General features: G+C 34.8%; 5 protein-coding genes and 2 pseudogenes across 7 annotated transcripts; 3 read left to right on the top strand and 4 right to left on the bottom strand.

The window, feature by feature from the left end:
- The first annotated feature begins 6,876 nt into the window (after nt 1-6,876).
- LOC120140506 (transcription factor bHLH68-like) lies at nt 6,877-9,076 on the top strand. The gene is made up of 8 exons (XM_039155509.1): nt 6,877-7,096; nt 7,132-7,410; nt 7,503-7,797; nt 7,958-8,032; nt 8,173-8,238; nt 8,351-8,416; nt 8,567-8,623; nt 8,916-9,076. The coding sequence occupies exons 2-8, from the start codon at nt 7,163-7,165 to the stop codon at nt 9,060-9,062; spliced, it is 954 nt and encodes a 317-aa protein (XP_039011440.1). The 5' UTR covers nt 6,877-7,096; nt 7,132-7,162; the 3' UTR covers nt 9,063-9,076.
- A 4,247-nt stretch (nt 9,077-13,323) lies between these two features.
- LOC120140749 (probable plastidic glucose transporter 2) lies at nt 13,324-15,403 on the bottom strand. 2 transcript variants are annotated; one of them, XM_039155829.1, is made up of 5 exons: nt 15,191-15,403; nt 14,642-14,789; nt 14,128-14,239; nt 13,948-14,015; nt 13,324-13,867 (listed from the first exon to the last, which is right to left on the bottom strand). In XM_039155829.1, exons 2-5 carry the CDS (start codon nt 14,733-14,735, stop codon nt 13,665-13,667), a joined length of 477 nt encoding a protein of 158 aa, XP_039011760.1. In that variant the 5' UTR covers nt 14,736-14,789; nt 15,191-15,403; the 3' UTR covers nt 13,324-13,664. The 2 variants fall into 2 exon arrangements, with proteins under 2 accessions (XP_039011760.1, XP_039011692.1); XM_039155761.1 differs by having other exon boundaries at nt 13,325-13,867; nt 14,642-14,786.
- A 1,745-nt stretch (nt 15,404-17,148) lies between these two features.
- On the top strand, nt 17,149-18,969 carry LOC120140603 (probable protein ABIL5). 2 transcript variants are annotated; one of them, XM_039155664.1, is made up of 8 exons: nt 17,149-17,407; nt 17,521-17,603; nt 17,689-17,836; nt 17,931-18,030; nt 18,149-18,185; nt 18,274-18,434; nt 18,540-18,601; nt 18,734-18,969. In XM_039155664.1, the coding sequence occupies exons 1-8, from the start codon at nt 17,327-17,329 to the stop codon at nt 18,833-18,835; spliced, it is 774 nt and encodes a 257-aa protein (XP_039011595.1). In that variant the 5' UTR covers nt 17,149-17,326; the 3' UTR covers nt 18,836-18,969. The 2 variants fall into 2 exon arrangements, with proteins under 2 accessions (XP_039011595.1, XP_039011532.1); XM_039155601.1 differs by having other exon boundaries at nt 18,146-18,185.
- Nucleotides 18,970-21,622: 2,653 nt separating this feature from the next.
- LOC120137840 (protein Mpv17-like) lies at nt 21,623-22,483 on the top strand. The gene is made up of 3 exons (XM_039153515.1): nt 21,623-21,772; nt 21,858-21,949; nt 22,096-22,483. The coding sequence occupies exons 1-3, from the start codon at nt 21,623-21,625 to the stop codon at nt 22,481-22,483; spliced, it is 630 nt and encodes a 209-aa protein (XP_039009446.1).
- A 156-nt stretch (nt 22,484-22,639) lies between these two features.
- Nucleotides 22,640-33,090, bottom strand: LOC120140899 (probable chlorophyll(ide) b reductase NYC1, chloroplastic). Its single transcript, XM_039155920.1, has 12 exons — nt 32,638-33,090; nt 32,301-32,379; nt 32,071-32,206; nt 31,829-31,903; nt 31,521-31,713; nt 31,044-31,112; nt 30,600-30,681; nt 25,375-25,432; nt 25,124-25,246; nt 24,808-24,957; nt 23,350-23,392; nt 22,640-23,281 (listed from the first exon to the last, which is right to left on the bottom strand). The coding sequence occupies exons 1-12, from the start codon at nt 33,016-33,018 to the stop codon at nt 23,096-23,098; spliced, it is 1,575 nt and encodes a 524-aa protein (XP_039011851.1). The 5' UTR covers nt 33,019-33,090; the 3' UTR covers nt 22,640-23,095.
- A 4,726-nt stretch (nt 33,091-37,816) lies between these two features.
- LOC120137742 lies at nt 37,817-39,780 on the bottom strand (annotated as a pseudogene).
- On the bottom strand, nt 38,885-47,142 carry LOC120137645 (annotated as a pseudogene).
- Between the last annotated feature and the right edge of the window lie 3,553 nt (nt 47,143-50,695).

The raw sequence follows: 50,695 nt of genomic DNA, 5'->3' as shown, positions 1-50,695 counted from the left end.
ATTGATTTGAGAAATATATTAAGGTACTAGAAATTTTAGTAATTAAGGTGAAATGATCATAATGGTGAAGGGCTATTATGGAGTTAATAGAAAAGTTAAGGTGAATTCTAGAAAGAATTCATAATTAGTGGCTTGATTGTGGAATTAGAAAAAGTTGAAGGGTTTATGATGACAATATATATTTTTGGAATTGAATGAATATTTTGAGAAGTTTGAAATTATGTTGGAAATACGATTTAGTTTCATATCAATTAAATTTTGATTTATTTCTATAGATTTTTATATTAATAAGTTTGAATTATGTTAGTATGATACTAACATATGATTCGAATACTTGTGTTATTATGTAATGTTGTCAGACTACGAAAAATCTAGTAATCCGAACGACTCGAAAGGAAAAAGCTCGTGAGTAGGTGTTTGTACAAAATTTCTGTAGTGTGGAAAATGTGAGTGTAGTTTACTTATTTAATTATTCTGAACGAGTATGACTTGTGATAAGTCAACCTCATATTATTTTTAAAGTATAATTTATGATTTAATTATGGATTATTTCCATAATATTTTTACAAAGTTTATGAATGATGTAGGGTATGAAATGTCTAAGTTTATGTTTTATAATGATGAATAAAAATGATTATGATATTGAAATGTTGATTGTAAAATGAACTTTAAAAAATTTAAAAGTCCATTGTATGTTGCATGGAGAGTCTTATCTACAATTGACATGTCATGAGGTGGAGTGAATTTGATTCTGATTTGGTCCACTTGTTTACATTATGTTTACATTATGTGAATAAAATCATAAGATGTTTCTTTTCAAGTTTCTGATGAAGAGATTAAGTGAATAAATTGGTTTGAACATTTTGTGATTTTTATTTAAATTATTCTTGAGTGTTTTAATATATTTTTGATATTTTACTTGTTTATTCTCATCTTACGATATTACTTTTTTATTAAGTTATACTTAGCATATGATGATTTTCATGTGTAGGTTCGGATAGAGATCAGGACATGTAGTGAGGAGCTTCTCGAGCATCTTTTGGGAAATCACACCTACTACCTGTATCAGTAAGATATCTTCGATGTTACTTTTGACTTGTAGTGTTATGTATATTTATGTCATCAATTTGCTTTACAAGTTTTAATTTAAAATAATTTGTAATAGTAAATTAGAACTATTTTATTTTGACTATATATATATATATATATATATATATCCATATTTATGAATGATTAAAATACATATATTATTATGCTTTAAATAGTTTAAAATTTTAGCAGAGTTTATGCAGTTCTAAATATTTTATGAAACAACATTAATCTGCTTAATTATTGTCTAAATTCAAATTTATTTTCAATAATTAAATATTGTTTTATGATGATATAGAATTAAAAGAAAAGTTTAAAAATTTAAAATAGAAAGTTTCATAAAAAGAAACAAAATTTTAAGTATTTATATTCAGTGAATTTATGTTAATTTGATGTGATATCTTTAATTCGTATTTTAAGAGATTTACACGATACGAGTGTTATAAAGGATCTATTCTTAGTGAGGTTCCGTGAGCACTTTAGTAGAATCCAGAGGAAGATGAAACTTTTGCAAAATCAGCTGCAAAATTCGCTTCACGCCGGATCAGGATGAAGTTGACAATCTAAGACTTCGAAACTAACTTAGCAATGGCTCGGACAAGGGCGATAGGACTCAAGTGCGCTGTGGAGGAGGTGACAAGGTTCAGCGCTTCAGAGCAGTCAGTTTGGCATTGAACACATTCAAAGCCATTATTCCGGGAGAGGCGAAGACCTTTGAGAATGCCCCAAAGCTCAGCATGGAGGGCTTGGGTAGCGCCAATGTATTTATTAAATCCTAATAACCAGTCTCCAAGGTTGTTCCTGATTAGGCCGCCGACATAGCTAGCAGGTGGGGAGGCCGAAGTTGAGCCATCAGTGTTTAAGGTGACCGAACGATGGGCAGTCGGCGTCTATTTAGTTGCTTCTTGACACTTGAGCACGGGGAAGCCGCAAGTCCTGCAACGTCGAGTAACAATAAGAGACCCAGACTTTGCTTTGCATCAGGAGAGCATAGTTAGGTTGAGATTGCCCAGAAAAGATCTTAGAATTCACCTGCTTCCAAATATGCCAAGCTAGAGAAGAGAAGATAATGTTCCATGGGAGCTCAGAACCTGTAAGAAGGAAAGAGGATTGAATATTAAATGAGATCCAAGCATCAATTGGTAAATTGAAAAAAAACCATAAGCTGGTTTTGAGGCAGAATCGAGGTCCAAAGGGCCTTTATTTCCACGCAGTCCCTTAGAATATGCATAGAGGTCTCAACAGCGGCATGACAGATCGAGCATGAAGGATCATCGGTCAAGTTCCGGTGGGAACGACTCTGGTTGGTCAAGAGTCTGTCTCTAGAAGAAACCACAAGAAGCATTTGATACGCTCTTTGACAGGGGTTTTCCCTATTAAGCTCCATTTATGATTTGTTGCATCCCAGGCGGTGGAAGAAGCTTCAGGTAAGCTGATTTGACAGAGAAGATACCATGCTTCCCTGGTTCCCAATAACAACTTTTCGGTCCCATAGAGGGAGTAGGGTAGTGAATACTCATAACATATGGAATGGCTTGGGAAGATAAAATCTGTTCCAGGAGAGGCAAACTCCACAAGCCGGGTTGAGTTAAAACATCGCAGACTAATAGATCATCCACCACTAAAGCCGAGGGGGCTTTCCAATTGATTAGGAGGCCAATTTAAGGGACCCAATTGTCATGCCAAAATCGAGTAGTCTCACCATCATTTACGGACCAAGCAAGAAATTCATAGAACGATGGCCAAACATTGCCAAGGGCACGCCATAAGTGAGAGCAGTGGGTTCTGCTGATAGAGGAAGGACATTGAGAATGAACCCTTTACTTTTGCCTTAATAGAGTAACCCAGAAGCTGTTGGAATTCGATACAAGGCTATAACAAAGCTTTGGGAAGAAAGCGATATTCTGATTCCGAGGGTTGCGCAGGCCAAGACCACCATTAATCCGTGGTTGACAAAGAGTGCTCCATTGAACAAGCGGAATACCACGGTTCTGGGAACTGGAGCCCCAGATGAAATTTCTGAATAATTTATCAATTTCATCGCATATGCGTTGGGGGAAGCGACAGGTCTGCATGTAATAGGTTGGCATGGCATGGCGTTCAAAACTGAGTTTGCTGAAGTCACTCGACCAGCAAATGAGAGAGAACGAGAGGACCAGCCGGATAACTTAGCCCGAATCTTGTCAAGAATAAAATTAAAGAAGTCACAAGTGGATCGCTTATGCGTGACTAGTATGCCAAGATAAACGCCAAGATCATTTACTTAAGGATTCTAAGTTGAGATGCAACAACATTAGCAGAGTTCATGGGAGTATTCTAGGAAAAAAAGACTTGAGATTTGGCTTTGCTCACTTTGTGACCCGAGAACATATCAAACACTTCAAGAATACTGTTTATGAGATTAGCTTGAGGAATAGTAGCTTTGGCGTACAATATGAGGTCGTCTGCAAAAGAAAAGATGAGAGATTGGAAGGCCATCCCGACAAAGCTTAAAAGGTAACCAATCTCCTCCTTGAAAGAGAGCACGAACACACCAATTCTTGAAGGACCGATTTAATAAAAGTCTCTTTACCTCCTTGAGAGAGAGCACGAACACACCAATTCTTGATCCGACATCTGAACTTGTTGGTGAGATTCGAGAACGCTCCTCCTTTGTAACAACCAACAATTGCTGGAAGGTCAAGATATTTTTCTGGGCATGAGACATTGAAAACGTCAAATATGTGACGAACATCGCTTCTATTCTCATCACTAACGTTCGAAGTAAAAAAACAGATCAGATTTATCAAAATTTATGGTTTAATGTCAAATAGTTGTGAATTATTTTTGATCCATATTAATAATAAAAAAAAACTGAAAATACGTTTTTAGTCTAAATCTGATCTAACCCTTAATTACGATTAGGTGAATAATGTACCTACCAATTATAGATTTCCCTCCGTTTGTTTGGTTAGGCCTTTAAAATAAGAAATGAAGGCGCGAGGGTTTTAGGGTAGGCGAGTACGTCTTGGGATCACAAAAAGGAATAATAACGGCTTTGATTAATCCTAATTAAAAAGTTTATCTGTACAAAAGAATGTGATTTTGAGGAATCCAATGCTCAAACCATGAACCAGTATCATGGAACCAAAAATTTAAAACTAAACCTTTCGACGGAAGTGATATTATTGGCGTTAGAAAGGAGATCACGACAACATAGCCAATGAGGTTTGAAAACATTACACTAATTGTGGATGTTGATATTAATTAGTTTATTAATTTAACAGTAAACAACCAGCTGCAGCACGTCATTCCTTGCCAATTGAAAGGTGTCTGTCGGTATCACTCTTTCTAAGATTTTGTTTTGCTAATTATCTGATTCAAATTTTGTCGTCTCTAATCTTAGTAACTCGGGTTGTCAGGTTTTATATATATATTGAAATAAGACAAAATTTATGCGATTAGCCGCTAATGGCATCTGCGAGGATTAAATCCGAAATGCAGTCCGGAGAGTCGTCGGAATAAAACAAAGGTGCAGAAAGAGACAAAGCAAACTTAATTAAGGTGTGTGCAACTGTGTTATTGGAACGTCGAACACCAACAATTCGGTAGCCATGGTGATCTCAAGAGAAGAAAATATGAGTGTCTAAAATAAGTTCTCAAATCTAAGGTGTCCTTAACAGATAAAGTGAGAAATGGAAAACACAGAGGTTGAGTACAAGGAAGATGACAATTTTGACCAAGAAAGGCATGAAAGAGATGATTGTAGTGTAGCAACCTTAAACAGGATGTTGTGAAGTAGTAAAGGAAAGAGAAAGGGATAATGACTTGAGATCAAGCGAGAAAATGTACGATGAGTCTTACAATGATCATAAACTCAGTCATTTTGTTAACACAAATCTAAATTATTCCTATTTCCTTGAAATGAAAATAAATATACATTTAGTATATATGTGCAGGAGTAATATTGAGACAACATACAAGGTTGGAAATTGTAATCATTTTTACGAAAGACACTTGGTTTCGGAAAAGGGTAATCCTAACCCCTTGACCTCTTTACAAATCAAAGGTTAAATTACATGAATTGTCATTTAATTATACGGTAGGTTATATTTAGATTATTCAACTAGAATTTTTTTTTTGTAAGTAGATAAATTAACTATTTAAATGGTATCGATTTAAGACACTGAATGTTAATTGCTAAAGTGACAATTAATTAAATTTATATAATTATACATTTGATCCTCGTCATTTATATATTCTATCAATTTTTTAAAAAAATAATCATGATATTTCATTAAATGAAAGTCGTATCAACAAACGTCTTGCCAAGTACAGACTAAACAAATACAGTCGTGACTATAAAAATAAAATATAACAATGATCGTTTAGAGATAGTCTGATAAACAAAACCATTAACAAGTGAAGCAATGACGTACATAAATTGAAACACCAACGACTTCGAGCATTAGACATTGAGGAGAGAAACCTAAAGAAGAACCAAAATGGTTAACAGAAAAAGCGATCTCCCCTTAACAACAATCCCATCCGAAACATATATGCGATAACCAATAAACCGTCTTGTACAAACGAACAAAGAAACCAGGCATCGAGAAAGCAATCAACCATGTATGCAGGGAAAATAAAAAGATCGAGAAGAAGACCAATAAAAAACCTGCACCGAGAGTCCAAAAACTCAGGTAGCCATGATTTGGGGTGTTCATAAATGGTTAAGAGATTTTTCTAACAGTAACCTAACCATTAAAAAATGGTTAACCACTAACGGTTAACCTAACAATAATTTTTCATTTTTTTCATAATTCATACTAGAAAGTAGTGTAGCACTTAACACATATTTATACATTTAGAATAATATTTTTTTGTGTTAATTTAAGGATGATTATAAGATAATATGTGTTTAATAATGTCTTGTACTTACTTTATATTAATAAAAATGATAGTATGTGTTTGAAAGACTCTCAATCCATGGATTTGATAATGACCACTCAATCACTCTAGACATATGATGTATTCAAGGACGGACGCATGATTTTATGTTGGGGGTGAACTTAAACTTAAGGGGGTGAAAACAAATTTTCAATAGAAAATACATAAAAAAATCTAAAATATACGATAAATTTAAATTTTTAGGGGGCAATTGCCCCCCTCAGTTGATAAATTTTAAATTTAATCCTAATCCTACTTAAGGGAGGGAAATAAAGACCCTAAGACAAGGGAGGAGAATGTTCCTAATAGATCTAAAACACATAATTTAAGAGAATATAAATGAACAAAAATAAACAACTTTGGCTAACCGTATAAATATAATTACTGATATTTAAAATAATATTTTAAAACAAGATTCCAATAACACATACTTGCATATTATTTATTTAAATAATTATTCAAAAAAGTGGAACAGTTTAGCTAGTAAGAAAGATATTTAGTAACCATATGGATAATATTTATGTATGCTCATAATTCAGGGAACCACTATACTAAGAGTAAGACGACAAATCAAATCTTAATTTCAACAACGAAATCATCCAACACCAAGGTATGTGACCTATCTGGCTACCTCTATATGTGTGTCTTGTATATAATTATATTGAATAATAATATTTGTTTAGCTCATGACTAAAAAACTTGATTTTCTGAATTAAATAATTATATATATGTAGTGTATTTAAAATTATCTTTAACATAATCTACTAAATTAGGAATTGAGAATGGCTTCTGCTTTCTTCTTCTGACCCACTTTGAGATAAAGCAAAGGCGAGGAAAAAGCAAAGAAAGTAAAGGAAACATAAAATAAAAGGAAGAAAGAAAAAGGCAATTCAATAAAGAAATGAAAGAAAGAACAAAGTTTTCTCCCAAAGACCTCCATTGATTCAAATTCCCCTCAACCCTTTAAAAAATTATTAGTAGAAAGACCTCTCAAAGTTTCTACAAACACACTTGTTTGGAGAGAGAGCTAGCAGTTTCATAAAGAAGGGAAAGTGGAAAGCAAACAAGGACAGAAAGAAAAAGAAAGTTGTTTTAAGTGATCGCAAGCATCATCATCATCTTGATTCCAGATTGATTCATAAGGGCCATGAACCGAGGATTGTTGCAGAGCTCACCGGTTCAGCAGATGATGGCGGGAAACCCTAACTGGTGGAACAATAACACCACGCACCCACCAACTCACCATCACCAACAAGCGGCCGCTTCTCCCTTTTTGCATCCTCCCACTACTTTCTTCCCTCACACGCCCTCTTCCTCCCCCTCTTCTTCTTCGCTTTATGTTCCTGCATGGCATGATAACCATGAGCTTCCCGAGTCATGGAGTCAGCTTCTCTTGTAACTCTCTCTCTCTCTCACCTTTTTTTTCTGAATAGGGCCATAGGCTTTATATCGTGTTAATTTATGTTGCTTACAAGCGCTATTTATAGGGGTGGATTGGTGGGAGATGAAGAGAAGGGTTTACAAGCGTTGCGCCAGGTCTCGGATGCTAATTCCGTTGTGGATGTGAAACAAGAAAACTCTGCAAGCAGCTATGTGTATGGACATGCAAATGAAGATTTTCATCATGATCAGGCCACAAAACGGGCTTGGTTTCGTCAGATATCGTCGGCTGCTTCGTCCCCTAAGTCCAGTAGTCTCACAAGTTTCAGCAGTAACATGTTGGATTTTTCAGGCAACAAAGCTGATCATCCAAGGCATCCTGCTCCAAATCGGTCTTCTGAGGTGAGAGAGGGGACAAATCCTCAAGTTTGATCTATTTTTTACACTTTGATATAGTACAGACTACAGAGTACAAACTGGTGGTTCATATGATTTTTGTTTTCAACAAGGTTAGTTGCAGATTGCTGTAAAAACAGAATTCTTATCCTCATTTTTTTTCCAGTGTAATAGCACTGCAACTGGGGGGCCATTGAAGAAGGCTAGGGTTCAACCTTCTGCAACCCAGTCTACCTTAAAGGTACTGTACAATAAATATATAAAAAAGGCAGCAAAAACTTTACATAAAATCACCCTTTCAGAGCCTTCATCTCCGCTAAGATTTATCTCTACTGAGTATCAAGCTACTCTTCTGATTTGTGTGATCCACGTGCATAACAGGTGAGGAAGGAGAAATTAGGAGACAGAATAACGTCACTTCACCAGCTTGTTTCTCCATTTGGGAAGGTATTAAAACAAGCTTTAATCAATGAAATTAATGGAAAGAAAAGATATTTTGTTGTGCAGAAAGCCCATAAAGAAGCTTAAATGGTGTGGGTTTTTTCTTTCTCTTTTGCAGACTGACACGGCCTCTGTATTGTCAGAAGCCATTGGGTACATTAGATTCCTTCAGAGTCAAATTGAGGTGATGTTTCTCTTTCCTTTTTCTTTTTTGCAAACAACCATGAACCAGCAGTGACAGTGATAGCACACTGTTTCAAAGTCTCAAATTAATTCCTTTAGTTTTTCAACTACTTTACTGATCAATAGATATATTCCTTCTCCATAAATACAGGCTCTCAGCTTACCCTACTTGGGCAATGGATCGGCAAGCATGAAGCAGCAACAGTCTGTAAGTAAATAAATCCCTCTGCATCTGAGGAGCAAGGTGGTGTTTATTGATAAATGATTACCATAAAATATTTTGTTTAGGTTAAAGGGGAAGACCCTTGTCAGGTAATAATTAAGCTTTATTGGATCCATTACCTCAAAGGAACTTGGAGGGAAACTAGTAGTGAAAACTTGGATTTTGAAAAGGAAGAAAAGAAAAGCTTAATACCCATAAAGACATGCATTGTTTAAAGAACATTAATGTTCAGCTTTATAGCTAGCTTTACACTTTATTTATTTATTGGGATTTGAAGGATTGCAAGGAAGAAGCAAACAAGGATCTGAGGAGTAGAGGGCTGTGCTTGGTTCCGGTTTCATGCACACTTGAAGTATGGAGTGGTGACAATGGAGCTGATTACTGGGCTCCTCCACCTGCTCTGGGCGCCGGATTCTTCCGATAGATAATTAGGCTTATTTTTCATTGATATAGCATCACGAGCAGTCACTCTGCTAATTCAAAAAAAAGCTTGTAAGGCTGATTGCTCATGATGCTATACAACATGTTCCTTCTTTGGACTATTTCGTCTAGCATGTTGCGTACTAAGCCATAGCCTAGTGATTTTTAAGAACAATCTCTATCTAATTTACTACTACTAATTAAGATGTAAGCTTAGCTGCTAAAGTCTTACTTCTACTTATATGTATATCTGTTAGTATGAATTTGTTGGATCTTTAATATGTGATTTTGAATTATTTTATTTAAAGATCGCATGAAGTACAAAATTAAAAAAATATTATTATAATATTAATTTTTATTTAAATAAATTGTATTCAAGTTATTTATCAATTAATTTTAGTATATTTATCCGGGATATCAATTCAATTAAAATTTAATAAAAATATAAATATATAGACAGATATTACAGTGATCACAAGAATCCAGGTGACGAGGTGTCCAATTTTGACAGTAGGATTCAATACAAGAAAGAAACTACATCATTAAAATTGGACATAGTCGATTCAACCACAAATCACAGATATTTGCCTTTTTTTTACAATAATTTTCAAAGTAGGGCACGTGCCATGCGTCAATGATTATGTCTCATGTGGCGCATGCTTGGTCTCGTGTCAACATAATAGATGTTATTTGTTGGCATAGCATAGTAATATTTGTCTTATCCTCAATAAACATGTTTTTTCTTTTTCTTTTTCTTTTCCCTAGACCCAAGTAAATAGACAAATATTGGTGCACCAGACGTGTACATGTATACAAAAACAAATGCATTTTTTAAGAGGGGTACAATTGTATAAAGTATATTATTCAACATTGGTCGAATACAATAGTTAAGTTGTTAATTTAGTTAATACTGATATATTTTTAGCAGAATATTCTAATTTTCTAAACAATATTTAAATATAATTACATGTTCTTTTTATTATCTAGAAGGGTGATATCGCCATCCGTATTCTGCTATAACTCTTGTGGTTTATTCTTTCAGTTTTTTTATTTAATTTAATTTAATTTTTCTTTTTATTATTTTATTTTCATAAAACTGATGGATGCTTTTCTTTCTTAACATGTTTGATATACTTCTATAGCACATTTTTCTTATTTTTATAACATATTTTTAAAGTTTGATTTGATGATTGATTCTCTCATGGGTGTTTATTTGATTATCTTATTAGTCTATCTATACTTTAAATCATTATAATGACTCTCTTTTATTGGTAGACACTTACGATCATCAAAGATAAATCACAATAGAGTTGTGATAAAAGTAATCTGTTAAAGTGTTATCGTTGTTATACGTATTTTTATATTAATATTGATGATGTTTATCCTTTATTGTCGATGATATTATTTATTTGTATTAATCATCTATTCTAATCGTCTGGTTATATATGTTTTTTTGGGTCCATTGCCCGCTTTTGCAAGCCTAACATTGAACTTAATTAATTAGCTCCTCTTCTGTCAACCCGATCCACTAGGGAATCTCAAGTCGTTAAACAAAAGCAAGGCACGGTAAATTAATCGTTGACAAATACGTATATAATTAGACTTTTAAGTAGCATATCAGAAGCCTCTTACTAACGCATGCATTATTTCCTTCAATTTTTGAACACATCAAAATTTACCCATTAGTTAATTAATATAGGTGATATTTTAAATTATTCGTTTTCGTTGTTGGAATAGGGAAAGAGGTTGCCCAATCTAAACCTGACGACAAATGGAATAGCCGAGGCAACTGCAACTTTCAGCTGCCAGGCCCGGGCGATGGTGAGTGGAAGCAGTGCAAGTACGCTAGAAGCGCGTTTCAGTGAGGCCGGCATGGGGGGCTTTTTTTTTGAAAACCGGCATGGGGGGGTTAATAGTAAGTAATAGGGGCTCTGCCTCTTCGTCCTTTCTTTTTCTTTTGTTTTGCATGATTTTAACTTCATTTTTAATTACCTTTTTAACATGTGCAGCCGAAATGTTGATCTTTTCAAACGCTCAAGTTTCAGTGTCAGAGGACTGATCGGTCATTTTAAATGGGCCGTCCCATTGTCGCCATCACAAAGATTTAGGTATTTCAATATGGAAAACCATGCACCAAAAACCTCTCTCTGACCCTTTTACTCAGACTTAGTCCCTATAGTTAATCAGTATCGACGCCGCTCCGCCAAGGGAACCGCCGGCACTACGTCGACCCAAATCCTCCATCATATCACCGCCTTCACCTCCAAAATCCTCTCCCAATCTGAGCTCCGCCGCAAAATTTTCTCCGCCCTACGATGCAAGCTTTTACCCTCCGATCAACTCACACTCAAACCCTTAAACCTCGCCGTTGAAACTCTAGAAAACGCCATTTCCGCCCCCAATGCCTCCATGCAATCCTCTTCTTTCCGTCTTGCTCAGAAGATCCTCGTTTCCTATCCCGAAACCGCCTACTCTTCTTTCCTTCTATCCCTCATTTACTCTCTCCAACGGTTCAATGAACAAAGATTAATCATCCTGTCATCGTCATCGCAAAATGGGAATCAAGGAGCTGATGATTATTCCATGTGTGATGTATCGGTGGTGGTTCCATGCTCCAAACTGTTGTCACAAATGAGTGGTGATCAAGCTCTGGAGTTGAAAGAATATGAAAGAAAATACGAAGCGGTTCTGGATGAGAATTGCAGGGCTTTTGCCGAGTATTTCAAAGAGGTTTTACAGAATTCTGATGAAAGCAGATCGATTAATCCTCTGGAGTTGGTGTTTAAACAAACGGACAACGGTGAAGGGCTGGACTACCATGAAGATGTGAAAATCAAAACCAAGGATTGAAAAGCGGACAATATAATGTAATATTGCCGCAGCCTTTAATTATCCAATTTCTTGATTTTCATATATTTTCAATTAGGTAAATTGATTTATCTTGGAAAAAGAGGAACCATTTAATTCTGATTAATTTTGAAAATGATGAGTCGAAAATAAATAATTTGAAAACGAATAATTAACTACAATATTAATAATACTAGATCAACTTCAAAATTAAGCCTAAATTTTCTGGTTTTTTTAATGAAACCATTTGTTTGTTATTATTTATCTTTCACTGCATTTGTGCTTAGATCTTTGAAATTTTCCTCTGGTGATTTGTTGTGACACTTTCTAGTCTATGCTTCATTTGTTCGTATACATACATATAATTGAATAAGTCTAGCAATTAGAATACTATGCAAAAGGAAAAACAAGACTTGGCACAATTTTCTAATATAATTCTACATTTTTTATAATTTATACACATAATATTATTATTTATTTATTTTGATAGATATAATTCTATTATTTATTATATCGTTAGTTAGCAAAAAAAAAAAAACTCTAAACAGACAATTGTCATAATTTTAACGTTACGTCCGAAAATAGTTTTTACTAATAATTTATCAAATACCAATTTAAATAATATTTTGAAATTAAAGTTAAAATTATAATTTAACAATCTAAATGGTACAAAATTTCTAAACTAGTAGTTTAAATATTATATAAGAAACGCTAAATTAGGAGGAACGAAAGCTAAAATACTTGTTGGGCATAGTGATTGAATGATTGGAAATGGCTGCATCTTCCAACTTGCAGAGAAAATGATTATTTAATGATTATGACATTTTCTACACCACATTTTATGGATATCAATATTGTATCATTTTCTGGCTGATGGATGCATCTAAAGTCGTCAACTTAAAGGGTGTGAAAAGCGTTACTTGTCTGAAATCTGAATTCATTCTTAGCTGACTCCAGTTTGTTGCTGTATCGTCAATGATTTGTGGTCTAATTTGCGCAGCCAATTTGGGCCGAAGGAGAAAGGTCAATTGAATTCTCTAGCAGCAACAGCAGCAGCAGCTCCAAGTCTCCGCCATTTTATCCTCAGGGTGTCTGTAAACATCCTTAAAAAACAAAACTCAAAAACATTGACAGCATCGCCAAGTTCAATTTCTGATTCTGAAATGGACTCTCTTTCCGAAGACAATTCCGCCAACTCTTGTTCTTCCGAGTCTGATGCCGAGATCGAGGTAATCTTCTCGTTACAAACAAGAAAAGAAATCTCCACTCCCTAGGCTTTGTTTTGAAAAATATATTATGTTCTTGTCATTGTAGGAAAACAACAGAGAAGAAGCATTGCTACAAAATGGAAACAGCCCAACACCAAGACAAAAGCAGTCTGTCTTTACTGATGCCACTCGTTAGGTCATATCGAAAAACTTTTAGCAAACAAAAGATTATAAAGACAACAAAACCTTATATACATGACACATAATGAACAAGTTTAAAACGTGACCTCTACACAAGCAAAGATGTTAGAGTAAAAAGCTATAACAGATCAAAGTGGAAGAAACCATCAAGCAAGGTCCTAGGCCGCTAGTTAGTCTTACTTCATTCAAGATAGAAGATTTGTAGTAAAACACGAGTTTCCCTCAAGGTCAGAGTTTTATATCTCTAATCCATCTTACTAGAAAATATACAAATAATTTGCAACAAATTAAAACAAATAGATTATAAAAACATGGGATTAAATTTAAATCAAAAGCTATCATTTGCAGTATTAAGAAATAAAATACAACACATAGCTTGAAAATAAATCATTCAACCATTTCATTAGCAATGTATATAACCTTGTAGCAGCGCCAATAATCATAGGCAGAGCACACAACTGAAAGGCCCTACGACGTCCGACACCATCAGCAACCCAACCACTGAACAATGATCCAATAAAGGCACCACCCAAACATGTACTCACCACCAGACCTAAATTTAACATTTCACGTTAGAGGACTAAGGTCCAGAAGCAAAAGTCCAGAGAAAAAGATAATGGGATAAAATGTCACCTTCATCCAGAGAATTGCCACTGAAACCTAAATCTATAGAGATGCTTTCAAGTGGTTCATTAACTACCCTAGAATGGACAACATGTAAATCATAATCATCTAATCTTGTTCTGAGAAGTATCAAAACAGACAAGTAAAATAAAGAAGATATTAAGATGAATTTCAAGATAGCACACAAACCCAAGGTGGTAGCCAAATAGGAGTGAAGTTATGATTGCCACTACTACATGCGGAAAGGAAAGCAACCATGAAGGATTTGTAGTTTCCATGTCCATGCTGTTCTGTAGGAGAGCTAAACAAACAAAGAAATTAAGTACAAAAATCTTTTAAAGTGACTTGAAAATTCATAATAATTTAGAACTTATTCAAGCAACAAGTTTCCAGGAATTAGATAGTTATCCTAAAACAACTACAATCTTTTAATCTGTTATTCCGATTACTGATAATGGAATGCAAATTTCTGAAGAATGAATTGAAAAGAGAGCCAAAGAACTCAGCAACTGAATTTTTAGTGCTGGAAAATGAAGAAAAACAAATTCCAAAAATCTTTCCATCTCATTAATTTTTCCCCTATAAAGAATTCAAAAAGACAAGGGAACAATACTGTCACACGCATCAGGAAATTAGAACTCTAATGACTACACAAATATGGCTATGCAGAGACCCTCAGCTGGTCTATAATAAATAACTTTACCCGAGTTATCTTCTACATCATCAACTACGGTTGAATGATCTCTTAATGGCATCCTCTTGTAAGTGGAGAATGCTTCACGCTGACGACTCCACATCCCAAACTAGAGCAGCCAGTTCTGACCTTATGTATTTTTGTAAGGACCGTGCTGCCAGATAGCAAATTGAACATAAATTAGCAATTTCATATGAAAAATTAACAGAATTTTCATCTAAAAGCAACTCAGATTCAAGCTCAACACCTTGTTTTTATTGTTTTGCTCAATATATTATAGTTTATTCTAATTATCGACACTCAATCAAGTTCTTGACAATACTACGGAAGTAATAGGAAAGCAGAGCATCTCTAAATCGAACCAAACTAAAACTATAAAATTAAAATAAATCATCAACTTCAATCAATACAAATAAAAACAACATTCTGTAAAAAGAAAAACACAAATAACAGTAGAAACCGTACAAAGAAATGCTAATTAGAAAAAAGAAGGGAATCAACCGAAGAATAACGCTAAACAAGCTAATATCCGATCAAAAAGCTAAAAATTAACTCCACCTTGCTTAAGATGATTTGTCAGATCTGCCGTACGTGATCATCCGAGAATTTCAATGAGACATTTACTGAAAGGTGCCGAAACTTGGCGAAAGAGAGAGAGCTCCCAATATTGCTGTGCGCCGGGAGAGAAGGTTAACGATGAGTGGAGACTGGGGAGAGGAAGGCTTTTTCTTAAGAAACAGAGCACGGCAGTGGTTATTCTCTTCTTTTCTAAAAAAATGGATTGAATTCAAGGCACCAGTAAGTAAGTAGGCGTGTTCACTGTTTGGTTAAAATAGAATTAATTGATTCAACCGAGATTTCAGTTGATTAATTGATCGGTTCATTTTGTCATATTTTTTTTTAAAATTTTAGTTTTGGTCATTTCTATTCAGTATCAATTAATTAATCTAATTAGCTAAAATTATTAAATATTTAATATTATATATATATTATTTAGTTTTAGAAGTATTTGAATTCGGTTTTTTCCGAATAAATCAAAAAAATATTTATTATATATTATTTATAAGTTAACTAATCGATTAATTGAATTTAGTTCGGTTCAGTAATTTTTTTTAAAAAAATTTATATGGTTACCAATTAATGAAAAAAATCTGTTAATAAATTTAAATAATTCGATTCGATCGATTAATTGTATTATCCGTTTGAACACCCCCAATGAGTAAGAAACAAATGTACTAATAGGAATATACTTACGTAAAATCCATTTTTTTAGTTTAATTAAAATTAACTCAATTCTAAAGTGAATTAACTGATTCTTTTGTTGTTAAAATACAGATTGAAGTGTTAAGATCAACGTGATCTAGGAACTCACAATAGAAAATGCGGGGAGTTTGATTTGGTGTGGACACCTGTCTTTGATTGAAAGGTGACAGAATGCTGGAAGAATATGAGGATGGGTAGTCTGGACATTTCCTCTATGGGGAATTTTTTAATTTACACGGTCGCGGAGATGACAGGTGGCGATAGCAAAGAATATCTTGAATTCTTATTGCAGTTGAGGTATATTTGTTGGATTTTTTTTTACAAAAATTATGTGATAAGAAAATTGGTGTTTTAAGAGACTGTGGATGTTAAAATTAGTGTTCTGTTCAAATTAACATGTAATTCCAGCATTTAAAGTTCAGATTCTATGTCAATTGACACCGTATTAATTGGAATCAGCTTCTACTCTAATAGATAGTTCAGAAAAAAATATTAATCATTATCCATTTTTGTGAAGAAATCAAATGATACACAGTTGCAAAGCGCAAATAGGAAATTTTTGTCTATAATACTTGTTAAAATGTCGTCTAGCTTAGCCATCATTTGTCGGTGAATCACATGCGATGCGAGGTCAGATATCAGCTAAATATAAATTAATCACTAAGCTCAGGTGGATATATGCTGACAGGTAGACCATAGATTCTGTTGCTGCATTATAATATGTAGTAACATTTTGTTTTCGCTGGGAATAGTTTGCATTTTTATATAAATTTGTCTCTTCTTCTTTCCCTAATGTTGTGAAGGTCGGTAAAGACTAATGTGTCTCGATTTGGTCGATTTCTTTTGCATTATTTTCACTTTGATTTACAGTTTATTTCACTCAAGAAGAAAAGTTGATCACAGAATTTCTTGAGATGATTTAGCATAAAGAAAAGGATCACCCAACAAAAGAATTCCAGCAAGACATGTAAAATTATACTATATGCATGTCATGGTAATTGGCAGATGGTGAGTGGCAGTGGGCGCAGGAGCAGATTTTGGCAGTAGGTGACTGCTCTTTTTCCAGGGAAAAAAAAGGTTTTGAAAGAAAAATAAAAAAGGTAAGAAACATAAAATCACGGGACTGCAATGGTTTTTTTGTCATCTTTCTATTCTTCCCATTCGTGATCGTGCCCATGGGATTGATATGCGAAAGAGAATCTCTCTTTAACGACTTCAAATTGTTTCTTAGGCAGCTCCTCGTCTTTCTTGTAAAAGACAGCCAAACCCTCTATCTATCTTCTCTCACTTTCAAATTTAAAACCAGAAAAATTGGTTCCTTTCCTCCTCATCTTCACTGGTTTTTAAATTTAACTCAGCTGTCCTATCCTACTAACCAGTGAGTGGGTGACCATCATCATCAATTAGCTCTAATTCTGAAAGACAAGAAAAATGCATGTTTCAGAGATACTTTCTCCTCTGGAGGAAGAAGAAGATTCGGGCCAAGGCTTTCGTTTTGACAAGTCTCTCCAGGTTTACTTCATTTTGCAGGCTGGGTTGGGGGTAGTACTTTTCATTGAACAAAACCACCATGTTAATGCTCTTTTGTTTGTTTGTTTTTTCTCCCTTTTTTTAACTGCTTACAGGAACTGAGAGATTTGCGGTCTCAGCTTCATTACGCCGCTGATTACTGTGAAACAACGTTTTTGAACTCTAAGGAGAAGAGAAGGTAAGTTTTTCTTTATTTCTAAGCATTCCCAGAACCTCAAGCCAAGCTCTTTCATGCTTGTTAAATAATGACTGGTAATTTTCAGTGTGGTGGAAAACACAAGAGAGTACATATGCAAGGCAGTCGTTACCGTTGTTGATCATCTGGGAAACGTCTCTGCTAATCTAAATCACTCCATTTCCGAGACTGATTCATTTTCTGAGGCTGAGCTCCGCATTAATTGCCTCCAACAAGTTTGATATATCATCCTGCTATACTACAATTTTGATTTATGGAATGTTGACACTTGCTTTTCATTTATATACCACTTGTTTGATGTTCTACCAGAGACTTCTCTCGTGCGAGCAATTTGCTCACAAGCTTGCTCTAACCAGAGTCAAATGGAACCCAATTTTGCCAACACATCACCGGCGATATTTATCTGCACGTAGTCACCCGAATCACCTCATGTTTACAATTAGCTATCTTGTTTCCTCCATGCATTACAATTATAATTCTTTATGTTAATCATTTCTTGTTTCTGTTTTTCAAATTACTGATAGCAGCAACAGCAACTGTGGAGAAATCAAAAGAAAACCCAACGTAACTCCAACATTAATTCAACCTTTATATTACCTCAATGAAACGTATATTTATAGACATTGGGTTAATGGGTTTTAACCATTTTCAGGATCTCCATTGCTGCTAGTCCTGCAGAGCTCGTAAACAAGCATGAACTTGACACTGGTGGAGTTCCACTTTTCTCCTTCACTTGTACATACAAGCCTTCACTGTCCAAGAGTCCATCTCTCAAATCTAATTTGGACGAAAGTGATTCTGATTCAACATTGGGTAAGAAAAAAAAATTATCAATCAAAAAGTAGTATCTCATTTAGTTTCCTTCAAGTCCCTGATAGATTGTTTATCTGCATTTTCATGATGGGTTTCATTTCCCAGTACCTGTTCGTGATGGCCTCTCGATACTATCAAAGAGTTCAAATCCTACATTCCATTTCCAGGTGATTTTAATTTTAAACTACATGCTAATGAACATGGTTAGACAATACATCTTCAATGAACAATTCCCACACCTCCGTTTGCATCAAATTAGTTTAATTTAGGTTTGGCCCGGTCGATGGTATGTTTTGCAGCAACGAGATAAAAAACACGGACGCAAAGGCTTGTATAGGAAAGCATTGACGAGTGGTGATATCTTAGCTTTTATTCGACGGACAAGAAGATCAGCTGCTTGATAAAAAAAAGGGCAAAATCTGCGTATTAGTGACTAAATTTCTTGATAAAAAAGGACAAGAAGATCATCATTTGGTGTGTTCGGGATTATGCTGAATATATTACTCGATGCAGGGGGGCCGCTATTGAAGATTTCTTGTAATATATTAATATTTTGTTAATTAATGAATTGATATTTGTAACATCTCAATCTATGGGTTAGTGACTAAATTATAAAAAAATTCAGAACTTGGTGACTAAAGTAGAAGAATGGAATAGTTCAATGATTCATTTGAAATTATTACCTGAAAAAGGTAAGTAATTATTAGATGAAGTGAAGGGCAAAAGGGTCTTTTGTAAGGGGAATAATTAATTAAAGAAATGTTATATTAACCACGTGGAAGGGAAGAGAAATCTACAAGCTTCCAGAGTTCTCTTTCTCTTCTTCTTCCTTCATGCGTGGGAACCCAAAACAAAGGTGAGTTTCTGGTTAGTTAGTTTCTTGTTAAATTTAAGATTGGTTTATGATCATTAGATGATAACTAAGCTTAAGGAAAGCTTAGATTATCTTAAAACCATAAGATGAGGAGTACATGAAGAATAAAAAAAAGGAAGTAGAAAAGTGAAATCTTGGATTAGAGTTCATAATAAGAATTAGAAGTGGGATTTGACTTGTCATCAAGCTAATTAAGGAATAGGAAGTGTTAGAATTAGATTAAGAACATGTTGGAAGTTGAGTGAGATTCTTAAATTCTATATGGAGAATTGGATTTCTAAGTTTTAGAGATATGAAATGCATAATAATTAGTTTAAGTAAGAGTATGCAAGTTAGGGATATAAAAAGAGGGGAAATATAAAGTGTTGAGAAGATTATGAAGATATTTTCGTGCTAAAATAACATTTTTGGGCTATGTGCATCGATGCACATTCAATGTGTACCGATGCATCAAGGATAAATCCCAGAAATGGTTCAAGGTGTATTGATGCACATGAAGTGCATCGATGCACTCCTTTAAAATAAAAACATCGAATGCCATCAGTGTATCGATGCACAAGTACTGCATCGATGCACCCCCTTAAATACAAACATCGAATGGGATTTATGCACCGATGCATAGATAGTGCATCGATGAACCCGTCAAGGGATGCATCGATACATGGTGTAGTGCATCGATGCATACCTTCATTAAAAGATAAAAATAGCTTTCTTTTTAGCCTAAGGAGTGATAGTTTAGAATATATCAATTAGTATACTGATATGTATCAATGTATTACTATGTAGATTTAGAACTTAATCTCGTTCCGAAACAATTGAAGGATTAGAATCGAGTCAAAGCAAGGCTAAGGTGAGTACATATTATAAGTATGGTACAATGGAATAAGACTTGTGATAAATCTAATTCCTATGTTGATTTTCATAGCACAATAGTTATGAACATGCATACATGATAATTATTATGATACATGCATAAAATATATATGTGCATATGATTTGATAAATGATATATGTGAATAGATTCAAATGCACATGTGACATGGTAAGTGATATGAGTTATGTGATCACAAGAGAAATGACATGAATACATGAACATATGAAACATAAGAATAATGCCCATGGTATACGATATGAGAGCTATAGGTATAGTTGGCATGGCAAGAGTCGAGGGTTCTACGTGGTCCTTCGGGACATATATGTATCCTTTGGAACATTTACAGGGTTTTTTGAGACATATTTGATCTACTGAAATATGTATATGGTTCTTAAGGAGTGGTCATTCGGGACAAATATAGTACATAGGTCCTTCGGGACAAATTTCATAGCCCCTAGTGTGACCCATACAAGCTGTGGTGACAACATAGTGCACAACCTCAATGTACTCGAATACCTTGAGTTCTCAAAAATGTACATGGGCCTATAAAAGGTTATCAAAGGTAATTGTATTTTTATAGTTATATGTTACAATATTATTATTGTTTACATTGAATTGTATATGACATGATTGAATGGATAGATTGCATGTTCATATTCATACGGAATGCATTATTATTATATTTATATGTCTCACTAAGTCTATGACTTAGCGTGTAAGTGATTTACACGTAGGTACCAAGAATCAGGAAGAGCGGAAATAGGGTGGTAAGAACAGCATCACTGCTAGAAGATCAGATCAGAAGTAACAGATAAAGTGTGTCTTTTGTCGTGTATAGTGTTGGCATGTAAGAAAAATGTTTGTTACGAATGCTCTGATCAATTTAGTATTTTGTGGTTTCTTTTATGTAAATTAAGGTATTTGGTTTTAATGAAAGTTTAAAATTTCTCTGTTTTCTTTAAGTGTCAAAGTTTGAAAAGTCAATGTGACACCTCAGACTCATATTCGGGTCGGATACGGGTTATGGGTGTTACAATATTGATGACTAAATTATATATATATATATATATATATATATATATAATTTTATTTTTAAATGTAGACTTAATATATTATAAAAATAAATTTTAAAACCACTAAATATTTTAATAATCGAATACCATTCATTCCAAGTAGAAATGGCATACAATTGAAAGGTTACAGGCAAAGGTAGAAGGTAGACCAGAGATTTTATCATAGATTGAAAAGCCCAAATGCATGATCTATTTTTCAGTTATCTAATAATATAAAAAAAGCATTTGGACAATACTTCCTTTATCGAGACATTCTCGCTAACTAATAATGTCATCGTCAAAAGATGATGAATAAAACCAGAAAACTTTCCTTTTTGCAATGATCCATCTTTCCTCTTTTTGTCTTTCTCGTTATTGTCATCATAAAATGTTGAGGATATGGAAATGGTACGAGAGATGCTTATCTATTCATCCTGTGAAAACACAAGTTGTTAGCTCAGGTTTCCTATGGGGCATTGGTGATGTTGGGGCTCAATACATCACCTATTCCACCGCAAAGAAACGCCTCCAACGTCAAGTAAGCACCCAATCCCCTGCAACCCCCATCCTTTTCATTCTTTAATGTTGTTCAATACACAATTTTTTATGTTTTCATTTGGCAGGATGAAGAGCAAGAATGTAAAATTGATTGGAAAAGGGCAGCTACCACAAGTTTGTTTGGATTTGGCTTTGTTGGACCAGTTGGACACTACTGGTTCGTGTTTTTTTCTTCTTGAGAGATGTAATAATGAATAAAAATCATGCCAGGGTTATTATGGTTTAAACTGTTATTACTTTGCTACTCAGGAACAAGAAAAGTATGCTCCTTGCTTACAACCTCTGTTCTGTTTGTACATTTAGGTATGAAGGGTTGGACAGATTAATAAAGTTGAAGTTTCAACTACGACCAAAGACGACCAAGTTTGTTGCTGCCAAAGTAGCCATGGATGGCATTCTCTTTAGCCCCTTTGACTTGTTCTTATTCTTCTCCTATATGGGGCTTTCCACCGGTAAAAGCGTTCCACAAGTGAAGGAAGACGTGAAGAGAGACTTTCTTCCGGCCTTGATCTTGGAGGGTGGTATATGGCAGATTGTTCAGATTGTGAATTTCCAATACATTCCTGTGAGATACCAGCTCCTTTATGTCAACATCTTCTGCTTGTTAGACTGTGCCTTTTTGTCATGGATCGAACAACAGAATGATGCTCCATGGAAACGTCGGTTCGGGGGAGGCCAAGGTAGATGGTGATATTTCTGCCCCATTTTTGTGTTTCCATGAATTTCGCTTTACTCGTCAAGTGTGCTTCCCAATACCCTTGTACTGTTAGAAAGAATTAAACGAAACAACCCCTAAAATGCCAACTAGGGTTTTAGATATTGGGATTTTGGGAGGGATTCATCTTTGTTAAAGCTTTCTACATTCAACCAAAACGTAAATATAATACAATTATATGTACGTACAAACTTTGTCAGAATTCATATAGAAATTTACATACCTGCAAAACCAATGTAATAAATTTAGACAGGCATCCTGGATCCACCACTTGGTGTCTAAGAATTCATAAACAGACCATTCATATCTGCTCTGGGTGAACACATAATTTCATTACAATTTCAGCTTACAGGAATGCATGTTACAAGTATAGAAATAAAGAATGGTTGAATGTGAGAGTAATGTCCGTATATGCTAAAGACCCATAAGTCTGGTCCCCAGCAGTAGTGGTATATGATCCAATTGTGAGAGGAGCAAAGCAACCACAGAATGGGCGGTTTAGAGTTTATAATGGTATGATATGTGAGTTGCATAATCACAGGCATCAAACTTGACTCGTATATAAATGTAGTCTTTGATGGTGAAGTCTCATGTGCCCGGTAATGTGCTGCTGGTGCTAGAAAGAATGATGAAAGCACAAACAACTGAAAGTGAGAACACTGACAGCCAATTGTTTTGTGTGTATATTTCCATTGCATCTGTAAATGAGAACCGAGTACGGTCTTCAGCCCAGTTCCTAATACGGTCTGCCTCTGCCGAATATAGTGCCCTACCCTGAACACACGCATTATTGCATTAGAATCAAAATTTGGAAAAATAGGAAATAGGAAATATTTGATTACCTCTTCATCAAACCAGCGACCTTGTCGAAGCCAGACAGTTATTGTTAGAGTATGCCCAAAGATCAATCATATGATGATTGTAATAATACTTTTATTTACCGATTTTATTGAATAAAGGCATTGTCGCTATTATTTTCAGTTATATATATGTGTTTAACATAAACTGGAAGATAATAAAGTCCATATAATGACATAATTGTTATTATTAAAAGATCCCTAGTCAAATATTATTATGGGCATGGACAATAATAATACGCTTAAGACTAACATGTTATTGATTGATGACAATGAGTTATCATTGACATAGAGATGTCAGAATTGATACATGATTATATTGTTAGAGAACAATGTATTAGATTGACCCACCATGAGCATATGTCTTGGATTATTATGTGACAGTCATAACATTGCTCATGGTGATGACTATATGTATGATCCTCAGACTTGAGATCAATACTATCCCAATATATATTGTTGTATGTTTTGATGCAGCTAAACAAGCTCCGTAACTGGTTGCTCTATAAAGACTGTTATTAAATATATCTCAATATATATAGTGGGTATGTATGATTAAGATAGGATATGTCCTTCCTACATAATAGGAAATATATCACATGCCACTTGATTTAGTAAGACTAGAAACGCATGGCCATGCTCGAATAAGTTGATATGAGATATCATAAACTATTCGTTAATTAAAGTCTACTCTAGAAATCAAGAAACAATAGATGGGCTATACAAGTGTGACTATTCCAAGACTTGTGTCTATTCTAGATATAAAGGACATAAGGATATAATACATAAAAGAGTTAATCACCAATATGATATGTCGAATCATATTTTCTTGTAACTTAGGTGACAATGATATATTGCTAGATGTCACTCATTGTATGTAATATTAGAATTGTTCTAATAATTACTTCTAATGTTATAAGAACCTACAGGGTCACACCCTAAGATTGAAACGAACAAAGATGTACAATTTGTTGTACGTTACTAAAATATATCTAGAGTTAATTAAGTATATATTTTAATAATCCCGAATATTTAATTTCAATTCATTAAATATAGATTTAATTAATTTGAAATAATAAAAACCCTAATATGACTAGGGTAACTTGGCTATAAAAGGGTGTGTTAGGTCTAGCAGCCGTTTTGGTGAGAACACACACAAAACCTTCAGCCACTTTCTCTCAAAACTGTTTTGGGGGAAAATAAAATTGCTCTCAATCGGGTGAACTGAGTAGAGGCCGAGACGTGATTTCGTGGAGGCTTACGATTCGAATCGATCTACACCACCAGAATTCACTGCTTTCCTTGCTGTTTTTCAAGGAACCCGCTGTAAGTATTCGCATCTATTCCTCTCGATTTCAGTTTTTCGTACTTGGATCGTTGGTGAGACCGTCGAGTTTTGTTTCCGCTGCGCCATGGGGTGCGCCGACGGTCCCAACAGTTATTAAAGCCAATAGTATCCGAGGTGGGGTGAAGTAATTGATGGTCTTTCCTGTCCCCTTCACAACCCGCATACGTGGAACTAGACTTCTAGCAACAGTCTCAGGGAGCTCACAAATGATGTTAAACATTTGTTTGTTCTTTAATGTTGAGCCACTGTGGAGAAGCAAATCAAATATTTGACATCACATTTATCAAATACTAGTCCCAAATTACGAATTGGATCCTTAATTTTGCAACCTCTCAAGATGATGAGCTGAGCAAGCCGATTAAGGTGCATAAAACAGGCTGCCTCACGAAAGTTGGGACATAAGCAACATACCTTAAGAGTAGATATGTAAGGACCATGCCCGGAGATGCCGTATGGATTCCTACTTTAGAACGTTTGCACTCCTTCAAAAGTGATGCATGAAGCTGTCTAAGACCACACTTGGTTGACCCATATCTAGAAAAGAGAGCATATATCAGTATTAACCATTGAAAACTTCAAAACATTACAGAAATTTGAGATACGTCAATAAGTAGCCGCCTTGAGAAAAAGAACCAACTGCAGTGACAAAGATGAGAACCTAAACAGCGGTCAAAGGAGTACTAGATCCACCAGAACCTGCACCATCCATGTTAAATATGTGTCCTGTTGAAAATTGGCACACCAAATTGCATCAATTGTCAACATTATGGGTGGCAATTTAGTGGCATTAATGGGGTGACAAAATTGGTCAAATTTGGCCACCAAATTATTGAAAATTTTGGATGGTAAAACTATGCAATTAGTCATTATAATTTAGGATATTTACAAATTAGTCCTTAAAGCTTCAACTATAAATACCCTAGCTCATTTAGCTTCAAAATCATCCCAAAGCATTCTAGCTTTCTTCCACTACTAGAGAGAATTTAGAGAGTTTCTTGAGAGTTGTTTTCTCATTTTTATCAAGAGAGAATTATCATTGTTTTCTCCTTAGTAGATTGAGAGAAGTTGTAATTCCTATTTTCTCATAGTGAAATTCTTCTACCGTTGCCCGTGGTTTTTACCCTATTTAATTTAGGGGTTTTCCACGTAAATTTTGTGTCTCTTTTTATCTTCATTTTTATTTTCTCAAATTATCAGTTGCGATTTTTCTCTATCCGATAGCCGTATTCCGCAACAATTGGTATCCGAGCTAAATTAGAGTGTGTAATATATGCTTATTGTCTTTGTGGTTGCCACCAAAAGGTGGATCCTCCAAAATAAGAAAATAAGAAGTTATTACCCATTCTTTGAAGGTTCCAGAGAACTATTCACGATAGTGAAATAGTGGGAGCTATCCGTAGAAGAAGCTATGGCAACGAAATTTGATATTGAAAAATTCAATGGGAGAAATTTCTCATTGTGGAAATTGAAGATGAAGGTCATCCTAAGGAAAGACGGGTGTCTAGCAGCTATCAATGAAAGGCCGGTAGATTTCGCAGATGACATCAAATGGAACGAGATGGACGGGAATGCTATGGCAAACTTTCATCTAGCATTAGCAGATGAAGTATTGTCAAGCATCGAGGAGAAGAAGACAGCTAAGGAGATATGGGATCATCTCACCAAATTGTACGAGGCCACATCGCTGCACAATAAAATTTTCCTTAAGAGGAAATTGTACACTCTCCGTATGCCAGAATCTACTTCAGTGACAGAGCACTTAAATACACCGAACACCTTATTTTCTCAGCTTACATCCTTAAGCTGTAAAATAGGAGAACAAGAACGTGCTGAACTTCTACTTCAAAGTCTACCGGATTCGTACGATCAACTCATCAACTTGACAAACAGTAATGTCACCAGTCTAGTCTTCGATGACGTTGCAGCTGTTGTTCTATAATAAGAAAATCGGTGCAAGAACAAGGAAGACAAACAAGTAAATCTGCAACAAGCAGAAGCGTTGACAACGATGAGAGGTAGATCAACAGAACGTGGCCAAAGCAGCAATCATAAACATGGTAGATCAAAGGCGAGGAGCAAGAAGAATTTAAAGTGCTATAACTGTGGAAAGAATGGTCACTTGAAGAAGGATTGTTGGAGTCTAAATAAAAACTCCAATCCACAAGGCAATACCGCAAACACTTCAGATGATGGAGATGCTCTATACTGTGAAGCGTCAACCACCGTGGAAGGCAGAAAAAGATTTGCAGATATATGGCTCATTGATTCGGGAGCGACATATCACATGACCTCAAGAAGAGAATGGTCCCATCATTATGAACCTGTCTTAGGAGGATCTGTGTATAGTTGCAATGATCATGCCTTAGAGATCGTTGGTGTGGGAACCATCAAATTGAAGATGTATGATGGAACAATTAAAGTTTTTCGAGATGTGCGGCACGTGAAAGGTCTGAAGAAAAATTTATTATCCTACGGATTGTTGGATAATAATGCTAGCAAGATTGAAACACGGAAAGGAATCATGAAGGTGTTCCGTGGAGCGCTTGTGGTGCTGAAAGGTGAAAAGATAGCTGCAAACTTGTACATACTGAAGGGAAAGACATTGTTAGAAGCAGAAGCCTCTGTTGCCTCATGTAGTTCAGATTCTGCAATGCTATGGCATAAGAAACTTGGACAAATGTCAGAACAAGGAATGAAAGTCCTTGTGGAGCAAAAGCTACTTCCAGGCTTAACAAAAGTATCACTTACTTTGTGTGAGCATTGCATAACAAGTAAGCAGCACCGGTTGAAATTCAACACATCAAATTCTAGAGGAAAAAGTGTTCTAGAATTGCTTCACTCTGACGTATGGCAAGCACCAGTAACATCCCTATGTGGAGCAAAATACTTTGTCCCATTTATTGATGACTACTTCAGGAGATGTTGGGTGCACCCTATTAATAAGAAGTCAGAAGTGTTTTCAACTTTCAAAAACTTCAAAGCGCGGGTGGAACTTGATTCTGGAAATAAGATCAAGTGTTTCAGAACAGATAATGGAGGAGAATACACAAGCGAAGAATTTGATGACTTTTGCAAGAAATAAGGCATCAAAAGACATTTCACAGTGGCGAACACTCCTCAACAAAATGGAGTGGCAGAGCGGATTAACAGAACCTTGTTAGAAAGAACAAGAGCAATGTTGAGGGACGCAGGCCTAGAAAAATCATTCTGGGCAGAAGCAGTCAATACCGCCTGTTATTTGGTGAATCGAGCTCCATCAACTGCAATAGAGCTGAAGACACCAATGGAGATGTGGACTGGTAAACCAGTTGATTATTCAAACCTCCATGTATTTGGAAGTATTGTGTACATGGTGTACAACGCCCAAGAAATTTCAAAGTTGGATCCAAAATCCAGGAAATGCAAATTCTTGGGGTATGCTGATGGAGTAAAGGGGTATCGTTTGTGGGATCCCACTGCCCGCAAAGTGATCATTAGCATGGATGTTATCTTTGTAGAAGATAAACTACAAAGAAAAGAAGACGATGATAGCGCTGAAAAGTCAGAGACTACTCAGATACATGTGGAAAAAGAGTTTGAAGAAGGAGATTCTTCTGAAGCAGAACCAGCACATGATGAACAAGAACCAGAGAGTTCTGAAGCTCCAACAACTCGTCAATCAGATCGTGTGAGAAGACGTCCCAATTGGCACTCAGATTATGTTATAGAAGGTAATATTGCATACTGCCTTTTAACTGAAGACGGTGAGCCATCAACATACCAGGAGGTAATAAACAGCTCAGATGCTTCACTGTGGATGATGGCGATGCAAGAAGAAATCGAAGCCCTTCATAAAAATAATACATGGGACCTTGTGCCACTACCACAAGGAAGGAAGCCAATTGGTAACAAATGGGTCTTCAAAATCAAGCGAAATGGTGACGATCAAGTGGAGAGGTATCGTGCAAGACTGGTGGTCAAATGATATGCTCAGAAAGAAGATATTGATTTCAATGAAATTTTTTCTCCTGTGGTTCGACTAACAACAGTTCGAGTAGTCTTGACAATGTGTGCTACATTGAATTTACATTTGGAACAACTAGATGTTAAAACAGCTTTTCTTCATGAAAATCTTGAAGAAGAAATTTATATGCTCCAGCCTGAAGGTTTTAAAGAAAAAGAAAAGAAGAACTTGGTTTGCAGGTTGAACAAATCTCTGTATGGTCTAAAGCAGGCGCCGAGGTGTTGGTATAAGAGATTTGATTCCTTCATTATGTGCCTTGGATACAACAAACTTAATACAGACCCTTATGCTTATTTCAAGAGGTCTGGTGATAACGATTTTGTTATATTGCTGTTGTATGTGGATGACATGTTGGTTGCAAGACCCAACAAAGATCATATTGAATAATTGAAGGCACAACTGGCTAGGGAATTTGAAATGAAGGACTTGGGATCAGCAAACAAGATTCTAGGGATGCAAATTCACCGAGACAGAAGTAATAGGAAGATTTGGCTTTCACAAAAGAATTACATGAAGAAAATCTTGTCACGATTTAGCATGCAAGATTGTAAGCCAATTTATACCCCTCTTCCTTTTAACTTCAAATTATCCTCCAGTATGAGTCCTAGCAGTGAAGAATAGAGGACTGAGATGTCTTGAGTACCGTATGCATTAGCAGTGGGAAGTTTAATGTTCGCTATGATATGCACAAGACCAGACATTGCACAAGCAGTGGGAGTGGTTAGTCGGTACATGGCGAATCTAAGCAAAGAGCATTGGAATATTATAAAGATGATCCTAAGATACATCAAAGGGACCTCAAATGTTGCATTATGTTACGGAGGATCAAACTTACTAATCAATGGGTATGTAGATTCTAACTATGTAGGGGATTTGGATAAAAGCAAATCTACTACAGGATATGTGTTCAAAGTTGCTGGTGGAGCTGTAAGCTGGGTTTCAAAATTGCAGTCAGTTGTGGCTACGTCCACAATAGAGGCAAAATATATAGCAACTACACAAGCCAGTAAAGAAGCAATTTGGTTGAAGATGATATTGGAGGAGCTTGGGCACAATCAAGAGTATGTCACTCTGTTTTGTGACAGTCAAAGCGCCTTGCATCTGGCAAGGAATCCAGCATTTCATTCAAGGACTAAGCACATACGAGTTCAGTACCATGTCATTCGTGAAAAGGTGGAAGAAGGAACGGTAGATATGCAGAAGATCCATACCAATGAAAACATAGCAGATTTCATGACGAAGGCAATCAATGCTGATAAATTTACCTGGTGTCGATCCTCCTGTGGCCTGTCAGAAACGTAAGCAACATGAAAGGTACAAGGTAAAAAGAATGGTGTGAAGATATGATTGTTCCAATCAAATCTTCAAGTGGGAGATTGTTGAAAATTGACACACCAAATTGCATCAATTGTCAACATTATGGGTGGCAATTTAGTGGCATTAATGGGGTGACAAAATTGGTCAAATTTGACCACCAAATTGTTGAAAATTTTGGATGGTAAAACTATGCAATTAGTCATTGTAATTTAGGGTATTTACAAATTAGTCCTTAAAGCTTCAACTATAAATATCTTAACTCATTTAGCTTCAAAACCATCCCAAAGCATTCTATCTTTCTTCCACTACTAGAGAGAATTTAGAAAGTTTCTTGAGAATTGTTTTCTTCTTTTTATCAAGAGAGAATTATCATTGTTTTCTCCTTAGTAGATTGAGAGAAGTTGTAATTTCTATTTTCTCATAGTGAAATTCTTCTACCGTTGCCCGTGGTTTTTACCCTATTTAATTTAGGAGTTTTTCACGTAAATTTTGTGTCTCTTTTTATCTTCATTTTTATTTTCTCAAATTATCAGTTGCGATTTTGCCGATAACCGTTTTCCGCAGCATGTCCCCCCTTGGTCTGGTTTTTCATGATACGCATGGCTTCCCGAGTACAGAGAATAGAACCGACAAGATTCGCTGAAACAATCTATCCACATAAATCAGCTGGTCAGAGACACTACACTGTCATCATGTTAACCATAATCTAAAAGCCATTTCAGCAACTATATATCGGAGTTTGTGCATATGAATTAAATATCTGTGTTACATCAACGAATTAAGGTGAGAGAAAATCAATTACTAGTTGGCCATTGGCTCTTGCTTAGTTGTGTAAAAGAAACTAGTTACATGCAGAAGCTATTAAGGCAATGATAAATGTAACTATGTAAGGAACTGATAATTCAATATCCTATCTAGTATGAAGCTTACAAGTTTGTAATAAGATTACGCGTCATTGAAATGCTAAAAGGTGGAATTGCTCAAATAACATATTTAACAAACAAAAGAAACCTGTTTAATATCTTCATCACTGAACTGTAGTAATGGTCTAAAACCTTTGTTAGTGCCAGCGTTATTTATCTGTAGAAGAAACAAGAAATCAGAATCACACATTTAGCACACAAGTAAATGTTCTTTGTCCAACCCCAACAAATAGGAACTACATGGCAGCTACTCGGACACACAACGATTGCATTAGACATCATCAATCGTCTCATGCCATGCAAAATTATCATAAGCTCAGCAATAACAAAATAGGAAATGGCCATTTGCGATGACCTATTTACTTGCAGGACGTAGATTTCAGTTTAACAATATTCGTATGCACGAACTTATCACACATCTTATGGTTAAGAGTCAACATTAATTGATAAAGTCGTGTGATAAAGTATTGACATGCTAACATGACACGCTATAGGATCTAGGTTGCATGCATGCGTTCACATAGATGCAAGGAAATTGATGGAAAAAATATGCTATACAACTCACCCAAATGTCAACAGAACCAAGTTCGGTGATGGCAAAGTAGGCCAATTTTTCAACATCACCGGCTTCACAAACATCACATGCTTTGCCAACCACTTTTGCTTGTTCCAGATTCTTGCTAGATGAGCCACCAGCGACCATACCTTCCTTCAGGTTTTCCTCAAGTACTTTGACAGTCATATCAACAGATTCAGGACTGTCTTGACAAGATCCAAGAAGGAAAAGTTGATGCGAGAACTATACCGATAAAAATAAAAATAACTCAACATAAAAATGTCATAAACTAGCTTAATTATGACTTTTTACTCGACCTGCGAGAAGCAACAACAACACGATCTCCCGAAAGAAGAAATTCTCGAGCAAGTGCTTTTCCCAATCCCCTTGTGCTAAATAAGGTCAGCCAAAAACACAACCAAAACCCAACAAAATGGGTAAGTTCTCTGCATCATAGCAACTTATCTCCTAAAAGTTCGTTTCTATGTAACCAAATATGATCTCGCATAGCCAGTAAAGATACTAAAATCAAACATGATGAGGAAATTATATGTCATACCTTCCAGTTATAACAACATTTCTCGGACCAGCCCGACAGTGTTCATCTAGAACCATATTAGCTCCAATCATGGTTCCAATGATAATCCCTCCAACCCAGCTGTACCAATTCAATGCATTCATCTGACTGTCTCCACCTGTAGGGAAAAAATGAACTTTCAGAGACATGTCATTCCCTGGAGAAAGGCAGAGAAAATCAATTCAAAAATCTAAAAGTACAGTGGCTTTAACCTGACAACTGAAAACCAGTCAAGAGAATCACTCCAGTGCTCATCATGGTCACAATATATCTTCCTAGTTGCATAGCAATCTAGTTTATGAGGGAGAAAAACCCAAAGGTTATATCTACTTTTGACTGATAGCTTGGAAATATTACAACAAGCTGGGTAACTCAGATCAATCAATGGTAGACAGACACAAGAAGATGGGAATTCAGTTAAACATGCATGCATAAACTCAATTATGAAACTAATTATAGAACATAATTAAAACTAATTGAACATGAATCATAAAAAGAAGAAGAGAAATTCATTTAATAAAATACGGTTTCTAATTACATATAGCTCACCGAGGAGAAAACTTCATCAACTTTAGCTACGGCATTTTCATATTCATCTTGCGATTTAGAGTCGAATTTACTAACCCCGAAAACAGCATATTTCAAAGATTTCCAAAACCCATCTCTCTTTTGCAGCTTCACTTCATTTTCCATCAAAATCCCAAGCTTCCTCTCACTTTCCATCTCTTTCTCTTCCACTTTCCCGCCATCTTCTCCCCTAAACAACCGACACTTTTGCACGTACGCTCCATGACGGCTTCTAGTTGGACCGGGCAACCGCACAAAACAACCACTTTTAACTTTAAGCCAGCTGTTCCGTTGTTGTTCCTTGAAACAAAACTGTTGGTCTTTCTGGAAAGAGAACAACTGAAGCTTTGTCACTGCCGCCATTTCTGTAAGAGATTCGAACTAAAAGAAATTGAATATTTCAATTCCAATTTTACTGGAACACGATCTCCTTATTATCCAATACATCAGATTCTTTTACTTTATGTAATAAACAAATAAATATCGGGGAGAAGTTGAAGCGAATCGTCTAACGTGGAGGAATGTGATGACCACACGTTAAAGCAACGTAATCTGCTGCACTTTTGGACGAAACGTGGCGTTGTGGGTCGGGGTTTGCCTGTCGTTTTGCAACACGTTAGGTAGCCATGGAAAGAGGAAGGTGACGCTTCTACGCTTTGTGTCGTAGGCTTTTGGTGTTGGGTACTCAACTCAATACGTTGAATATTACGTATTATGTACTCCAAATAGTAACCAATAACGACCCGCAACGGGAACTGGGACTACTTTTGGTTTTGTCGGTGGGATGAGGAATTGAGGATAACTACGAAAATTAACACGATGGACAAAAACAACCAAGTTTATCCCAAAGGAATAATCAACTACCGAATTTATCAAACTACCGAATTCTCAAGCTCAGAGGGTAAAAAAGAAGAAGCAAAAGCCTAGTTCTGCACGCGGAAGACGATTTTATCAAACTTAAAGGGTCTTGATGTAACCATTCGTTCTCATGGTAGAAAGTTTTAGGCCGAAAATTACAAGAACATGAAATTTTCCTTTTCGGTAGAAACTAGAATGTTTTAGCCTATGACATAGCCGGCGGTTATATAATAGGGTAAACTACCCACTATTAAAAAAATTAATGTTAAGTTACGAAATAAATTAAAAGTTTATATATTAAAACGGATTGAATTGATAGTTTGGGTATTAAACGTATTAAGTTTATAATGGTAAGGTATTAAAATGAAACAAAAACTAAACATTATGTATGATTTTGAAAAAAAATTAAAAAATATAAATACTAAAACGAATCAAAATTAATAGTTTAAATACTAAATGCGTAGTTTATCCTATATAATATTGCAACCAAAGTGCCCCAAGGCTGCTTTTCTGGAAAGTTTGAATAGACTTTTGATAATATGGGCTGGCAATCATGCTGAAGCTAAAAGCTTTAGGCTAGCCCTTTTGGGTGATGCTAGGGACCATGGATAAATTTGTGTTAGCCCTTTAACCTTAGCTAAGCCCATCCTACGTTTTTTGTCCATCTCTGGAGTCCTCTTCTGTTTAGCATCGAAATTGGAATACTCCATAATCAAGGATAGCTTGATGGAGTTGTTCGAAACTTGATGTTAAAACTTAAGCAGAGAGAATAGCTAGTTGACAATATCCTGCACTTAGTTTTATTCTCCATTTATCCTGGATAGGAACAGCCTAAGCTAAATCTCCTCCAGTTTGCGCAGCACAATAACCGTGAACATCATCCAACAAAGCAGCAGCCCATAGATATGTCCATGAGACATTGACAGATGAGCGAAATCGATAAATATTTGATTCACTGATTACATATTATATTATTTATCTTAAATAAATTAAATAATAATATAATTAAAAAATAAATTTAGTTTTAAAATTGAATGATATAACTCATACATACAACGCGGACAAATACACCTAATCTCACTGCAACTTCCCTTTTGTCATTCAACCATATGACTAGTTTATTGATGATATAAAAAGTTATATATGTAGTACATCAAATCTTATTTCTTTTGTATGCTTCGAACACTTGAAAATTTTGCTTTGTAAAACTTAGTTTTACGAAGTATATGGTAGTTCCATTCACGATTAAGAATGATTAGAAAGATAGGACGCGTGTCACGTATAAATGAGCGACCGATGGTTGAAATTATGCACTGACTTTGACATATCTCTTCTTTAATTGAAGTAGCTGGATGATTGAAGCAGTGCATGATAATTATCAATTCCAGTTAGGGTAGAAAGGAACTGTTGATGATGCCACGAGAGCATGAAATACAAAAATGAAGAGAGGAAACTGCAGCCTATGACTTTTGAGAACCCCGTAACATGTGGAGCGAGAAAGATCGATCGACGGTGGTCCCTTCAGAATCGCCGAATCACAAAATTCCTACACTCCTTGGCTACTTATACAATGTATATATAATCATTTTGTATATATCAAAACTAAGTTTATTAGTTAGTTGTGTAAAATAATTTTATAAAACAAATGAGAATTTATTTTAAAAAAGGATTAATATGTTACACGTAAGCTCTAAGAGAGAGTGCTTTTTTGAATCATAATAATGGGAAATGGTCCAAAGGGTTGAAAAAACAGAAAAAAGAGAGATAGAATAGGAATAAATTGAAAGGACCAGGAGCAATAAAGGCAGTAAATCCATCATTATAGTAATTAGTTATGGATGGTCCAAATCCAGGGGTGTGCATGTGCACCATGTGTAACTTAGGCTGGGGAGAGCCGTACCCGGCCGGCTTCTACTTGTTCGTCCCCGCGGCCATCACATGCCCTCTGGACCATCTCTACCATGTCCCTGTCCATCATCTTCCAACCCCAAACGCCTACCTACCTAGCTTCAAATATTACCTTCTCAAGCCTTCACCGATATCTTGTAATATATTAGTGGGAGAGTAGGGCAATTGGCAATGGATAAAGCAAAAGGAAAGAAAAAAGATAATGCTTTTCATTTGAAAATGCAACTTTGAGTTTGGATGGTATATTTAATAAAAACAAAAGGGAAGACACAAGAGTCGGCAGAGAGAATGGGTTAAGATGGAATTACTGGGGAGGAGGGTTTAAATTTGCACGGGCCAGGCAATAATTACTAGGACAATTCAGATGGTCCTAAGCTGGATTTTACAAGTATTGATGTTGATAATGATTATTAGGACCGAGTTTGAAAATCAGTTAAAAGGTGAAAGGAATAAAGAAAGTAACATTAACCAGAATATTCGTTACTTACGGCACGGCAGAGCCAGCTCTTGAGTTAACTCGGATAAGCGACCTTTTAAAAACACTAGTCAAAGGCAACTCACCAGAAGAGCGCTTCGCTACTCCTTTAGGGGATCTCTAAGAAGCAGCATCTGTATCATTCTTCCACCCCCTCGGTAGACTAGAGACGCTCACTGCTCCGGCTACGGAAAGGAAGACAGCGGATCTGCGACTAAGAGGAGTCCTTATCCTCTCAGCAGCTGATAGCAGCGGCACCGGACTAGGGCATGAGAGAAGGAAAATATAATTAATCATAAAAAAATAAGAGTAAAACTAAAATAAGTTAAAATTAAAATTTTTAATTTAATATTTCTTTCATATATTATTTTAATAATAAAATAATTCGGGGAGGCAATGACTTTCGAGTTAAAGCATAGTTTTCATCCCTGATGATGATGCTATCCCATTCTGTTTACTCTTTGAACCCTAACGAACAAATCGTTGTCAAAGCATTTCATACTCTCTTGTAAAATAATAATTTAGCCATTTAAATAAAATATTGTTATAAACAAATCACTAATGGTTACACTAGACGAAATAGTAACTTGGTCATAATAATAATTTTAATCCAAAAATTCATATATTATATCAAATTGATCATAATTTAAAAAATTCAATTGAACATTTATATTTAAAAGTTCCATCAACATTACTTTCATGGTATACTATAAATTTAAGAGCAACTTGTTGCTACTTTATGATAGAATGCAATAATCCACTTGGTTTAAAAGTATTGTCAAAAGGGACTAAATTGATGGAAATTTTAAACATAAAGTGTAAATTTATTGAATTATTTTCTATTAGGACCAATTTTATAGAATGTATAAGTTTTAGGGACTAAAATTATTATTATTAAGTCATACTATATTAGACACTTATTTCAATTTTGACTATATAATAATATTTTAGTTAAATAATTAAATTATAACTTTTACAAAAATAATAACTCGTTTATAATCCAACTAATAACAAAATTACCAAAAATATATTTTTATCCTATAATCAAATCTAGCTAAATAATGAACAGTAAAATTAAGCGTTAGTCATAGTCAATATTGATTGAAGCAGCCATCAACATGGGGTTGAAGGGCACAGCCAGCGCAACCCTTAATAGTGCAGTACAAATGTTACATCCATCCCTCTCATTAGCTGAAAAGACTAACAAATCAGACATGACTCTTTGTCTTACATCTTCTCCAAATTTCAGGTATGACTACGACTGCCCCTTTTCTTAATTATTCTTATTTAGAAAAATATATATATATATATATATATATATAAATTCAGCAGAGACCCCAGCCAAGAGTTTGACAGGGAACAGGCTCTGGTGGAGATTGCCTGGGCTGTGCATCAGATAATGGGTGGTCCTGCTTTATTATTATACACCAAACCTCACCATTATTTTGATTAATTAGCTCTGATCTAATGAAAATGGGTCAGCATGTGCTCAAGGTAAACACCTGAATCTCCACTTTCCATCTACATGGGACCTTTACACCATCTTAAAAGAGTTTTCCTTTTAATATACACTGAAGCTTTGTTATTAGCATTTGTTTTCAGCTAAAGAAGATATATTATATATTGTGTATCTAAAGTGGTCCATTTTTAGAATCATGACTATTCATTCAATTATTGTATTCATTTAGTACAAATCATTGGTGTGGTACCCAAAACTATGATAAATGTGGGATTATCGCTCCTCTATTTTAATGGGGGAAAATAATACCATTCAAGAAAATAACACATTCTTCTTCTCCACCTAAAACTTGAATGCAAAGCATTTATCTAACTCTTGAAAAGAGATATCCAATAGGCTGCGACAAATTTCCTTCAAATCTTAGCAAATTCTATTTAGTCGAGAAAGACACATGAATTAGATTAAAGAGTGAGCGGCTGAATATAATATGGCAATAGACTTGGGGTTTCGGGTTTCCATTGGAGCTCAATATCTTGAGCGATCAATTTGGCATCCAAGGAGGTACCAAGCAAACCACGCTTTGTAAACCCTACAGCGTACAGCCCACGTTCACCTTTCCACCCTCTTGGGAATGCCTCCCGAGGCATTCCATCTTCCTCTGAAAACAAATCTCCCCCCTAATCAGTGCAAAATGTTCAAGTCAACACTCTAAAAACATAAAATTTGAAAATTCAAATCTTATTTACCTTCAACCATTGCGGTACATTGCTTTTGTAACCTGTTGCAAGGATGATGGCATCAAAATCCTCCTTTCTCCCATCTACAAACTCCACGGCACGCTGTGTTATTCGCTTTATCCCCGGAAACACCTACAGAATTAATACATCGGGCAAATCAAACTAGCATTGATCAATGAAATGAAGTTATAATGCAAGATTGATCAGTCTACTAGGGGTGAAGAAGTAGAAAACTATTAGCAAATTAACCTTAATATCCCCATTCTTGATCTTTGCCAGTCCCAACATCCAAAACCGGTGTCTTGCCGCATCGGCTCTTGAGCTCAAGAGGGCCAAGTTTGGGACTACGGATGCCGAATGTTTCAGTGTCTCCCAGAATGAAGCGAGACACCATAAGTAAAAACCGGTCCACGAGCCTTACTGGGAACCATTTGAGCAACCACATGGACAAACCAAAAGTTGATTTGCCTAGCATTTCTTGAGGAAGGACGTGCACCTGCATATACAGTCACTTTTTTTTATAAAGAAGGATTGTATTACTACTAAAGATGAGATGATAAACGAGCCACAGCCAACTCATATATGAGTTTGTATTTTTTCTGGGGCATTTTACCCATTTCACTTGTCCTTATATTCAGATTCTGGAACTTAATAATAGTACTTTGCACAAGGGGGGGGGGAATGGGACTTTTAGGCATGAAATTTTGAGCTACCTACTATTGTTGCGCATGCAAACAAATTCCAACGAAGTTGTGCCAGTGACGAATATATCGTCCATCTCCTAATAATTGGAGGCTGAATGAATCCTTGCTTATTCAAAACTGAAACCTACGAACTTATGAAATGACCAAAACCTAAGCAATTTTTTTCAAAACAAGTTAATAGGAAAATTGCTTTTAGGCTATCTGAAAGGATAGAAGCAGCTCACCGAGTCCCTAACGACGAGGGATGGGCGGGCATTAGAGTTGCAGAGATCCAAAGAGACCTCCATGCCTGAATTACCACAACCAACTACCAAAACATCCTTTCCTCGAAACAGTCGGCCACTTTTGTACGAACTTGTGTGCATGATAGGCCCACCAAAATCATCATTCCTTCAATTTGCGGCACCACTTCATCAGCATTCTCCCCGGTAGCAACAATGAGCCACTGAGATACATACTCGGTTTCCTCTTGTTTCAGCCCCACTGCCTTAATCCGCCAACACCCACATCGATCGTCGAATTCTGCACTCACTACGGTTTTGTTGAAAACTGGGTCTAAACCAAAACGGTTCTTGTACGACTCCAAGTAAGCCATAAACTGATTTTTGGTTGGGTAGGTTGGGAAATAAGCGGGGAACGGCATGAAGGGTAATTCACATAATTGCTTGGGAAGATGAAGACGAAGGCGATCATAGGTTTTGAGCTTCCACATGGAAGCTATGCAATTAGTCTTTTCAAGGATCAAACTAGGGATACCTTTTTCTTTGAGACAAGCGGCAATGGCGAGCCCTGAAGGGCCAGCACCAATGATTACCGGACACGGCACCCATGTACACCTTGCTAAAGTCGTCATGATATTCTTGTTAAAACGATCATGGAGTATTTTCCCTTGAACTTCCTCGGAGTAGCCCATGAACAGCAATAGGAGCAAACAGTTTCAAGAATCAAGGCTTGATCTTTGAGGGATTCAATTCATCTAATTTCGGGAAAGGGAAAAAAACAAGGATAACAGAAGCGTGATTAGCGGTTTTTAACACAAACAAAAACTCATCATTTATAGTATACTACTTCAGTCACAGTTGAAACTCTCACCTTGGTCTTCGGCTATCGGCTTAGCTGACATGGTAATTCAATCTTATATACAAACGGGATATTATCGTAACAAGTGTATTAGGTTGCGAATTCCTGCTCCTGGATTTTGGGTCTTATACACGTCGTGAAATACAAGGGTTCACCCTGGAATTGGAACTGCGCTCACTCCATGCATATAACGAAGTAGAATAAAAAATTAATTTTTTATGCCTTAATAATTGATGTAACGTATAATTTTATATGTCCTCAATAGATTAAATTATTAAATTAACGTAAATGCATATAAATTCTAAGATCTTAACATTGCAAACACAGAGCCATTGGGGTAAGAAAATCCTATTTTTAGTTGCTCAATTTATTTATATTTTAGTTAAATATTGGAAATATATATATATGTTATCAAATTCAATAATTCCAAAAGAAAAAGGGGGAAACATGAAAAACATTCCAGTTTACAAGGAGTGGAGGGGCTAAAAGCCATAAGTGAGAATACTAAATGAGACAGGGGTCAACCGGTGTGGAGGGTGGGGATATTTCTCGAGTGTTTTCGGGGAAATGGTGCCCTTTCAATCTCGCTCGTAATGCTGTCCTACTAGACTTTTGTTCTTCTTGTAAGTGGGACCTATCAATCACAAAATAAGAAAAAAAAATTAAAGATAATCAATCGTTTAAAGTAATCGACATAAATTTAAGTATATAATATCATTAAATACATGATGATGTTTTTGTTATTCTTATAGAAAATATGAAACGAAGAAATTATTGAATCGAAAAACCATAAAACATTGAAATTCATACTAAAAAAATTAATGAAAGAGTGAGGATGAAAGAAACCGCTACTGTTAATCATCCTATTCTTGAAAGGTTACCTCTGAACTAAAGGATCTTGAACCGATCTTGGTAATTAATGGTTAGTGATGGTGATCGATTGTGGGCTCAACTTGCCCCCATTTATAGAGTTGGAACCCACATGATCATCTCACACTTGGTCGTCAACTTCTAAATTAAACCACCCAGCAAAACAAATATACATATGGTACCAAAGAACTCGAGACAATATGACTCGCATATTCACTTCATTTAGACTGCTTGCATGTATCATGCATGCATCTGTCGACACATCATATCAGTTTTTTCTTGCATTTTTTTATTTTTCTCATAATATATTTGGTTAATACATAATCGGATAAAATAATAATTAACGACGCCTTCATACATATATAAAATCGACGAAAACAATTTCAAATACATCTTATTAAATAATAATGTGAGAGTCGCTTATATAGCTTGACCCTTATCCACTTTTTATATATTTGGATGAAGGATTTCAGCCTAGACTTTATACGTATGACAATCCTATGTTATCTCATGAAGTAATCTTCTTTAGATGAAATAATTTTTTAGTCACGATTTAAGTCAACTAGTGTTGAATAGTAATGATGGTAATGATAGTAATATAATTATTATTATATTTAAATTAGTTTATAAATTTCAATGATTTAATTATTATTTTATTAAAATTGGAAATTTAAATTGAAATAATATCTCTTTCTAATCAATCAACTTTTAATCCGTTTATATAGTTGTTCCTATCTATTGAGGGGCTAAGGAATAACCGCTTTTTTGTTGTTATAAAACTATCACGTAAAGACAATAACCTAAATGGGGACCCTTGGGATGATGGTTAAAGAATAAGGTGATTTAACTTTTAATCATTTGTTAATCAATGCTTTAACTAGACACTCGTCGGTCACCTTTTGAATTAGATTGCCCTACAATTAATTTCTCAATACTCTTTTTGGCATGCTTTTAGGTTCTTTGGTCGTATTTTCAACTATATTTTTTCTAAGGGTTGATTTGATATCGTCTCGATTGATCAGGATGACGCTTATATAATATCTTGTGATCTTCTACTTTGGATCCTCGGATTCGATTTGGATTGTAATACCTTAAATTTTAGTTAGTGACCAAAACATAAATTTTAAAAAAAAATGGCCAAAATATAAAGTTTGAAAAGTTTAGGGACCAAAGTGATAATTTTTTCAAAAAAAATATTCCATAAATAAATAGATCATTCTCAAGAATGAAGTTTTTGTGTGAATAAGAATTTTGGTACATAATTTGTATTAAAAGCTATAAGGAAGTAAAGTTCAATATAGAATTGGATAACATAATCGAATCATAATTTCACGAAATTTAAAAGATGACAGATAAAGGTTGAAAGTTCGCATTGTTTGTTTTTTCTATTCCTTTTTGCTTTTGTTGTGATACATCAACATTTTATCAATAATTCTGGATATTTGTGTTACCAAATAGAAGGCCAGGTTATCGTTCGATGGCAAATTGGCAATAAACATTTATAATTATCTTTGTCTTCGGTTGGATTTGTATTTTGAAACTTTAACATGCACGTATATCTTGTAAACGGAGTTGCTATTGTATTCTGCCCCTTCATTGTACTTAGAAATAGATGCCAGAACTCTACTTGGGTACATGTAACCAGAAAGAAAAACCGAAAGAACAGAAAAAGAGAAGAAATACTAGGCAGTGCATATTAAACAAGTTCAAACCAGTAGCTGTGGAAGTGAATGGTAACAAAATGCTGAAAACAATTTGTTCAAAATGGCGCTACTTTGGTTAATCCATTTCTCTTTTTCATCGATTTTGAACCCACATCAAATAGAATTACGCCCTAGTTTAATCATTTCTTATTGAATTTATCTTGTGTGGATTTGTGTACAGACTCGTGGCTATTGAATAGAATAAAACAGATGATTTGTGATTTCGGTGCATTTCGATATTTAGAATCAGTAAAATAATGCAATACCGAGAAAAACAGGGGGGGTACCAAAAGTAAAGTGAGACAGAAGTGGTATGAATTTTACACATTTTATTTATAGCCAAGAGAGAAGCACTGCATATAAATATATTATATGAAGTCACGATAATTACTTACCCGGAGAATCAGAAGAAACCCTCACCATCAAGGAAGAAATCATCAAATCAAAGGCAGGTCTGATTTAGTAATCAGGCTGAATAACTCCAAGGCATACAATGGGCTTCACCACCTCCACTCTGGGTATCAATTGCCTGAAGATACTAACACGTTGTATTCCTTCAAATGTTTTTGGAATTGTGCCAAGCGCGCCTGCAGTTGAACGATCCCTGCAGCCTTTTGTGAGAGAATGGTATTTAATTTAGAGATATAATCATCCAGCTGATTGCCAGGTTGCTCAGCTTCAACTAGCAGATTCATTTCCTGCCACCATAATAACAGTCAGAATCAATGTAGTTAGAGCTGTTAAGGGAATAAGCCACAAGCAAAATGTTATATCTACCTCCCTAACAAGCCCCATTGTGTCCTCAACTTGCCTTCGATGAGCATACAAGATCTTCCTCTTCCTAGTAACAGAAAACTTTGTTCCATGAATAAATACGATCAGGGAAGAAGAATCCAATGTCAGAAAATTTGATTGATGGTACCTTTAACAGAGCACTTAAATCATCATCTGAATTGTTATTATCAAAGGTTGAAGGATCATGCTCCGTTAAAGCATCTTTTCTTTTCTGCAACATCTTTGTTTGCTCGTATATTGCCTCGAAGTAATCAAAATCATCCTCAGTCATGCTGTTTAGTCCACCTCGCTGACCCTTCACATAATCTGAATATGGTACAGCCAAATTTGTATCTCTTCCACTAGGAACAGAATCCATTTTAAAAGATGCATCTCTTTCAGTCGGTTTGGACCACCCATATTTGTTCTTTTCAAAAGGAATATCAGTTATGCTATCCTCAAATGCATCAGTTAGTAAAGATGAAGACAAGGGCAATGCAGTTGACTCTCTAAGATTTGATGACGAAGGTAGAATATCCTTCGTGGAGTTATTCCCTTTCGATAGGCACTTCACCCTGGAATGCAGGTACCACAGTATGGTTTAATCAACTGTACAAGTCACTTCATACAGCATAATTTTAATAGCAGAACCACATACCTACCAGCGTATCTGAGTGTATTCAGGGTGTTCACATGACCCTGAACTCGGTGAAATACATGATATCATAACAGTCCGTGAGTCACCCATATATGAATCTCTAAGAACTTCAATCAGCTTACTTCCTCTGAACGGAATGTGACCCTGGTCATTGTCAAGAGCTCTGATACATTCTTTTAAAGCAAGTAAACTTCTATTAATTTCAGCACCTTCCATTCTGCAGAAACATGAAATCAGCTTATTAAGATATCAAGTTATCTCGGAGACTAGGACTCTATTTTATAGAGATTATGCAGTAACTTCATTTTATATTTCGAGTACAATTGCTTTCAAGAAGCATAATCCTATATTGCATGGATTCAAAGTTTGTTGTCAGTTGTATCAGCACCACGCTCACTTCCAGCAAGATCTATGAAGGAAAGTTTCCCAACAAGTCTAGCAGGCTTCAATTCACTGCCATCGGCCGATCTCTTGATGGCAAGCTGAAGAATAGCATGTGACCTTGAAGACTCTTCGTTTGCTCCAGTAGTGCCGGTGCTTCTTGTCGCATTTCCTCTCTCGATTAACTCCTTGATTGTCTGAACATCCAACACCTTGTACTCTTGCAGACCCACAATACATACTTGTTGTTTACCGTCTTCTCTCATGCAAAGCTTTCTGCGACAGGTAGAAATCTAATCACTAAACTATATGCAATACAACAATTTGACTAGGTTTCCATATGGAAATAACTTACTTCCTATCATTAAGAAGGTCAAAGACTTTTCCCCCATATATCTCAAAATAGCTGACAAAGAGTTGGAACCCTTGGTTCCGATATGTATGGTACATTAATCTTAATATATCTTGAGATGCTTTTAGAGGCAGTGGCTGCATAGTATATGTCTTTCCACTTCCTGCACAGAAAAGACAGGACCAACTAAATGTCATTTGCAAGAGTATACACAGAAAAAGAAATAAGACATTGAAAGTGGAATCATTTGAATGTTGCAAAAAGACAATTTCTGCCACATACAAACTAACCTATACAAGATGTTATTGGAGGACACAAAAATACATTTGAAAGTTGTGCTGATTACTTAAGAAATGGATTTCTTCTTCTTGTTTTCTTTATTCATGTATTCTATTACTAAAATAGAATAAGTTTATAAGATTAGTTACCTGTTTGCCCATATGCAAAACAAGTTGCTTTTGTTCGATTGAAAATTAGAGGAACTATTGGCTCCACAGTCTTTGAGTACACCTGCCACGATAGAAAATGAAATCTAGTGAATTTAGATGAATGAAACTTTAAAGGATGTTCACTTCTTGTCATGTACTCACCTCCTCATTGCTAACATCTTCATTCAGCACTGCATCAAAAAGAAATTCATGCTTCTCAACATATTCTGTCAGGTCAACCTGCAATTATGAATCATTACACCTCATGCAAAAGAGTCAAAGAATACCACTAAGTCATTTATAATTAACCATGGAAGATGTAAAGTGTTGCAGCTGGTCGAGATTACTCTGAGTTGCTTAGGCTTTCAACAATAACTGTAGGAAAAAAGTGAAGGTCCACCAGCTCCTCACCTTCAGCTTTTTTTCATGAACCATTAGTGCATTGGAATCTATAGTGATAATATCATCCTCTTTCTTTGCTATTTCCTTTTTGTTCAATGGTCTCTTGCGCACCTGCATCGGAAGTTAATATAAGCTATTTTAATAATGACAAAAATAAAAGCTACCATGACATGGTTTCTTTGGCGATATCAGCTATCTATAATCAATCTTGTTAGGTGATGTTATCTCACATCTATTTAGTCTTCCCGGCATCCCATATTCAGGTTGACTAGCCATCTATTACTGGTAGGTTTTAGCTTGTGTGCTTAATAAGTCTAGTGTTCCTATATTCAAGTTGCTGTCCATTGACAATCAACTTGTTTTAGGATGGATGTTTAATAAGAACCATTTGCTGTAGCAAGAGAAAAGCACTGCTCTCTATGTCACATTGAATTGTATATAATACTTGTTCAGATCATGAATTCATCACCCAAATGAGCATTAAAATCCTAAACAACACAACTTCATCATAATTCTTGGCCCAACTGATGGATCAATTGGTTACTGCAATCACTCAAAACATTGAAATGATACTTTCAGTACGATATTAGACACAACCCAAAGGAGGGATTCAAGCAGCATACCACGACTTTAATCTTGGCAACATTGTTAGATCTTTCTTTATCTACTGCGATGCTTTTAAGAATGCTATTCTCAGCCATTCCTCGTGGCCTGTTTGGAAGTTTATTGGTAGATACATATGGCTCAGAATCATCAAAACTTTTACCACGAATAGGTTTCTGAAGCCCGCATCCTTCGTACAGATTAGGAACCTGCAATTGTAAAAAAAGGACTAATAAATTTATTATCCAGGTAAGAAAATAAAGTTTCGAATAATGAATTTTTAAAAACCACTACAGTAATATAAATGATTTTTTAATGATTTGAGGAAAATATAATGCAGCTATCAATTATCAGTTAATCACTTGATTAACCAGAGGATCAAACCAAACTTTATGCATTCATTAGCAATATAGTATTTCATTGAAACAACTCCAAGTAAAACAGGCATATATGCGTGAGAATGAAACCAGGAACAACAATCCAATATAAGAAATAGAGTAAAACCTCGGAAAGCAGCTCAGTATCAAATGAATGCAGATCCAGTAAGCCGGGACTGAGCTAACTAGGGGACACGTATTCAGCGCTGTTCTTCCTCAAGCTCGACGACCTTGAAGAAAGCAGTGGCGTCCCCGGCTCCTGTGACTTCCTGTTCATTCTTCCTCCGCCGTAGAACCCGAACTCCTAACCAAACAGCAATAAAATAAAGCAAATACGATGCCGTCACAAGAAATGCAAATGCAAATGTGAAGAGATAAGAGAGAATGAAAGATCGAAGACCTGAGAAGAAGGGAGATTGGAGGACTGAAGCCATTTGGCGTTGAACGACGCGTCGGGGAAATTATCGGAGTATTGCCGTTGATGATGAGTGGTCGAATTAGATCTCGCCATCTGTCTCCCTACAACGCTCATTTTCTCTCGCCGGTCTACAATAAGTACGCAGAGTTTCTTCAACTGAAATTTCACAATCGAAACGGAGCAAAAGTAAAATAAAGAAAAACGAAGAGAGAAAGGGAAAGGGAAAGCTAACTATTGAAACAAAGGAGATACAAGTGATAGTTAGTGTGTTATTGTTTCGAAGCTTTCTTTCTTAGCTTTTTCTCCTTAACTTTTTTTCAAACTAAATTTGAATAAGAGAGAGAATGAGCATATCATAGTTTCAAAATCAAAGGGCCGGGTATCGAGGAGGAGCGGCGCGTGCTTAACACAGAAAAAATACGGTAAGAAATAAATTGGTACACCACACCAAATATCGCTGAAGTCTAGGTAGCACATTGTTTACATCAATAAACTTTTAATTTATTAAATTATAGTATTAGATTTTGATTGTAACCTTAACTATAAAACTGTATAGTTAAAAATTAAAATCCAAATAATATGATAATGTGGAAAAAATGACATCGTGTTACTAATTGACTATTGATATCAAAAGTGATGTTTTAAGTAGTGAACTTTAGATACCTATTAATTTTGTCATTAAATTTTCATACAATTTAATTTTTGATATTGTACTATTTTGGTCATTGTCGCATTCAATCACCGTTCATTAATGGTTGTCTTTTGTGACAACATTAGTACAAAAACATTCTCATTCCACTCCTCTTTTTAATTCTATAATTATTTTTTCATGAAACACGCTCAAAATCGATGAAATAAAAAAAATCATCTATAAGGATCTGAGGACTTTTTCATATTTGAGAGATTTTGGAAGTGTTTGTTCGAAAATACGAATCCTAAGAAATATTATTTCGATAAGATGAACAACATATCTCAAAACTAACATTGTCGAACTAGCATTGACGGACTATCATTGAGAGAGATTAGAGTATTATCACATCAACTAAATTGATTTTCAGTTTTGAGTTATCTTTTTGAAACTAATACTAAGAGAATAAAAATGAGTGAAATGTGAACGATTTGATATTGATCTTATCGTGAAAAGTAATCGGTGACAGATAGTGATTGATTGTCAGTGAAGGTCGAAAAGGTACAATGCAAAAATAAAATTATTTAAATGTTTAGTGACAACATCGATACACACTTCAAGTTCAGTGGCATTCGTTGTAGTTTACCTTGAATGAATACAAACATTTACTTACGGATAATCATACAAACAACCCTTTAAATATAAAACATTTTTCAATGCGGTGCCTACATAATAAAATTGTTTTATTTTTCTATACAAAGGCACCCAAATATAATGAAAAATATAGGGAATAGTAAAAAAATCATATAAAAACTAAAATATTAAATTTAAAAATACGAAGAAAAACTAAAATTTTCATTGAGAATGATAATCAACGTAAAAAAAACTAATAACCTTCCTAAAAACTTATTGTCTATGTCGAACGAAACGCTTTACAAAGTGATAAAGTAGTGGTGAGAGAACCAAATTATTTGACAGACTATTTAGCTACATAATTCTGATTATATTGACAAACAATCTTTTTATCAAATAGAAAATCCGACAATACTTAACCACTAACAAACCAATCACATGATACCATTTAATAATAGGGTAAACTAAAGTTTTAATACCTAAATTATTACTTTTGTCCCGTTTTGATAACTAAACTTTCATTTGTATCAAAATCATACTTAACATTTACTTTTTCTTTCATTTTGATACCTCACCGTTAAAAACTTAGCTAAATTGTTACAACATACATTTTTATAGGTAAATTACAACATTCATCACTCAAACTATCTTATCACTACTAATTTGGTCATTGAAGTTTAAATTTTTCTAATTTAATTATTTAACTTTTAAATAACTCCTAATTTAATCACTCTAACTTCAAAATTTTTTTATTTTAAATTTATATTAATAAAATAATAATAAATGTCACATCAAAAAAATATTAATAAAATAAATTAGAGTGATTAAAACATGAGTAATTTAAAAATTAAGTAGTTAAATTAAAAAAATTAAACTTCAGTGACCAAAATAAGAGAGAGAAGATAGTTGAGTGATGAATGATGTAATTTATCTATAAAAATGCATATACATTTTTAGCGATAAGATACCAAAATAAAATATAGACTAAACATCATGTATGATTTTGAAACAAATGAAAATTTAAGTACCAAAATAAAATAAAAATAAGAATTTCAATACTAAAATGTAGTTTACCTCATATTTTATTAAATATGTTTTTAAAAATAATTTGAATTTTTTTAAAAAAATAGAATAAAGATATATGATAAATTATATTATGAAAATTATCAAATAAATAATATATATTTTATTTGATATATGACATCACAAAATATCGATTAGTATCAATTTTTAATTATTTTATACTAACACATGATATGTTGTGATGTCACTTCTTAATGATATCAAACAATAAGTACCATTTTAGTAAATGGAATACCGCTTTAATATTAGAATAATAATTTTTTAAAATATGTACATTTTACTATAATTGATGCTGGGGCGGATGTACATAGTTCTATAGATAAGTCGTTGCACACATATTATTTTAAGAAAAATATTAAATTTAATTTATTAATGAAATAAAAAAATAAGAAAAATTGTACACCAAAAATTTTTAAAATCAAGTATTACAATTTTAGATATTTAATTTTTAATTTTTAGATCTACCACTTAATTCACGGACCTGGGTTGGAAAGAGATATCCAAAAAGCTGCGCCTAAAAAGCTGCGCGTGAGAGTGGAGTGAGCAGCTTTTAATAATATAAAATTGCAGGCAGGCTAGGAGACTGTACTGGACGGGAGAGGCCAAAGCGGCTTCGTTGGATTGGTAAAAGCCTAAAATAGAGAGGGCGGTGGGGTGCTTGTCGTCGTCGACTCCGCTTTTAGGGAGAAATTATTTTATGAATTCAATCAATAAAATTAAAATACATAAATAATTTTTTAATCATTATTAAAATTAGGCTTAATTTTAATTAATTATTTATTTTCATACCAACATTAAATCTTCATATATTCTTCAACTTTTTAATTCTCTCTTCCTCTTCATTGTTAAAGCATAATCATCATAACCATTGCCACTTTTCTTTTTCTTATACTTGCAATTAAATCATTTTATCTTCAATCTATAAAATCATACTTAACTTAATAATACTTTTCTAACTTTTTAAAAGTACATGTAGTTAAAATATTCCTTTTAACAACAAAATATGTTAAATAGGTAAAAACAATTACAATGAAAACGATGGTTTCAAACCAATCGTAATAAGTTAGGATTTCTAGATTTTTTTTATTTTTCAATTTTGCGTTAGAAAACAAATTATAATTGTAACCTTACTAATGTAGTACTCCACTCAATTATATATTTATATTTTATTTTAATAATTTAATACCAACATCCTTAAAAATTATTTATTACATTTAATAATTTATTTTAATTATTTAAAAATAAATATAATTTATATATTAAAATACTAATAGCGAGTTATATAAAGTATATTTTTATTATAATTATATTTTTTTTATTTTTTATAGTTTAAATTAATATGATTCATATATAAGTGTAAATATAATTTAAATGATATATTTTTAATTTACAACGTAATGTCTATAATAGATATTTTATCTTTTTAAACTCACTATTTAATAATAATCTCAAACAATTAAATTTTAAATTATACTTTTATACAACAATATTAAAAGTTTTTTACCATCA

This window comes from Hibiscus syriacus, unplaced genomic scaffold (genome assembly GCF_006381635.1).
Source record: "Hibiscus syriacus cultivar Baekdansim isolate YM2019G1 unplaced genomic scaffold, ASM638163v2 tig00000170_pilon, whole genome shotgun sequence".
NCBI classification, from domain to species: domain Eukaryota; kingdom Viridiplantae; phylum Streptophyta; class Magnoliopsida; order Malvales; family Malvaceae; genus Hibiscus; species Hibiscus syriacus.
The sequence above is the reverse complement of the archived record's forward strand: the minus strand, read 5'-3'. Positions and strand labels throughout refer to the sequence as shown.

Coding starts and splice junctions, on each gene's coding strand:
- LOC120140506 (XM_039155509.1), top strand. CDS start 7,163: ATGAACCGAGGATTGTTGCAGAGCTCACCGGTTCAGCAGATGATGGCG. Junction 8,033..8,172: donor CAACCCAGTCTACCTTAAAG/GTACTGTACAAT, acceptor CGTGCATAACAG/GTGAGGAAGGAGAAATTAGG. Junction 8,417..8,566: donor TCCTTCAGAGTCAAATTGAG/GTGATGTTTCTC, acceptor CCATAAATACAG/GCTCTCAGCTTACCCTACTT.
- LOC120140749 (XM_039155829.1), bottom strand. CDS start 14,735: ATGTGGAGTCGTCAGCGTGAAGCATTCTCCACTTACAAGAGGATGCCA. Junction 14,240..14,641: donor TGATGTAGAAGATAACTCGG/GTAAAGTTATTT, acceptor TTGTTTGTTTAG/CTCTCCTACAGAACAGCATG. Junction 13,868..13,947: donor TGGCAATTCTCTGGATGAAG/GTGACATTTTAT, acceptor TGTTAAATTTAG/GTCTGGTGGTGAGTACATGT.
- LOC120140603 (XM_039155601.1), top strand. CDS start 17,327: ATGCATGTTTCAGAGATACTTTCTCCTCTGGAGGAAGAAGAAGATTCG. Junction 17,604..17,688: donor AACTCTAAGGAGAAGAGAAG/GTAAGTTTTTCT, acceptor GGTAATTTTCAG/TGTGGTGGAAAACACAAGAG. Junction 18,602..18,733: donor ATCCTACATTCCATTTCCAG/GTGATTTTAATT, acceptor TATGTTTTGCAG/CAACGAGATAAAAAACACGG.
- LOC120137840 (XM_039153515.1), top strand. CDS start 21,623: ATGTTGAGGATATGGAAATGGTACGAGAGATGCTTATCTATTCATCCT. Junction 21,773..21,857: donor AGAAACGCCTCCAACGTCAA/GTAAGCACCCAA, acceptor TTCATTTGGCAG/GATGAAGAGCAAGAATGTAA. Junction 21,950..22,095: donor GGACCAGTTGGACACTACTG/GTTCGTGTTTTT, acceptor TTGTACATTTAG/GTATGAAGGGTTGGACAGAT.
- LOC120140899 (XM_039155920.1), bottom strand. CDS start 33,018: ATGGCGGCAGTGACAAAGCTTCAGTTGTTCTCTTTCCAGAAAGACCAA. Junction 30,682..31,043: donor GTGATGAAGATATTAAACAG/GTTTCTTTTGTT, acceptor TTATGTGGATAG/ATTGTTTCAGCGAATCTTGT. Junction 25,247..25,374: donor AGTACTCCTTTGACCGCTGT/TTAGGTTCTCAT, acceptor TCTCTTTTCTAG/ATATGGGTCAACCAAGTGTG.